The sequence below is a fragment of the Manis javanica genome, chromosome X (genome assembly GCF_040802235.1).
Source record: "Manis javanica isolate MJ-LG chromosome X, MJ_LKY, whole genome shotgun sequence".
Taxonomy (NCBI): Eukaryota; Metazoa; Chordata; class Mammalia; order Pholidota; family Manidae; genus Manis; species Manis javanica.
The window spans coordinates 20,429,048-20,501,136 of record NC_133174.1 but is presented as its reverse complement, the minus strand read 5'-3'; positions in this window follow the sequence as shown (position 1 = coordinate 20,501,136).

Here is a 72,089-nt window from a genome sequence, read left to right as displayed (position 1 = left end):
TTCTGGTTGCTTAACAGTGACCATGAGAGTAACTGAGTCCTATTTCTGGGATGTTGTCTGGTGTCGAGTCAGCACTTCTTGTAAGGGGAGCGGATCAAAGCTTCCAAAATGATGGCCGAGACCTCATCAAGCTTACAGAATAGGCTGTATGAACCGTTTTTGCCTCTCTGCTAATAAATTATGACAGAATTTGCTCTGAGACTTCATTTCATAATAACCTGGTTACAATGTTTAAGGGAAGTAGCTAACCCTTGTTCATATAAAATATTATCTTGGTTATTGTTTATTAAAAGCAAACAGTCCCTGAGTTTTGTTGGGGTCACCCCCCACAAAATTAAATATTAATTAATAGTATCTTCAGTTTTGCTACTCGACATTAGTTGATCCCATCTACTAGAGGGATCTTTAAAAAGTACGTTGCTACTGTACAATTTAGATTGACTAAATAACTTCCATACCTGTTAACCCCCATCTTCATCCCAGAACTTGGGCTTGCATGAAAAAAATCAAAGTAAATCAGCAAGTTATACTAGATAATAGCATCATCTTAGATTATATACTTTTTCATTTTTATGATATAAACTAAAATTTTTCTGAAAGATAATTTTACATGCAAGAAAACATTGATTTAGGGTTTTTAATAAATATTATACAAATAACAACTCAATAAAGCTTGTAAATAATAATTAAAAGTGGCAATGCTTAGATAGTTGTAGAAAATGTTAAGAAATAACATTCTGCAGTGCACCAAATTGAAAAGGCAGGAGGCAGAACTGAACCTTTATGCCTGTAAAGATTAATAACTCCCCATTTTCTCCTGGAGAACCACCTGGTAATCACCATTCCATTCTTTGATTTTATGAACTGGGCTATTTTAGAAACCTCACATAAGTGGAATCATGCAGTACTTGTCTTTCTGTGGCTGGCTTATTTCACTTAGCACTTACAGTCAACAATAATGTGTGGTGCACTTAAAATTTGTTAAGAGGATTAAAAAAAGCAACAGACCTAAACTAATTATTTTGCTCATAACTATCCCCCAATTAGACCAAGGATCAATTTAATAAATTACTGTCTGAATAGGTTAACATTTCCCCAAAGAGTCCATGCATCTATTGTGTGGCAGGCATGATGTTACCCACAGGGAATACTGTCATGAAAAACGTGGGGCCTGCCCTTACAGAATTGTCATTCCAGCCAGACACCAATAAATAACTGTTCATCATTATATAGTACAGTCAAAGCTGTAGTGGAGATAGTCCTGATTAGAACAAGCTTTCAGTTTTATTTTTGGTATTTATTGACTGGGAAGCTTTGGGTAAAGCATTCAACATCACTGAGACTCAGTTGTTAAAATAAGATAATAATACCTGTCTTACGGAGTCCTCATGTTGTCATGAAGATTAAATACACAGATGTTTTTAAAATGCTTACCTGAATGCCTGGTATACTTTACAATGGACAATCTCTGAAGCAGTTTTATGTATATACTCACAGGTGCTCTTGACACCCTGAATGCTCATGGCTACAAGTCTGCTCTCTACTACACCCTTGAATGTCCATCCCCATCATTTGAGTTATTTGCTTATCAAAGAGTCAGTTATACTTATTCCTCAAATTTGTAGTGCCATTTTTACTTGTTTTAATTGTATAATTTTATTCAATACGAACAAAACAATTTAAGTGTTGAAATATATTTTTGGTTATAAAAATTAAGATTCTTTTGCTAACAAATGTGAGGTGCTAAAATATGTGGAAAAGACACTTGTAAAAAATGGGGAAAATCATATTCTAGAAATATTTTTTGCATGGTGTTTCCTATGTGTCTTTGGGTTTCCACCTTATTAATAAAAAAACCCTAACATTAGGATGTGTAGATGATGCATATGACTGTGAACTCACATGCACAAACTCAAACTCAAACAGTCTTGTCTAGAATTTGATTGTTTTATATTTTAATTTTTTATCCATCTGAATTATATCCTGGTGACAATGTGAGATATGGATTCTGATTGTATTTTTTTCCATATAGTTAACTAGTTTTCCCATATCACTTATGAAATAATCCATATTTCCACGCTAATTTCAAAATGCTTATTTTTATATAATAAATTACCATGTATTGAACAAACAGTTTTGACACTACATCAAAAAAGTGGTGAAATGAAAGTACATTGATTTTAACTTGAAGAAGTGTAAATTAAAATATACTGGTCTTTGAGTTAAATGAATATTTTAAAGTGTACATACATAAATGCACATATATATGCATATATATAGTTGTATAATTTTAGTTATATAGTTATTGTTTTTGTCATTTCTTCTGCATTCGATATTTTTGATTAACTGACCAGTCACCCATTTCTGCTGCTTCAAAGAAGAGTGTCTCTAGTGTAAGCGAAAAATCAGTGGTGTTCATGAGTTCATGAAAGCTGGTTTTGTCCAGGGTGAAGGTCAGAGAATTATTATTCTTGAAATATGACAAATATAAGTACAGTATATATTTGTTTTGAGTATTAACTTAAAAACACAGCTATCAGTTAGCCTATTAATTGAATAGTTTAAACAAAGGAGAATGGCTTTCTTAACTAAGAAGTATTTTATTAGGATTGTTTTTATAAGATGTTAGGATTATTTGTGTTTGTTAATTCTAGTTAGAGTTCCTTTGTATATAAATGCAGCTTAGATAATTTCTTCCTGTAGCATTTTGTAGGGTTCTGTTTTGTTTTATCTATATCCATTTTATTCAAGTAAACATTTTTTGAAGATAGGGATGATGTCTCAGCATTTTTGTGTGTATCACGTTATGTGATACTGTGATTGGGTAAAAATGTGTGATAAGATAAATTTTTCTAGGAAAAAATGAATATCTGGAAATTATTGCTTCCCAGCTACTAAAATAAAGAGTGTCCCTTTTAAATTTTATTTCCAGACTACTTGAAAAAATAAACCAGGTTATTTATATCCAAACCCAGAGGAGACATCAGTCTCATAGAATATGGCTAAATTCTTTCATAATGCATGATTACTTTATTTCATAGACTAGCATGTCAATGCATTGATCTTACTCTGCAGAAATGGTACCTAAGATTTTGGACATATTTTTCTTCAAAATTTTGAGGAATAAAAATGTATTAGGGTGCACATTTACTAGCAGATGCTGCATAAATCCTTATTCATACATATTTAGATCTTGATTTCATGAGAAAAATATAAGATTACAGTATATGTCACAGTCTTTCTACATAAGTGTATAACTGTATTCTTTGTGTTATTCCTAGTGCAGATGTAATAACGTTAAAAGTATTTTATTACAGTGATGCATTTCTCCAAGGAGAAGTATTTATAAATATATGAATCAAGGTGACGCATTTTGCTGGTATTATTTTCTTGCCTTCTTTTTGGATTTGTTTTCATGACTTACAAAATATTTCACAACAAAGTGAGCCAACAGGAATTGCCATATAGAGGTAGAAAAAGGATTCCGTTTCTGTGGCAACTATACGAATGTGTTTTCTGCTGTTCTTAAAACTAGAGAAAGGCACATGTGCAACAAAATTATTACTCTGTTATTAGTCTCTCTCCTAAATATTCTAGCATGAAAGCTTATTTGCTTAGAATTCTTAGGATTATGGTCACCTAGAAAAATTTTACATCCTAAATTAAACATATATGTGGTCTTCATGTCAGTTTAATTATGTCTGCTTTTCTGATATAAGAAATATTTATAAAAATCTTTTATCATTGTCACTTCAGAGTGATGTCAATCAACTTAGATGAATAAAACCATCTAAAGTTCTAAAAAAGTTGTAAGCAATTTGTAAATCCTTGTATTTTCTTTTCACCTTTAAATTGGATGAGATTTTTGTCCTTGATTTTGTTTCTTTTACTCAAGGTTTCAGTGGTCCTATTTTTTGAGTCACTTTGCTCTGAAATAACAACACTATGTCAGGTCCTCATCATCCTAGTAACTACGTAGTCTGTCTCATCCCTGGTGATGCATGACTGAGTGGTGGAACAATGGAATGCTCTCAAGTTGTTGAAATTAACCAAGTGGCCTAGCATCTCAGAAGCTATTTCAAATACCTATTTCTCTTTCTGACTTCTTTTTTTAGAAGTGACTAAACACATTTAATCAAGTTTCTTTGCCTTGAGACATTAGTTTCTGCAGGTCTATGAGAGCAGGGACTTCATCTGTTTTGTTCACAACTGTTCAGCCAGAGTTGTCAGTGCCTAGCATACAGTCGATGCTCAGTAAATACTATTGAAGGAATGAATGAAATGAATTGTAGCAATTAGGTATTTCAACTAGTGAATCAATGAGTTGTAGCTAGATTTTAAAGCCATCTTAGAAATGTTTAAATGTTTAAAGCCATCTTAGAAATGTTTATATGTCATAACAGACTCAAGGCATTCAGAGCTAGAAAGAGCAGGCTGTGAGAACTCATATAAGTTATTTAGCTTCTCTGAGTTATTGAAACTTCTCTTTTATATTGAAGTATAGCTAATATACAATATTATACCAGTTTCAGGTGTACAACATAGTGATTCAAAAATTATCTACATTACTAAATGCTCGTCTTAGTTTTCCTACCTCTATCTCTCTTCACATCCATTATTCCCCCTACTCTGAGGAAACATCTTTTGTTTTGATCTTTTTAAAAACCTGTCAACATACAAAGATATTATAATATTATTGACTATATTTCCTGTGCTGGACTTTCATCATCCTGACTTATTTTATTATTGGGATTTTGTACCCCTTTATCCCCTTTACCTATTTCACCCACTCCCACACAGCAACCACCAGTCTTTTTCTGAGTCCATGAGTCTATTTCTGTTTCATTCATGTTTGTTTGTTCATTTATTTTTTAGATTCCACATATAAGTGAAACATACAGTATTTATCTTTCTGTGCCTGACTTACTTCACTTAGCATAATACCCTCTGTGCCATCCGTGTTGTCACAAATGGCAAGATTTTATTCTTTTTTTATGGCTGAGTGAAATTTCATTGTATATATGTACCACATCTTCTTTATCCATTCATCAATCAACACTTAGGTTGCTTCCCTATCTAGGCTATTGTAAATAAGATGGCAGTAAACGTAAGAATGCATATATCTTTTTAAATCAGTGATTTCGTTTTCTTAGGGCAGATTTCCAGAAGTAGAATTACTGGGTCATATGATATTTCTATTTTTAGTTTTTGAGAAACTTCCATACTGCTTTCCATAGCTTTCTGTATGTACCAGAGCTTTCTGGTTGTACCACAGAAACTTCTCATTTTTAAAGGAAAATAATAATTAGTTTATATGGGATGATATATATTCAGTGATTATGTTTGTCACATCATAATCATCAATGCTTAGTAATTATTATTTTTATTATGGGCAGGAATATAATTTGGGAATTCACCCTTAATTAATATTAGAGCAGGGAATTTTACAGAAACCTCATCTAATTGTTTAAAAATATCAGAAATTAAAGAGCAAAAAATGTGGAAAGGATTGTGAAGAGGCTTGGAAATGAGAGAAAAAAATAGGAGATAGCAGCCATTTTTAGTTCTTACAAAGTATTTAACATTACTATGTCAAAGTTAGGTGTTTGGAACACTATGATTCTAGGATTTCTGAAATTAAAATAATTACCTGACATTAAAGTGTCTACTTTTAATCCTAATATTCACAAGTTTGTCAAGAAAATACAGTGATTCTATACCAATAAAGAAGATAATAAGTCATTATCATAAGCAGCAAAAGTAAATTGACTTATGTTGCCTTAAAATAACACAATGGATAATTCGTTAAATACTAGCATTGGAAATTTGAATTATACAGTAGAACTTTCTGTGATGATTGAAATGATCTATACCTGAACTGTCCAAGACAGTACCCACAAGCCACATGAGGCTCTGAGCACTGGAAATTTGGCTAGTGCTAATGATGAACTAATTTAAAAAAAATTTTATTAAATTACAATAGATTAAATGTACATAGACATATGTGGCTGGTGACAGCCATATTGGACTAGATATATGTCATGATACTCGCTTTCCCTTTTTGGCAAAAGTATAAGCATAGGGTCATGATTTGTTAATAATAGAGCTTTCATATTCAGAAGCCAATAAACCTAAATATATATGTACTTTGCATATTTTTGCTAAATAGTCCAATATCATGGCATTCATTAGGCCCTTTTGTTTCATTTAAGTAAAAGTTGTTAACTGAGGAAATGAATATGCAATGGGATAAAATTGTATAGAATTTGGTATTTAGTCTTAATTTCTATAAAGATAAAATAGTGACCAAAATCTTATTTAGAAGTGAGATTTTTTTTTTTTCCAAAGGAAAATCACGTCTCCCTTAGTATCCCTACCTATATCTCTCTTCATGTCCATTATTTCCCCTGCTCTGAGGAAATAGATCTTTTGTTAAAGTACAGAAAGACAAACTAAATTTATAGTGTAGATAATTATTCATTTATTTTGGTAAATACTACTAGGATTACATTTATTACTGTGTTGTCTTTATTATGTAATTAGGGAAGATAAACACACGCATACATAGAGCACACTATCAATGTTTTCCTATGTTCTGTTTTTCATCTTAGTTCTCTATTGTTATTCTTAGCCTAAGAGTTTATCTTTCATAGCAGAAAATGATCTTTCTAAGAGAGTATTTTACAAACCATATTGAATCCTAGAATGTCCAGAGATCTGAAATACAGTTACTTAAACTCTTATCTGAATGCATGGTTCCTGAATATAATGGGATAAGAATCTTACAATATTTCTAATTCTTTTACCTCAATCTGAAAGCATTCCTGCAGTTTTGGGGCATGGATAACAAAAAGTTTTCAAAATATTTCCAGGTTAATCAGAGTAGTTGTCATTGACCACTCCTGCAACTTCATTCTCAGGCTCTCATGGAGACACAGGTGCTGTGTTCATGCCATTTTGCTCTAGGAAAGTCGTTCTCATTTCCTGGCTGCAAATTAGAATCATATGAGAAATTTTTAGCAAATATCATTGCCCAGTCTCTACCTCAAAACAATCCAGTTGGATACTCTGGGGCTGGGGCCCAGGCATCAGTATGTTTTAAACTTTCCCAAATGATGTTAATGTACGACTATTTTGAGAGCCTTGGTTCCAATATAAGCTGATAAATAAATGCAACTGCCACCCAGTAAATCTTATTTTCATTCTATATTCAAGTCAAATATGTATTAAATATTAATTTAGCACTAATAGAAGCATTTTGATTTGTAGGTTCTGACCAATTCCAAGTTACATAAATCTTATTTAGGATCATTATTATGCCACTTGATTGTGCTTTGTCTACCTTTTTCTACCTGCCTATCATTTATGTTCCTAAAGTGAAGGTAGGAATAAGGGGTGGGATGTGCAAAAGGAGATGGTAGCTGCCTGGAATACCCAAGATGCATAACATCCGTACCATGTCCCATCAACTGAGAAAGAAAGAGATTGTCAACATTGTAAGATAGCTATAATCACTGTACAATTCTAAAGTCCTTGTTTAGAAAAGTTTGCATATTTATGACCATGATTTGAGCTCAGCTATGTAATTAAATACCTGTTGGTCATATTTATCCAGCATAGCTAGGTGATTTGTAACATGCAGTTTTTCAGAGAAGTGAACCTGCCTTATCACTGGAAACAGATGTGTCCAATATTACTGAAAGTCTTGGTGATGAAGCTTCAGGTAATGAAGTGCATCACCCACCTCTTACTTCATCTATTTATTCACTTGACAAATATTAATTGAATATCTCCTCTGTGTCTTTCACTCTTCAGTACCCTGGGGATAAAGTGGCCATCAAAAACAGTTGTTACTCTCAAGGAGCTTACAGTCCAGTGGGAGAAACAAACAAAAAATTGAATGTGTGTGTGTGTTTGCGTGTGTGGTTCACAAGTATGTGTCATATACCACACATACACATATACACAAAAATATATCACGTTCTCAAGTAACTCTCAAAGAAAAGCAAAGTCTTGCATCACCAGGTAATGGATGATGGGTGGTGGTATTTTAGATATAGCGGCCAGTGAAGGCTTCTCAGAAGAGGAGACATTGATAAGGGAGAAAAGTAGTGAGGGAGCTAATCAGATGGACAGGGATTGTATGATTGCTCTAGGCAGAGACAACGTTATATGCAAAGACCTAAGAATGGAAGTTGAGGTGTTTTTGTGGGGCTAAATAAAAACTCAGGAGAAAAGAATTCTTTTAGAGAAAGTAAAATTCTTGGAACACTAAATTAGTCAGTTGGTCATTAAGGAGCCAGAGATTTCCTAATCAGTTCATTCATAGTCAAATCAATCATTCAGCCAAATAAAAATGTATTGAGTAATTTATGTATTAGATGTTGCATGAGACACAAAAGCTAAACACCAGTAACCAATGTGCCTTCACAGTTTAGTAGGGAGGGCAGAGGTTAACCTCCTGGAAAGAAACATAGTCACAAGAAATATTCTATGTCTAGGCCATAAAGTTTTACTCTTTTCAATTAATCATCTTAGGTGCTTTAAAATTAAGACTACATTTATATATATATATATATATATATATATATATATATATATATGTAAACTCTAATACTGTATGTATTTTTATAAAACTGCTAGAATTTACCAAAAGTTACTTGCATTCTTTTATCAGCTTGTCTTGGTTTCTGGTCTCTCCAGCATCGGCTCAGATGACTTTTAACTTTTTCTGAAAACAAAAGGGAACACGAAAAAAAGAACAGCTTTTTTAAAACACACAGAAACAACACATTTGAAATACCTTTGCAATAATTTTAATGAAAAAAAGAGAAGTATAATTTACCACAGAATTTGTGGTGAGAGTTAGCAGCAAAATTGTTAACATTCAGTTCTCCTGCCCTAACATAGTACCTACAGGTACTATGCCATGTAGTTTCTTGATCCTTACAGCCCTTCTTCTACTGAGAAATACAGAAAGGGCCTTCTTAACATTAACAATACATTCTTGAAATGAGAAGTTCTAAGCAGAAATGCTGGCTAGGAGCTAATTTCCCATTGTTTGAAATGGTAAACATAACTAACCTATTTCTCATCACCCCAAAACATAAACCACTTTAATTAAAGTATAACAGTAATAAAGAAGCACAGTAAAAGCATTGCATATAAATAGTAAACTACCATATTAAAAGGTAAAATGGTTAACATATCACTTTCTGATTTAAAAACAACAAGATGGTAGACTTAATAAACAACAGCATAGTTGTAGTAATGCTGTGATGCTTCTCTTATCACCTACAACATCCACTTTGTACATTGCCTGTATTGAAACTGCATGTTGTTTTCAAAATGACTACATGATTCTAATGGTGTGCCAACTATATTTGGAAGATAATTCAAAACTTCTACATATCTTTTTGTTAAAAAATTAAAAGGTTATACTTAATTTGGAGAAAATAAATATTAACTTTACCCTATGAATATTGGCTGAAATAAATTGTTATGAGAAACACACATTACTATTAGGAAAATATTAACCAGAGAGATATGCTATAAAGTGTATCTATCCTGTCTTTATTTTAACTTATTCAAAAACCTTAAGAGATCTGTTCCTCCTTTATGTAAGGCTGTTGAATTAAAAAACAATTAAAAGATTAATAATAAGTATCCATTACACTAAAATACAAAATACGCATATACATGAAAACTATAATGGTAAACGTTTATATAATCTTCTTATACAAATGGTACAAACAATTACATGACTAAGGAGGTATTTACTGAATTTTATAAAAATCAGATTCCTTGAATGTTAAAAATGAATGATTATGATATGCTTATTTAATAACATATTTCTTAGATGTAAGCATTAATAGGGGATCTCTTTATTTGGAAATTAATTTATAAAGTTCTTAGCCTAATGTATTTTAAAAATCATATTCAATTCCACAGATTTTATTTCCAAAATGTAGAATAACTTATTTATGCTTTTTAAAATTACAGCTTGGAAATAACATGAATTCCTTGTTAAATACTAAGAATTTGATTTCATTAAGATTGACAAATACAGATAAGGAGATTAAATTTATTTCTACAGATACTATGCCACGTAGTTTACATATATTATTTTTTATAATCCTTATAACAACCTGGTGAGATAGATGTTATTGCAAGTGTTATAGAAAATAATGAAGTGAAATAAAAATAAAACAATCAAGTTTCCAATCAAGATGAAGAAAAAAGAACCAGATGTACCTTTCTCCCTTAAACAACTAAACGAATAGGAAAAAGTATAAAACAATGGCTTTCAGATGGTGGACAGCAGACAGGGTAAGACAATTATCTCTGAAGGAGGGGAACCAAATGAAGTGAATCCTGTGATCACCCAGCATAATAGCTGGAGAGTTTTCAGACCAGAGAACATAGTTGTGAAATCCAGGTTGAGTCCAGCAGTGTCCCTGAATCGGAGAGAGGTGGACTTGGGAATTTGGGAAGATCAAGATATCTGGAGTCCACAAGGCAGAGTAAAGGAGAAGAGAGAGTGGCAGTAAAAGAAAGCTCTGAAGATCTGCAGAAGGACCCCCTCTCTGACTCTTTCTCTGAGTATTTACCAGAACATGCATGTGAGGAAGCAACCTGAAGCCAAGGAAAGAAAAACCTGAAAGAAGCGGACACAAATATCTCCAGAGCTCAAATGGAGCATTAATTATTGGTGTTCTCACCAGCCTGAGTAGAAAACATTTAATATGAGGTATCAGATGGACTATTGGAAAGGTATTGTGTCACTTAGGGGACATGATAAGACCTAGACCAAAGGCTTCTCTTGTTCTGCTTAACAAAGATTAAAAAGCAAGCTTAAAAAGATCCATCCCCAACGAAAAGAAATGAAGAAAGTTCACCAATACACATCATAATCAAATTGCTGAAAACCAGCCAGTGATAAAGAGTGGGGAATCATATTTTGCACCGAGAAACAAATATGAGAATTACAGCTGACTTTTTTTTGTTGGTGACAGTGCAAATCAGAAGACAGTAGAATATCTTTAAAGTACTGAAAGAAAATAACAACCTTGAATGGTATAACCAGTAAAAATAGATTTCAATAAAATAAAAGTGAAGTATTTATTCAAAGATACAAAAAGTGAATTCCTCACCAGCAGACATGCAATTTTAATGTAAGCCCTTCAGGTAGAAGTAAATGATACATACCACATAGAAATCTGCAACCATGCAAAGGAATGAATAACACCCGAAATAGGAAATATTTGAGTAAATACAAAATGATATCTCCTTGTGTTCTAAACCATACTAAAAGGTAATTGAATGTTTAAATAAAAATAACATACTGTGATATTTATAACAATGTAAAAATAAACCATATGACAACAGTAACGCAGTCCAGCAGAGAAAATAAATTGTACTATTTTAAGGTACTTCTACTCTAAGTGAAGTGATATAATAATACTTGAGAGCAGACTGTTGTAAGTTATCTATACTAAGAAAATTAAAGCCGAATTCCACCAAAGAAGGTTTATAGATTGCAATAAGGCACATGAATAGATGTCAATATCATTAATCATTAGGGAAATTTAAGTTAAAACTACAATGAAATGCTACTATCTACTTACTAAATGGCTAAAATAAAAAAAACTGATAATATTAAATGCTGACAAATATGTTGAGAAACTGGAATTTTCCTGCTTTCCTTTGGGAATGCAAAATGGTACAGCCATTTGAAAAAAAATTGTCGGTTTCTTACAAAGTTAAACATAGCTTGCCACATGACCCAGGAACTTCACTCTTAGATATTTACCTAACTGAAATGATTATTCCTGAATATTTACAACAGCTTTATTCATAATGCCAAAATTTGGAGATAATGAAAATGTCCTTCAACTGGTGAATGTATAAACATAACTGGCATATGCATTCAATGGGATACTACTCAGCAATACTGAAATACTTATTTTGCAAGAACATGAATAAATGTCATATGTATTGGCAAGTGAAAGAAGCCAGCCAAAATCTATGCACTATATTGACCCATTCATATGACATTCTGGAAAAGGTAAAAATGTAGAGACAGAAATGGGTGAGTGATTGCCCACAGGGGGTATGAGAGGTTATGCATCAAAAAATAAACTGCAATGAAAAAACAAGCCCAAGAATTTCTATCTTGAACCCAGGCTTGTTTGATACCAAAGTTCCTGGGCTCTTAATATTAAATAATGCTATGATGACATGTTTAAGGTTAATTAAAGAGACAGTAGTATGAGAGCAATTACTTGGGTACCTCATATTCTAAAAAACTACTACCCTTATATTGCTTTCTTGGTTCTCCATGAGATAGGAAACAGAGGGCACAAGCAGAGAGGATCTCAAGCCCTGGTAGAAGAGAGGATGAAGGGGTTTCATTACATAGGAAAAAACAAAACAAAACACGAAAACCACATTCTGGACATCTGCTGCAGGAGGGGTCGCCTTCACCAGGCCCTGACAATCTGATTGGTTACACCCTATGTAAATGCAGAACTGCTGAATGCACCAATCCCAGTCCCAACAACAGCCCCAGCCAATCCTGTGAGCTTCCTCTTTTTTGGTTTATAAACCCCAGGCTAAGAAGCTCCAGTGACATCCTTCCTTGGAGCTCCTGACTAACTGGAGTTTGTCTTTCCCTCTCTTCATTAAAATTTGCTGGTTGCTCTGAACTCTGGTCTGCTTGCTTCATTCTTCGTTGCCTCTGAGACACGATACTGGGCAGAACAACATCGGGGATGCTGACATCCAAGTGTGCTACCCAGACCTGGAACATCAGCAGCACCTGGGAACTTGCTAGAAATGCAAATTTTCAGGCTCTATTCCCAGACTGAATTAAAAACTCTGTGGGTGGGGGGTGGCATCAGTAATCTGTGTTTTAACAAGCCCTACAGATAATTCTGGTATTGTACTAAAGCTTGAGAACTACAGATCTACATTAACTCATTAGCCCTCATTACTTCAAACAGTAATGAAAATGATTGGGTTATTCTTAGTTAATCTTCATTGGAACACTACTCATACAGAAAGTCCTGTATGAAATGTCAACTCTTTAAAAAATCTCCTGTTCCTCCCTGCCCCTACCCAATACATTGTTTATACCTTTATTTATAGCTTTATTAAACACACATTTCCTTTCACCTTGTATTATATTTCATTGCCGACATGTCTGTAACCTTCACTAGAATGCCAGTTCCATGGGGCATGGATTCCCATATTTCAAGAATTATTAAACTCATTGCCAGTATAATCAGAGTAAGGGCAAATCCAGTTGGTCATGAAGGTTAAAATAATTGGGAAATGGCAGTTTCCAAGGTACATAAAGTTTTAGGCTTGGTTCAAGTAAATCATGGACATTTAGTAGTCATCATCTTTTAAGACCCATCAAAATGACAGCAGGGTGTGGCAGACATAAAAACAATGTTCACAGATCTCCTACTTTGAGGAGCATAATTGATCAGTGACCCCAGCTGTTGAGTTCTGAATCCATCACTATACATCCCACAGGTTGCTTCTAGCCAATAATGGCATGCAGCAGGAATACTAAAGCTGGGGTATTCCTACAAGCTACAGGACTTGTTTAATAAGCAATTTTTGCTCAAGGACATCCCATCAGCCTGCTGAAACTTTCTTAAAATTGCACTTTTCCTACCCAACATTCTTTTTTTTTTAAATTTTTGTATTGGTATCATTAATCTACAATTACATGAAGGACATTATGTTTACTGGGCTCCCCCCTTCACCAAGTCCCCCCCACATCCCCATTCACAGTCACTGTCCATCAACATAGTAAGATGCTGTAAAATCACTACTTGTCTTCTCTGTGTTGCACAGCCCTCCCCATGCCCCTCCTACACAATACATGCTAATCGTATTGCCCCCTTTCTTTGTTTCCCGCCCTTATCCCTCCCTTCCCACCCATCCTCCCCAGTCCCTTTCCCTTTGGTAACTATTAGTCCATTCTTGGGTTCTGTGCTTCTGCTGCTGTTTTGTTCCTTCAGTTTTCTTTTGTTCTTATACTCCACATATGAGTGAAATCATTTGGTACTTGTCTTTCTCCACCTGGCTTATTTCACTGAGCATAATACCCTCTAGCTCCATCCATGTTGTTGCGAATGATAGGATCTGTTTTTTCCTTATGGCTGCATAATATTCCATTGTGTATATATACCACATCTTTATCCATTCATCTACTGATGGACATTTAGGTTGCTTCCATATTTTGGCTATTGTAAATAGTGCAGCGATAAACATAGGGGTGCATCTGTCTTTTTCAAACTGGAGTGCTGCATTCTTGGGGTAAATTCCTAGAAGTGGAATTCCTGGGTCAAATGGTATTTCTATTTTGAGCATTTTGAGGGACCTCCATACTGCTTTCCACAATGGTTGAACTAATTTACATTCCCACCAGCAGTGTAGGGGGGTTCCCCTTTCTCCACAACCTCGCCAACATTTGTTGTTCTTTGTCTTTTGATGGTAGCCATCCTTACTGGTGTGAGGTGATATCTCATTCTGGTTTTAATGTGCATTTCTCTGATGACAAGCGATGTGGAGCATCTTTTCATGTGTCTGTTGGCCATCTGAATTTCTTCTTTAGAGAACTGTCTATTCAGCTCCTCTGCCCATTTTTTAATTGGATTATTTGCTTTTTGTTTGTTGAGGTGTGTGAGCTCTTTATATATTTTGGATGTCAACCCTTTATCGGATCTGTCATTTATGAATATATTCTCCCATACTGTAGAGTACCTTTTTGTTCGATTGATGGTGTCCTTTGCTGTACAGAAGCTTTTCAGCTTGATATAGTCCCATTTATTCATTTTTGTATTTGTTTCCCTTGCCCAGGGAGATATGTTCAAGAAGAGGTCACTCATGTTTATGTCTAAGAGATTTTTGCCTATGTTTTTTTCTAAGAGTTTTATGGTTTTATGACTTACATTCAAGTCTTTGATCCATTTCGAATTTACTTTTGTGTATGGGGTTAGACATTGATCCAGTTTCATTCTCTTACATGTAGCTGTCCAGTTTTTCCAGCACCATCTGTTGAAGAGACTGTCATTTCCCCATTGTATGTCCATGGCCCCTTTATTGAATATTAGTTGACCATATATGTTTGGGTTAATGTTTGGAGTCTCTATTCTGTTCCATTGGTCTGTGGCTCTGTTCTTGTGCCAGTACCAAATTGTCTTGATTACTGTGGCTTTGTAGTAGAGCTTGAAGTTGGGGAGTGAGATCCCCCCCACTTTATTCTTCCTTCTCAGGATTGCTTTAGCTGTTTGGAGTCTTTGGTGTTTCCATATGAATTTTTGAACTATTTGTTCCAGTTCACTGAAGAATGCTGTTGGTAGTTTGATAGGGATTGCATTGAATCTGTATATTGCTTTGGGCAGGATGGCCATTTTGATGATATTAATTCTTCCTAGCCACGAGCATGGGGTGAGTTTCCATTTGTTAGTGACCTCTATAATTTCTTTTAAGAGTGTCTTACAGTTTTCAGGGTATAGGTCTTTCACCTCCTTGGTTAGGTTTATTCCTAGGTATTTTATTCTTTTTGATGCTATTGTGAATGGAATTGTCTTCCTGATTTCTCTATTAGTTTACTGTTAGTGTATAGGAAAGCCACAGATTTCTGTGTGTTAATTTTGTCTCCTGCAACTTTGCTGAATTCCGATATTAGCTCTAGTAGTCTCGGAGTGGAGTCCTTAGGGTTTTTTATGTACAATATCATGTCTTCTGCAAATAGTGACAGTTTGACCTCTTCTTTACCAATCTGAATTCCTTGTATTTCTTTGTTTTGTCTAATTGCCGTGGCTAGGACCTCCAATACTGTTAATTCTGTTAGTATTTGTTTCAGATACGTTGGTGCTCCTGTATTGGGTGCATATATATTTATAATGGTTATATCCTCTTGTTGGACTGAGCCCTTTATCATTATATAATGTCCTTCTTTATCTTTTGTTACTTTCTTTATTTTGAAATCTATTTTGTCTGATACTAGTATTGCAACACCTGCTTTTTTCTCTCTGTTGTTTGCATGAAATATCTTTTTCCATCCCTTGACTTTAAGTCTGTGCATGTCTTTGGGTTTGAGGTGAGTCTCTTGTAAGCAGCATATGGATGGATCTTGCTTTTTTATCCATTCATAGTGACTCTATGTCTTTTGATTGGTGCATTCAGTCCATTTACATTTAGGGTGATTATTGAAAGGTATGTACTTATTGCCATTGCGGGCTTTAAGTCTGTGGTTACCAAAGGTTCAAGGTTAGCTTCTTTACTATCTTACTGTCTAACTTATCTCGCTTATTGAGCTATTATAAACACGGTCTGATGACTCTTTATTTCTCTCCCTTCTTATTCCTCCTCCTCCCTTCTTCATATGTTGCGTGTTTTTTTTTCTGTGCTCTTTTTAGGAGTGCTCCCATCTAGAGCAGTCCCTGTAAGATGCCCTGTAGAGGTCGTTTGTGGGAGGCAAATTCCCTCAACTTTTGCTTGTCTGGGAATTGTTTGATCCCTCCTTCATATTTAAATGATAATTGTGCTGGATACAGTAATCTTGGCTCAAGGCCTTTCTGTTTCATTGCATTAAGTATATAATGCCATTCTCTTCTGGCCTGTAGGGTTTCTGTTGAGAAGTCTGTTGATAGCCTGATGGGTTTTCCTTTGTAGATGACCTTTTTTCTCTCTCTGGCTGCCTTTAATACTTTGTCCTTGTCTTTGATCTTTGCCATTTTAATTATTATGAATCTTGATGTTGCCCTCCTTGTATCCCTTGTCATTGGAGTTCTGTGTACCTCTGTGGTCTGAGATGCCATTTCCTCCCCTAGTTTGGGGAAGTTTTCAGCAATTATTTCTTCAAAGACACTTTCTATCCCTTTTTCTCTCTCTTCTCTTCTTCTGGTACCCCTATAATTTGGATATTGTTCCCTTTTGATTGGTCACTCAGTTCTCTTAAAATTCTTTCATTCCTGGAGATCCTTTTATCTCTCTCTGCATCAGCCTCTCTGTGTTCCTGTTCTCTGTTTTCTAGTCCATTAATGGTCTCTTGCATCTTGTCCATTCTGTTTTGAAGTCCTTCCAGAGCTTGTTTTATTTCTGTATTCTCCCTCCTTAGTTCTTGCATATTTCTCTGCAAGTCTATCAGCATGGTTATGACTTTTGTTTTGAATTCTTTTTCAGGAAGACTGGTTAGATCTATCTCCCCAGGTTCCTTCTCAGGGGAAGATGTAGAAGATATCAAAGCTGTCTGGGTTAGTCTTGTCTGGATCAAATGTTTTTGCCTTTTCATGTTGATAGGTGCAATGGTGAGCTATTGACTTTCTCTCAGCTGGGAGAGCCAAGGCTTTCCACTTGGTCCTGGCCTTTCTTTACTGGGACAACTGCGCCCCCTAGTGGCTCGTGTTGGGCAATTGCGTGTCAACTGGGTCTCTGTATCTTGCCGGGCAGGTATTGAGGAAGCTCCCTTGCTGTGGGCGTGGCCAGCCTCAGGCTGCTGCTCTGCTGCTCTGCTATGGCAGGGTCCCAGAGGGGTAATGGACGGGGGGCTGTTTGGCTGTTTACCTCCGTGAGGGGTCTCAGAGCTGTTGCCCAGGGGGTTAGTGCGACCAGAGTTCCCTGGAATTTCCAGCTGCTGGACTGTGACCCGGGATGCTTCCTTCCAGCGGTGGAGTCCCTGTCCCTTTAAGGCTTTCAAAAAGCATTCACTTTTCTTTGTCACATGGGCACTGGCTTCGGGACCCACTCAGAGATCTTGCTGCCCTGTTTCCCTAGTTTCCAGCACCCCACGCATGCACTTTTTCTGTGCTCTGGTGCGGATGGCTAGGGCTGGATGATTAGCAGTCCTGGCCTCCCTCTCCCTCCCGCTCCGACTCCTCTCCTCCCGCTGGGAGCTGGGGTGATGGGCGCTCGGATCCTGCTGGGCTGCGGCTTGTATCTTACCCCTTTCACCAGGCGCTGGATTCTCGCAGGTGTGGATGTAGTCTGGCTGTTGTCCTGTGTCTTCTGGTCTCTCTTTTAGGATTAGTTGTATTTGTTGTATTTTCAAAAATATATATGTTTTTGGGAGGAGATTCCCACTGTCCTACTCATGCCGCCATCTTGGCTCTGCCTCTCTCCTACCCAACATTCTTACTTTCCATCTCTCCTCCACAGTGGTTGAAATTTCACTGTAGTCCAATAGTTCTCCAAGCCTCTTTCAGCTCCCTCCCCCCTTTCCCTCATAACCATTTTCCCTAATGAATCTCTGCCTCCTTTAATCTTGTCTTAGTGTCTGCTTCTCCTAGCATTGGAACTAACATTGTGGGGATCATGTCTAGTTTGAGTTTCATGAACAGTTTTGCTTCCCGTAAGAAATTGTTTTGTTTTTAATGTATGGGTAATGTCACCTAAGTAAATGACCACTTTCCTTTGGCAGATTGGCTGCTAGAAAGCTGAAAACAGAAAGATGACCCTATTTTATGAGATAACTATTTTTTCTTTAAACTTTGATTCCACTTTTATTCACAGGTATTTTTTTGTCATATCATTAATGTACAATTACTTGAACAACATTATGGTTACTAGACTCCCCCTATTATCAAGTACCCTCCACATACCTCATTACAGTCATTGTCCATCAGCATATTAAGATGCTATAGAATCATTCCTTATCTTCTCTGTGTATACTGCCTTCCCCAAGTCCCCACCTCCCTACATTATGTGTGCTACTCATATGCCTCATTTTCCCCTTTATTCCTCCCTTCCCACCCATCCTCCCCAGTCCCTTTCCCTTTGGTAACTGTTAGTCCATTCTTGGGTTCTGTGAGTCTGCTGCTGTTTTGTTCCTTCCGTTTTTTTCTTTGTTCTTATACTCCACAGATGAGTGAAATCATTTGATACTTGTCTTTCTCAGCCTGGCTTATTTCACTGAGCATAATACCCTCTAGCTCCATCCATGTTGTTGCAAATGGTAGGATTTGTTTTCTTCTTATGGCTGAATAATATTTCATTGTGTATATGTACCACATCTTCTTTATCCTTTCATCTACTGATGGACACTTAGGTTGCTTCCATTTCTTGTCTGCTGTAAATAGTGCTGCGATAAACATAGGAGTGCACATGTCTTTTTCAAACTGGGCTGCGGCACTCTTAGGGTCCTAAGAGTGAAATTCCTGGGTAGAATGGTACATCTATTTTGTGCTTTTTGAGGAACCTCCATACTGCTTTCCACAATGGTTGAACTATTTTACATTCCCACCAGCAGTGTAGGAGGGTTCCCTTTTCTCCACATCCTCATCAACATTTGCTGTTGTTTGTCTTTGGGATGTTTGCCACCCTAACTGGTGTGAGGTGATATCTCATTGTGGTTTTAATTTGCATTTCCCTGATGATTAGCAATGTGGAGCATCTTTTCATGTGCCTGTTGGCCATCTGAATTTCTTCTTTGGAGAAGTCTCTGTTCAGATCCTGTGCCCATTTTTTTATTGGATTATTTTCTTTTTGTTTGTTGAGATGTGTGAGCTCTTTATATATTTTGGATGTCAACCCTTTATCGGATCTGTCATTTATGAATATATTCTCCCATACTGTAGGATATCTTTTTGTTCTACTGATGGTATGATTTGCTGTACAGAAGCTTTTTAGTTTGATATAGTCCCACTTGTTGCTTTTGTTTCCTTTTCCCAGGGAGATACGTTCATGAACAAGTTGCTCATGCTATGTCCAAGAGATTTTTGCCTATATTTTTTCTAAGAGTTTTATCGTTTCATGACTTACATTCAGGTCTTTGATCCATTTTGAGTTTACTTTTGTGTATGGGGTTAAGCAATAATCCAGTTTCATTCTCTTACATGTAGCTGTCCAGTTTTGCCAACACCAGCTGTTGAAGAGGCTGTCATTTCCCCATTGTAAATCCATGGCTCCTTTATCATATATTAATTGACCATATATGCTTGGGTTTATATCTGGACTCTCTAGTCTGTTCCACTGGTCTATGGGTCTGTTCCTGTGCCAGTACCAAATTGTCTTGATTACTGTGTCTTTGTAGTAGAGCTTGAAGTCAGGGAGCGTAATTCCCCCTGCTTTATTCTTCCTTCTCAGCATTGCGTTGGCTGTTCAGGGTCTTCTGTGGTTCCATATGAATTTTTTAAGTATTTGCTCTAGTTCATTGAAGAATGCTTTAATTATTTTGATAGGAATTGCATTGAATCTGTAGATTGCTTCAGGCAGGATGGCCATTTTGACAATAATATTAATTCTTCCTACCCAAGAGCATGGGATGAATTTCTATTTCTTAGTGTCCTCTTTAATTTCTTTTAAGAATGTCCTGTAGTTTTCAGGGTCTTTAACTTCCTTGGTTAGGTTTATTCCTAGATATTTTATTCTTTCTGATGCAATTATAAATGGAATTGTTTTCCTGATTTCACTTTCTGCTACTGCATCATTAGTGTATAGGAATACAACAGATTTCTGTGTATTAATTTTGTATCCTCCAACTTTGCTGAAGTCAGATATTAGATCTAGTAGTTTTGGAGTGGATTCTTTAGGGTTTTTTCTGTACAATATCATGTCATCCGCAAACAGGGACAGTTTGACTTCTTCCTTGCAAATATGGATGTCTTTTATTTCTTTGTGTTGTCTGATGGCTGTGGCTAGGACCTTCAGAACTATGTTGAATAAAAGTGGGAAGAGTGGGCATCCTTGTTTTGTTTCCAATTTTAAAGGGAAAACTTTCAGCTTCTCGCTGTTAAGTATAATGTTGGCTGTGGGTTTGTCATATATGGCCTTTTTTATGTTGAGGTACTGGCCCTCTATATTCATTTTGTTGAGAGTTTTTATCATGAATGGATGTTGAATTTTGTCAAATGCTTTTTTAGCATCTATGTAGATGACCATATGGTTTTTTTCCTTCTTTTTGTTTATGTAGTGGATGATATTGATGGATTTTTGAATGTTGTACCATCCTTGCTTCCCTGGGATGAATCTCACTTAATCATGATGGATGATCTTTTTGATGTATTTTTGAATTCGGTTTGCTGATATTTTGTTGAGTGTTTTTCCATCTATGTTCATCAGGAATATTGGTCTGTAATTTTCTTTTTTTGTGATGTCTTTGCCTGTTTTTGGTATTAGAGTGATGTTGGCCTCTTAGAATGAGTTTGGGAGTATTCCCTCCTCTTCTACTCTTTGGAAAACTTTAAGAAGGATGGATATTAGGTCTTCACTAGATGTTTGATAAAATTCAGCAGTGAAACCTTCTGGCTCAGGGATTTTTTTTCTTAGATAGTTTTTGATTACCAGTTCAATTTCTTTGCTGGTAATTGGTCTATTCATATTTTCTGTTTCTTCCTGGGTCAGCTTTGGAAGGTTGTATTTTTCTAGAAAGTTGTCCATTTCTTCTAGGTTATCCAGTTTGTTACCATATAGTTTTTCATAGTATTCTCTCGTATTTCTTTGTATTTCTGTGGTGTCCGTGTTGATTTTTCTTTTCTCATTTCTGATTCTGTTTATGTGTGTAGACTCTCTTTTTTCTTGATTAGTCTGGCTAGGGGTTTATCTGTTTTGTTTATTTTCTTGAAGAACCAGCTCCTGCTTTCATTGTTTCTTTCTATTATTTTATTCTTCTCAATTTTATTTATTTCTGCTCTAATCTTTATTATGTCCCTCCTCCTTCTGACTTTGGGACTCATTTGTTCTTCCTTTTCTAGTTTAATTAATTGTGAGTTTAGACTGTTCATTTGGGATTGTTCTTCTTTCCTGAGATATGCCTGTATTGCAATATATTTCCCTCTTAGCATGGCCTTCGCTGTGTCCCACAGATTTTGTGTTGTTGAATTATTGTTGTCATTTCTCACCATATATTGCTTGATCTCTGTTTTTATTTGGTCATTGATCCATTGATTATTTAGGAGCATGTTATTAAGCCTCCATGTGTTTGAGGGCTTTTTCATTTTCTTTGTGTAATTTATTTCTAGTTTCATACCTCTGTGATCTGAGAAACTGGTTGGTACAATTTCAGTCTTTTTAAATTTACTCAGCCTCTTTTTGTGGCCTAGTATATGATCTATTCTTGAAAATGTTCCATGTGCACTTGAGAAGAATGTGTATTCTGTTGCATTTGGATGGAGTGTTCTGTAGATGTCCATTAGGTTCATCAGTTCCAATATGCTGTTCAGTGCCTTTGTCTCCTGACTTGATTTCTGTCAGGTTAATCTGTCCTTTGGAATGAGTGGTGTGTTGAACTCTCCTAGAATGAAAGCATTGCATTCTGTTTCCCCCTTTAATTCTGTTAGTATTTGTTTCACATATGTAGGTGATCCTGTGTTGGGTGCATAGATATTTATAATAGTTATATCCTCTTTTTGGACTGGCCCCTTTATCATTATGTAATGTCCTTCTTTGTCTCTTGTCACTTTCTTTGTTTTGAACTCTCCTTTGTCTGATACAAGTACTGCAACTCCTGCTTTTTCCTCCCTGTTAGTTGCATGAAATATCTTTTCCATCCCTTTACTTTCAGTCTGTGTATGTCTTTGGGTTTGAAGTGAGTCTCTTGTAGGCAGCATATAGATGGGTCTTGTTTTTTTATCCATTCAGTGACTCTGTGTCTTTTGATTGGTGCATTCAGACAATTCATATTTAGGGTGGTTATTGACAGGTATGTACTTATTGCCATTGCAGGCTTTAGATTTGTGGTTACCAAAGGTTCAAAGGTAATTCCCTTACTATCTAACAGTCTAATTTAACTCACTTTGTGTGCTATTACAAACACAACCTAAAAGCTCTTTTTTTCCCCTCCTTTTTCTTCCTCCTCCATTCTTTGTAGTTATGTATCATATTCTATGCTCTTTGTCTATCCCTTGGGTACATCTATTTAGCCTTAGGAATACTTCCATCTATAGGAGTCCCTCCAAAATGCACTGTAGAGGTGGTTTGTGGGAGGTAAATTCTCTCAACTTTTTCTTATCTGAAAATTGTGTAATCCCTCCTTCAAATTTAAATGATAACCTTGCTGGGTATAGTATTCTTGGTTCAAGACCCTTGTGCTTCATTGCATTAAATATAGCATGCCACTCCCTTCTGGCCTGTAAGGTTTCTGTTGAGAAGTCTGATGATAGCCTGCTGGGTTTTCCTTTGTATGTGGTCTTTTTCTCTCTCTAGCTGCTTTTAAAAGTCTGTCTTTATCCTTGATCTTTGCCATTTTAATTATTATATGTCTTGATGTTGTCTTCCTTGGGTCGCTTGTGTTGGGAGATCTGTGTACCTCCATGGCTTGAGAGACTATCTCCTTCCCCAGATTGGGGAAGTTTTCAGTAATTACCTCTTCAATGACACTTTCTATCCCTTTTTGTCTCTCTTTTTCTTCTGGTACCCCTATAATACAAATATTGTTCCATTTGGATTGGTCACACAGTTCTCTCAATATTCTTTCATTCATAGAGATTCTTTTTTCTCTTTGTATTCACAGGTATTTAAAATTTTTATTTTGAATTTAATTTAATAGATTTTTGTAAACTCTGTAGGGACCAAGGGCAGGCTGCCCCAAGATGTTCAATTGTGGCATGCAGATTATTTTCAGCTGAAAAACCATCAAAACCGAAAGACTCAGGAAGGTACTTTGTCCTCCCCCCCACCCCTCACCACCATCAACTGCATAAAAAGAATTTAGATGGAGGAAGTACTCCAGGAGGAGAGCTCTCAGCATAGATAGCTATATTATAGTGTAAACTAGTGGTGATAGGGAGGGATGAGCTGAAGTCTTAAAGTTCCTCTCTCTGCCCCATTGTTTCTGTGTGGTCCCTCACATATTTTGTTTACCAAACATTTACTCTTTTCATATTCCAGGGAATTGTTTCCATTTTCTTTGAAGTCCCAAACCCTAACCCTGCTCCTTGGTTCAGGATGACATGTATACCTCATTCTCCTCGTCTTTGGGACCCATGTCTATGGCCTTCCTGTGCATACATAATTAACTGGTTTTTTTTCTCCTGTTAATCTATCTCATGTCAATTTGATTATTAGACCAGCTAGAAAAACCTTGAGGGGTATAGGAAATTTTCTCCCTGACAACTATGTAAAAAAATTTTGGGAAAATTTCAGGTAAAAGTAATCCAAGTAATGGTCAAATATTATGGATTGCAGCCAGGATTGCTAAATTCAGCCAGTCGCTCAGGCTATATACTTCATGGCTTGAACTGGATGGTCTATGTGAATGGTGCCATCTGAAGTTGTCTGTTAGTCCTGGGTAGCATGTGCCCAAAAATATAAAGAACATGCTAATGGCAAACCCAGATAGTGACTTGGGAAAATCCAGTCAAGCAGACAATTTGACTGGACAACAATGTATTGTTGGGTAAGGATAAAATTACCAGAGAATTAGAAGTAGGCCTCCACACCTCAAAGTTAAGCTAGAGAGCTCTTTAGATCCCTGGGATAGGGACCCCATACTGGAGAACAATTAGAAACCTTGATTACTAATAAGAACTTTTTAGGGCAAAAACAAGATTAATTTGAAACATACTGTCTTAATGTAAAAGGTTAATCTCATAAACCATGTAATGAAACCATACAGAAGAAAACAGCTTGAAGTGAAGCTCTTCCTTGGTCTTGGTAGGGAGGAAAAACTTTCCTCTTCTCTCTTAGGTTCCAGCTATAAAACTGGGTCTTGAAAATCAAAGTGATGAAAGATTAACAGGAGAAAATGCACAAAATTTTTTACTAATATTACATGCACAGGAGTTCAGAGAAAAGTGGAACTCAATGAAAGACTCAGGGGTTCATATACCCCTTTTACAAAGTAAAGAAGGTTAGGTTTTAAGGCATGATAAATTATGGGAAGTGACTAGGAAATATGGATAATAAAGGCTATTTTAGTAAAGTCTGTTTATGCAAACACATCTTGGTGTCAATTTCAGTCTTTGATGAGAAGACTCCCTCTTCTCTCCCTGGTACTGTGGTGCAGGGAGGGAACCTCTTCCTCAAAGGGAAATTCAATGCCCTGTTTTTAGGAAGATAAGGTTAGGACAGAGAACTCTTCCTGCATTTGTTGATTCTCAAATGCCTTCAGCTCAAAATAATCCTTATGTCAAAGTGACATATTTGGGGGCAGAATATTCTGATTGCCTTCAGTTTCAAACAACATGAATGGGACCTTGTAGCATGTTATTTGTTATTTTTGGCTGCTCAAAAAATGAAGAGTCTTTCTAGTTTTGGGGAACCCTCACTCTGACTCTCAGTAGGTGATAGATCATCTCCCAGTAATAGATGCTTACTGGCCAGAGTATGGGATTCAACCCTGAGATCCTATCATCCAGGATTCTGTATCTCGGGCTAGTGACCTGAAGGAAAAAAGTTTTATCATTTGGTTGTTTGCATCTAGTTATGGTAACTGTTGTGAAGGAGATGTTGAACAATAGAATCAGAGACATTTGAAGATCAGATTTTTTCTGCAACATTACTCTGCTCTTGTTCCCTGTTATTTCCTGAGCATGGTTCTCTGGTTCTCCCCTTGATTCTTTGAGCTATACTATCTTTCCAGTTAATTTCTCCTCTGCTTAATTTTACAGAAGTGGTTTTAGGTGCATTCAGCCCACCTGATATAGTTGGTTTCTCTGTGTTCATTTGTAAGTCATCTTCTTTAATCTTAGAACAAATACAGCTGCTAGCACCTCCTAGGGCTAGTGCTTCCTCATTCAGGTTCAGCAGGAAACATGTCTGATTTTGCAAGGAGTTATATGGATAAATGAGGAAACACACTGTTTTTCTATTTTTGTATCTTTGGGTCAATTTGAGGTGATTAACAAATAGCTAAATGTTAGTGATTAATTTAAAATGCAACAGCAGTGTATCTTCGGTTATAATAAAAATAGGTTTCATAATAAATTATTATTACAAAATAAAATCTTTAAGGGTCAGAGGAACATGTTATTTTTAAACATGGAGAATGGACCATGAACACAGATGAGGTATAGAGCCGCAGCTGTCTAAAGTAATTTATTTCAGCATTAGGATTTTCGCACGACACAGTTCATTAGGAAAAGAAAATATCTCAAACACCTTGTGTTTCTATTGACATAAATAGAAGTTGCTTGCATACATCAGGTATTGACTATTGTCCAGAAATATTGAAATAACACTTCAAAAGTATCACTTTCAGTATGAAACTGATGATTGAAGCATTTTTTTTTATTGTAAGCGTTAAGTGTCAACAAATGACCAGTTGAATGAATGTTGAATTGGCAGGAAAGAAGGTATTTGTTATGCTCTTCAGTTCCTCTACACCAGTTAAAAATTCCTTGACTCTTCTGTGTCTCAGATTCCTCGTGTCTTAACACTATTTCATAGGGTTAGTTTAGAAGAAAACATTATATTGAGTACAGTGATTAGCACAGCATCTAACCCTGATAAAAGGTGACTCTCAATACAGCTCTTTAAGCATGATACCTTAAAATTACCATGAATTCCTTTGGCCGGTATTAGGAACTAATCACTAGAGATATTGATGGTTTCATTTTAAAAAAATACAGTTTACTTATTTAATCATTCCAAAAAATATTTTTCATGCTCTACTGAGTAATAAGCACTGTGCTAGATCCAGCAGATGACTGAGTAAAACTATTTGTCCTCAGCTTGTGGTTTGGTAGGGAGGTAAGAATAATTAAAAATCAATGTTAAAATCTAAAACAAACAAAAGAGCTCTGAACTCACAGATAGAACAGATTGGTGGTTGCCAGAGGTGGAGTTAGGGGGTGGGCAAAATGAGTGAAGGGGCTTAAAAGGTACAAACTTCCAGCGGTAAAATAAATAAGTCCTGGGGGTATAATGTACAGCATGGTGATGATTGTTGATTGTTATTAATACTCTATTGTATATTAGAAAGTTGCTAAGAGAGTAGGTCTTAAAAGTTGTCATCACATGAAAAGTAAATAACTTGTAACTATGTGTGGTGATGGATATTAACTAGACCTATGGTAGTGATCCTTTCACAATATTTACAACTATCAAATCATTATCTGTAGCTGGGGGTTGGGGGGGGCACATGTTCCCAGCCCGGGACGAATAAACGTGTGAAGCCGGGATCAGTCAAGGGGAAAACATAAAGTGGGAGAAATACGTTTATTGCTTACAAGAAGCCTGGCTCCGTTTGTCCCTCTCCTGCAGCGACTCCTGCTTGCCTGTTTCTCTGGCTGCCACTCTTACTCCCCTGCTTCCCCCAGTCCTGGTATACGCTTACCTCTCCCCGCCTTGTAAACATCTATTGATATGAAAATGGACTAGGGCCAGGTGAAAAATTCTGGAAATACTGCAATTTTATCCACATTATGTTATACACTTGAAGCTAATATAATGTTACATCTCAATTATGTCCCGATTAAAAAAATCAATCTTAAACAAACAGCAATAATAAAATAATGTACTGAACTCTGTTTAAGGGGCCAGACTGATAACAAACTAGCCATGTCAATATATTTACTATACTACTAATAAAAGCTAGCATTTATTTATCGCTTATTATGAGAGGTATTGTTCTAAGCTCTATATATTAACTTATTTATTCCTTACAACATCCCTATGAAATATACTATTATTTTCCCTACCTTACAATTAAGGAAACTGAGGTACAGAGAAGTTAAATCACTTTCCTGAGGTTCTTCACCTAGTAAAAGACAAAATAAATCAACCCTAGCCGTCTGATTTCAAACTCTGAGCACTTAACCACCACAAGGTTGTAGTGCAACTGTGAGGCATCAGAGGTACCTTAGTAGAGGAGGTAATGTATGAATGGGCTCTGGAAAGATGTACAGGATAAGCCAGACAGATATGGGCAAAAGGTATTTCAGGAAGAGGGAGTAGTGTATTGGGAGGTAGAACAGTTTATGTCCAGGCTACTTACCAGTTTACTATGTCTGTAGCCCAAGTCAGTTATGAAGAAACCAGAGAGAGAGAGGCTAGTTAAGTTATAGCTCTAGTCTAGACAAGAAACAATGTAGGACAGAGGCTGTGTTGGTGCTAGCTCGAATGGAGTACCTGTTATGTGCTAAATACTGCAAGGAATACAAAAATGAATGGGATGTAGCCTTGTCCTCAAAGGGTTTATATGCATGTGGGACGAGAGATGGGATATAGTAGACAGTAAATTTTGCTGAAAATAGCAGCTTTGGCAAAAGTTGTGAAACAGCCTTACTAACAAGAGGGGAAATTGACCTTCACAAGTAGACAGACAAAAAAATGCTAATTTTAACAGTGATAAGTATAGGATAATTTTAAGGATAAAACATGATTTCCATGACTACACAATCAGAAATAACCAGCTTTGAAGCAGTTGCCAGAAAAATATTCCAAGGCTTGTTATGGGCTCAAAGTTGAATTTGTCAGTAATATAATTCTTTTAAGAAAAGAAGGAAGAAAACAGGAAGTGTACACTGTAGCAGAGACTAAAATCAGCAAGCTTTCTTCCCACAGGTGTCAGCAGTGGTCGAATGTTATGAAAATACTATGCCTGCTTTTGAGCTTTGAAATCAATATGGGCAATTTAGGGTACAGAATGTGATAATGGGTTTAGGAAATAGGCACATCAAACAAGGGTTAAAGGTGATCTGACTGTTTTTTCTGAGCTAAACTGACCTGCACGAGCATGCCAAGAGCAGTCTCACATCTAGAAAAGACACAAGCTCTTTGTCAAAAGACATGGGTTTACATTTAAAAAGTTTCAAGTAGTTTAACTGGAGATTGCTTTGACTATATGTACTTATTTTCTGCTCTGAAATTTCCAGGAAAATTTAATACAACATGCATTTTAATGAAGTGTTGTAAGTATTAAAATTAAAGATGGAAGGGCTGGGACATCAAGAAAATTAGAATTTTCCCTAATAACATTATCTCAGGCCAATTGAACACATCTAGGATTTTATATCACTATTAAAACACTTTGAAACAAATTAACATTTACTAAAGAAACTTTATGACATTCATTTAGAAAGTTCTGGCTTGGCAATTTTATGTTACATTAACAATCATATATCTTTACTCACAAAAGTTTAATTCATGAAGATCATTCCATACATATATGCTCATATATGGATCATAGACATATGATCTTGATTAATAAACATGTGCTAATATGTTCAATATACTTTCATAAAGTGCTTAATTGTGTGTTAGGTCCTTTTCAAGGTGTTTGGGATGTATTGGTGACCAAAATAGGCAACATTAGCTGCCTTCCTGGAATTGATATTCTACTGGAGGAAGGTAGAGAGTGAAAAATAAATACAGCAAATAAGTAAATGTGCTGGTAGGTTAAAGCTGATGAGTACTATAGGAAAAAATGGGAAACCAGAAAGAACAAGGTGAGAACAATCAGGAGGGTTGGGAGGTGCTAAGAACAGGGGGCAGATTTAAATAGAATTTTCAGAGTAACATCTTTGAGGAAGTGAGAATTGAGCAAAAAGTTGGAGAAGAAGACAGCCATGGAGAAGATTACTTCTAGCCATGGAGCAGACAATACTCTGCTGGAAGAATGTTCTAGCCAGAGGAAACAGCTGGTGCAAAGGCCCTAAAGCGAGAGGGTGCCTCATGTTTGTGAGTAACAGCAAAAAAGCTGATGTGGCTGGGACAGAGTGAACGGGGAGTAAAGTGAAGATGAGATCAGAGAAGGTGGCTGGAGACCATGTAGGGCCCCATAGGCCATTGTAAACTTTGAGCAAAATAGTGACATAATCTAACTTCTGTTTTAAAATATCACACTGGCTACAGAGTTGAGAAGAGACTCTAAGCGGGGAAAGATAGAAGCAGAACACAAATGAGGAGATAATTACAATAATCCAGGCAAGAGATGATGACTCCCAAGTGGTAGCAGTGCAGGTGGTAAGAAGTGGCTTAACCTTTTGAATGAATGGAGATGAATGGAATGAATGGAAAAAGCAACTTCTACATTTTAAGCTTAGCCTTGTTTTCCATTTTCTACGACAGATCTCAGTGGAGTTTTCTGAGTTCTTCAAAATGCTATCAGAGAATATTTCTTTAGTCTCTGCTTTTTATCATAGCTTCATAACAGATACAGAAGGGTATAAAGTAGGTAGCAAATGCCTATCCTAGCCTTAGGAATGTCTGCACTCTTATTCTAAATAGATTACTATCAATTTAAAGGATAAGTGAATATGTGGGAAATTTGGCTGTGATGTCACCTGTGATAAGTTAGCTGTTCTGATTGGTAGAAAGGAATCACCTGTTTGTGTCAATGCTCCAAAACTGTCCTTGAAGTTACTCATTATGGAAGGAAAATATCTTTCTATCAAGTTTGAACAATGACGTTGGGCTGTGCTGCCCCAAAATATAATCATTGGTCACATGTAATATTTACATTTAAATGAAAATTACTTAAAATTTAATCAGAATGAAAATTTAGTTTCTCATAGCCACATGTGGCCAGTGACTATCTATTAGTTATAAGAGATATTAAAACTATTCCATCATCCCATAAAGTTCTGTTGGATAACACTAGCTAGGTAGAAGTAAGGAAAATTATATATTAAATGTTTTCCAGACATTCCTGGTATCTGTCTTTCTAGCTTTTATCAGTTTGGATAATTACTAAATAAGAAAAGGAAAGAAAACACAAACTTTGTACCACTTATGTATTCTAATGAGTAACAGCCCTGTGTTTTTCCTATTTCTTTCACATTTGTCTTTGATGGCTTTTTCTTTTTTTTGTCTTAAATTTCTTGGTGATATCTATTTTTTTCCACCACCTAGAATTAGAAATCAATTCTTTTGTTTCAAATGTGAATTCCCCCCACCTAATTATAAGCTGCTACTTTATATAACAAAAGAATTGATTTCTGAGAGCGCTATTCAGACAGTAGCAAAGCCAACAATTGGAATTATCATTCAAATCAATGTCCCTTGTATGCATTAACAGGCAATGCTAAGACATAGCCTTATTTTTAGACTCTTCTCCACATTCATCTCCTTGATGCCTTTTAATCAATCCTATATGATAGCAGGTATCTTTCTTTGCTTCTTAGACGTCAGTTTGCTTTCTCCACTTTTTTGTGCAGTCTATTTAGACTTCTTGCTACCTGAAACAACGTGTAGATTTATTCAAGTTACAGGATGACTTATTTTCTTGAGAAAGAATAAATGTTACACCTTAAGTTAAATACTCTTAACGTGGGCCTGCTTAGCTACTTTATGTAATTTTCTATGCACCATCTCCTCTTGGGGGTGGGTTAATCTGAGGTAGGCTCCTTGTGATGTGATCATTTTCCTCTTCACTCCGATCTACCTTTCCCCCACTTACCTCTGCTTTCCTCTACATCAGACCACAGAGGGATGATTTCTGTCAACTTCATTTCCCAGATCCCAGTAAAAGCAAATCACTTCTGCTCCTTCTTCCTGATGTGGGTGAAATGAATGTACTTGCCACATCAGTAGCTACATTCAAAGTTCCGAGTACTGGTAAATGTACCATCTTAGACAATATGATCAGGATTAGCATTTCTAGAATCACAGTAGTCCAGTGATATCCATCAAATTCCATCAGTTTTTTGCATGGAGCAGGATGATGATTCTGCTTCCTTTAATTATCTGAGTATGGTCTTAATATCTGCTAATTCAGCTGGGATATGGCATTACTTCTGAATTGCTGTTTCATTTGAATGACACCATTGCAGGTACTTAGACTTGACCTTTACTACCATTATAACTCTTACTCTGAAAATGAGTATTCTGACAAGTACTGAGTGTATGCATCCAAATTATGCACTCAGGAGCTGGGGAAATGACCAAAGAGTTGTTACGTAGACCCCCCTGAATACGCTGTGAAATGGTCTTGGGCCAGAACTCCATCTACCATCTGGCCTCCATCGCCTCCTCTCTACCAAGGAGGCCTCAGTGTTGGTTTTGTACCTCTGTTACCAGTATAAGCTCATACTTTGTATCCAACAGTCTTTGGAAGTTCTGAGTATTCTCCTTTCCTCAGTGTACCTGTGGGTAAATGGCCACAGGTCTCTTTAGGCAATGCCTAGGGGAAGGGCTGCTGTGTATACGTTGTTGTGACATGTCCTCCCCTTCAAACAATGGGCACTGGGTCTCAGGACCGTCTCTGGATAAGGGGTTAGGCAAAGGGTTAGGATTTTGCAGTGCAGCAGCTGATATCAGCCTTTTGCTCTCCTGCTTTTGCTGTTTTGGGGGAATCATTTAGGTGTTACTTTAGACGTTAAGCCTTTTTTACCCTTAAATGTTTCTGGGGGTGTTTCGTAAGAATATGAGTCTTATTTCTCCCAGCCATAGTACAATTATCAAAATCACAAAATTTAATACTAATTTATTACTAGTATCTAATTCAGAGTTCATATTCAAATTTCATCAACTCTCCTAATAATGTCCTTTATAGCTCTTTTTAAAATCTTCCTGGTTCAAGATTCAGTTCAATGAAGGATCACCTACTGTATTTAGTTTTCATCTCTCAGTGTTTTGTTGTTTCTTTCATGACTAACATTTTTGAAGAGTACAGATCAGCTATTTTGTAGAATGATCCTCATTTTAGGTTTGCTTAACTTTCCTTATAATTATATTCATGTTATACACATTTGGCAGGAACATTATAGAAGTGATTCTGTGTCTCAGCACTTCATATGAAGCATCACATGCTATCTATTTACCCCAACGTTGGTGGTGACATCAACATTGGTCATTTGATTAAAGTGCTGTCTGCAAGGTTTTCCACTGCTAAGGCAGCATTTTCCCCTTTGCAATTAATAAATAATGTATGCAGAAATACTTTTAGGCTGTGTAAATGTCCTTTTCCTCATCAAACTTTTACCCACTATTATTAATGTCTGTGTTTGTCTCTTGCTTGAACCAATCATCACTAAAATCATGATTTTCTAATTTAATTATTCCTTCTCCATTTCTTAGTTGGTATTCTACTTATAGGAAAAGCTTTCTCTCTCCTACATTTTTAAAAATTATTATCCACAGCATTAAGGACTCAGAGATTATTGTTTTGTTCAATGGCTTATATTCACCTGTTATTATTATTAATTTTGATGCTAAAATTGTCCCAGATTTGACCAGAGCAAGCCCTATTGAACTCATTTACATGTTCTTCAGACATGCCTTTGTCATTCATTGTGAACTTCTTTGTTTCTATCATAAGAAAATGTTCCTGGCTCATCCTGTACATTCCCTGACCCAGAGCTAAATGTGCCATTTCTCCAAGAAACCCAAATTCCTCTTAGTAGGTAATGCTTTTTTAAAACCAGTATTTGGTATCTAAGTGTGTTCATTGCTACTTTACATGCATGGCTTTCAGCTCTTCTTTGCACTGTATGTCTACATTTATATTTTTGTCTATATCTATTTGTATAGTTATATCTATATCTGTATTCATATCTACATCCACATCAATTTCCAGATGCCTATACCACACCTGTACCTATACCAACATCTACATCTATCTCTACATATTGAAACCACAAATTCAAACTGTAATTCCAATTTTAGTTCAGTATTACACGGTTCACTCTAGTCCTCTCTCTTTATATATTTATAACTTCCTTTTCTAACAGTGATAAAGAGCTTTCATTATCTATATTTGCTGATTTGTTCAATCCTAGAACATACAGAATATAGTTTCAGAATTATACCACTGCAAAAGTCAAACCTACTTACTAGAATTCACTAATTGTTTAAATAGTCAAAATACTGTATTAAAAAGTTGTTATTAACCCGAAATATAGTTAGGTTTATTTATTTCTATTTGGATTCTATTTCAGAGATTTTTCATGTCCTTGTTTGTTTTATTTTGTTTTCATGCATTTCCTTTCCTTTTATATTTCAAGTTCCTAAAATCTCAACATGGTTCCACAAATTAAAACTTCAGAGGAAGTTTTGCTTACCTCCAGTCCCCCAACTCTTCCATCACTTCCTCATCCCTTGTAGGTAATCAATCTCTTTACTTTCTTTTTTACTTTCTGCTTTACTTTCCCTTTCCAGAACTAAGAAGGTACACGTATATATGTCTATATTGCTATTTTCTCTTCTTTATACCTAAAAAAAAACATGTAATATATATGTCTTTGTATTTGCTTCTTCCCCTGACAGTGTATCCTGAAAATCACTCTGTCTCACTTAAAATAAATCTTCCAATGAAGAATTCCACGGTGTATATGTACTGTAAATTATTTATTTAATCTTCTCTGTATGCGTACTTACATCGATTCCAGTAATGCTCAATAAGAAACAAATGCTACAGCGAATGGACTTGTGCTTTTTCCTTTTTCCTTTTTCCTTTTTCCTTCCTTTTCTCTTCATCCTCCTTCTCTTCCTTCTGGCATTTTTGGAGTATACCCTCTGGCTAAATATCTGAAAGTGATACTATTGTGTCAAGGGCTAAAAACATAAGTACATTTGTTAAATTTACCCAGTTCCTTTCCATAAACATTGGACGGTTCTGCAGGCCCCGGAGTGGTATTCGACAGTGCCTTTTCTCCAGTTTTGCCAACAGAGGGTGTGGTCAAGCTCTCAAATTCTTGACAATGAGTTAAGTGAGAAATGGTTTTAAATTACATTTTTCTCACTGTATGCAAAATTAGCATCTTTTTACAAATTTATGAACCTTTTTATGTCTCTTTAAAGTTATTTTGAAATATAAAATTTTTCATTCATTGTTCCATTTTTACTGTAAAAAATTTATAATACTAATTTTAAGAGTTTTAGAGGAAGGGAAGCAGCAGCCACGCTACCTGACTTACTATCAAAACCACTTAACATACAATTGTTTCATATCTCATAGACTTAGTTTTCCAAGGAAAATTTAATATTTGTGATATATATATATATATATATATATAGTGAATATATATATATCTCAAAACAATATCCCAATCAAGATGAGATGGGTATAATCATAAAAGTTATTTTCAGTCTTCTCAATGTGGAAACAAAAAATACCATACATTTTGATAGTTTGTCTTACTAAAAAAAAAACAAAACCTAATCCTTTGTCTAAAGGTTAATTCCTTTGGGTCTATGATCAATAAAACTGAAAAATGAATCACTATTAATTTGCCTCTCAGTTTTCCATTAGTATTAATGGAACCCATAATAACCAGGAAGGCTGAGCCCTGAGCATGTGTTCCAGTTGTTCACTTTACATAGACAACCAGCCAGGAGGGTGTGTGTGGGTTGAAATCAATTCCAACCTCTTCTAAATATCATCTGCTTCATGGGGCAGAGTTGCATCTGCCTAGAGTAAGGACATCTTTTCTAATTAACACAAAGCCTCCATCTGTGCTCCAAGATGCATGACTATGAGAATGTGCATACCTGGAGACATGTCTATATCTAATCCCAACAAATTTGTATTTATTCATGTCTATATTTATTTGTGTCTAATGGACCTAAAAACTTTATGAAGGTTTTATAATTATTTCCATTTTGCCAATAAGGAAACTGTGTTTCAAAGAGGATAAATAAGTAAGTATGTAATCCCATAATCAGCTGATAACCTGAGTCCAAGCTGCATTTATTTATTTTCTACTCTAATAGACTGTCTTCTTACACTGTGTTGCCCCCTGCACTGCAACTTCTTCATGTGTTATGTTTTTTAATTATTTGTAACTTCTTTCTTTTTTGTGTATCCTCTTTAAAATCTAGATTATGACCCCACTGTGACAAATGGGAAATTAATTTATTTCATTTTACTTAATATTGCTTAAATGTTCTCTCTCTCTCTCTCTCTCTCTCTCTCTCTCTCTCTCTCTCTCACATACACACACACACACACACACACACACACACACACATTTCTTTCAAGGTTAATCCTGTAATTTCATTTTGATAATTCATTCTGCATCTTTTTTTTGCATTTTCCGCAAGCACCTGTGTTTTTCTAGCAGCTTTATAACTATCAGTAGTCAATCATGGAATAGAAAAATGTACCTAGGAATCCTCTATGAAGCTTCTAAGCCATATGCTATTACAACACAGAGTGCCTCCATATATTGAAACTATAAATAACATAAGTTGTGCACAAAAAATATTATATTTGAAATAGTGTCTACATTCCTTATCATTTAAGTAGTAATATACTTTTAAATAAATATCTCTTGACATGATTATTTAGTTCCCTTGTCCCACAAAAAGGCAATCCATTTATTTATTATCTAAATCAAGAAAAGGCAGTGTTCTCTTTTTAAAAGACTCTTAGTAGAAAATACTTAATAAATGATCAGTTAATAAATTTGTGCACTAGTCACTAGATGGCAGACAGCTGGATATTTTGGAAATGTGAAAACATCAGTAGATGGTTTGCAATAGAAACAAATAGAAACCTGTAAAATGGCATAATACTAATAAAGGAGGTAAAGTAATTGGAAGGTTCTTTTCCAATGCATTTTCATTTTCCAAAATATATCATAATCTTGAGTAAGCAAATCAGAGAACTGTATTGATTGCCACATGCAAATGTTAACTCATGTGACTCAATCCATAGCTTTTAAAACTCCATGAAAGAAAATGTTTAAACCATGTCAGAGAAAGCACCAGGTGGTGTAAATATAAAATACGATTTATTAGGAGAAAACTGATAAGCAAGGAAGTGTAGCATGCAGATACTTCTCGGAACTCTCCCTGTCCCACAGTGAAGACTGGGGAGTTTGCACACCTCATGTTGTACAAGATAGGAGGAACCTTCCTCCCAAATCTCTAAATAGCTATTATTTATAATGGACAGCAGGAGAAATCTATGTAGCCAACCAACAAAGGAACACCCTCGTCAGCAAAGTGGCCTTGTTAGAAATGTCAGAGATTTTTCATTTTTTTTTCCCATCCAGGATTTTATCTTTCTTCTAGAAGGAGAACATACTTTTCCATTTTGGTAAATACATTTCATGTGGTTTTGATAAGACTAATTCTGTGTCCAACTTTTTCTTCCACCACTTCCTGGACAACAGTGATTGAACCAGGACTCGCTGCAAGAACAGGCATATCCTATCATTCTTTCCTGGAACAATTTTCCCCATAGTTATCTTGGGCAAAGATCCTCTTTTCAGTGGAGGTGTTAATCTGTAGATTGAGTCTAGGGCTTCCAGTAGCAAATCCTTCCTTCTAACAGAAAGAATCAACTCACAAAATAAGCAATGGCAAGAGGGGAGGGAAAGAGAAAGAACTGATGAAATTGTTTAAGCTTGGTCTTCAGTTATGACTGAACCCAACTCCAGTTTTCCTTTTGTATAGGTGAATAAATTTCCATATTGGACTAAGTTAATTTGAGTTGAATTACTCTTTCTTGTACATGAATGAGCCATACTAGAATAATAACAAAAAAAAATCTACTTCCATTTTCGCTAGCAGAATTATTTTAATTTTCAGAAATTGTGTGAGATCTGTATTTCTAATTTATAGGAAATTGATGTCCTTTTTGATTATACTAATGTTAGGACTGACAATATTTTGGAAGACAGAAAAAATTAATGTACTTTCTAAGAGAGGGTAATTCACTCTTGGGAAGGCCAGAAAGAATACCATATTGAAACACCTGGGGAGAACATTAAAAAAAAACCTGAGAGAATACTAAAAATATAGTAATACTAGAAATAGCAGCAATAATATCATCAACCATAAAATCTTCTATAGAAATTTCATATGTACCTTTTCATCTGAAACATATATAAAGCACACATTCAATCTTTTACATCCCTATGAAGAGAAAAAAGTATAAATAGTGTGTTCTGTTTACTTTTACAATATATTCTAGCTGAAAATTTAAAACAATTTTTATAGCCAATTATGTTGCCTCTTTTTACTCCATAAATCTAAGATCTATATCATCTATCTGCATTATTATCTTCCTATATATTTTTTTGTTAAGATGTAAAAAGAACACAGTTAGACATGTGGGATATGAAAGGAAAATGGAAGTTTCTAGTGCCATTTATTTTATTATTTATGTCTAAGTTCATAAACTTTAAGAGGTTTTAATGACATTCTGGATCTTCGAATATTGCAGACATGTGAATTAGGAATTTAGTATTTTAATATTCTCTTATCTAGTTTTCGGTGATTTTATTCAGAGTTAATTAGAAAAAGCTTAAAAGTAGCAATGAACAAAAATTTTATTTTTATTAGAATTATGCTGAAGAATTAACATACAGTGCAGACTTCTTAAATTGCAAAGTCAGGGATCGGTCTATTTCTTGGTCACTTTGAAATATTAGTTGGATTGAGATCTGCTCTGAAATATTTTGTTTCTGGGTCTAACCACAGTGCAGAGAAAATTTTCAAAATGTATATATTGCTTATAAACATTTCAATTTTGATTATATCTTTGATAAAATTCTTCAATATTTTGAAAATGTGGAAGCCCTCACATGGCATATAGCCATTTCTTTAACATTTAGCATCCTGTGGGTAAACAATGCTTTTAAAATTATGTTGATTCATTATGTTCAGATGTGGTCTTAATTTTTAAAAGGTTCATTGTAAAAAAAATTTGATCCCTTTACATATAAACCAATCAAGAATGAAAAAATCTTCAAAAAAACTTCAATGACTATGAGGGTTGAATCTGAAATCTGTTTGTTCTCTCATGTCCAGCATTCATTTTTTCTTTTGGGAGTGAAGATGCATCAATTTCCTTTTGGGGGATGATATCCTTCTCTCACACAGCTTCTTTCCCCCCCACTGATCCCTTCAACTTCATAGGGTCCAGCAAACCAGATAGCTCCAAAAGCACATATGCTTACACTATAGTCTGGACTTGCTGCAGAACACGTTTTTTTGCTCTGGACCCCAGTCACAGCTGGCATCTTTTGTGTCATCTAGTATATGGACTGATGCAGCATCCCTAGGGATGGAATATGTTGCCTACAGAACCTCAAGAAGTTCACCAGGCATCTCATTTCCTTATTCATGACAGGAGATCCATGATGTAATGATTTCTCTTTTACTTTGGAGAATACATTCTGGCACTCAATCCATCAAAATCGTTTAGATATTGTAGGCCCCTGAATCTTTCTTAGATTTATATCCCATTCCCTGGATTGCCTATGTCTTATCGAGGTCTCTGCTGTGGTAGTCACCTTTTAATTATCCTGCCTGATCAACATAATAACATTAATGTAATGATTCTGTATGATGTTCTGTGGGATATCCAGACAGTCTAGGTTTATTATAATAGAGAGAGAAATAGAGTTAACATAGCCAGGAGGCAAAACTGTTAATGAATTCATTTGTCTGTTCCACATGAATTCAAACTGCTACCGATCTTCTTTTCTGATTAAAACAGAAAGAACACATTTTCCACAGTAGTGGTCACATACCATGTACCTGAGGCCATATTAATCTGCTCTAACAATGTTACCATGTCCAGCACAGCAGCTGCAGTTGAGGCTACTACTTGTTTCAATCTGCCATAGTCTACAGTCATCCTCTTGGATCCATCCAGTTTCAATAGGTCCAGACTGGTGAATTAAAGAGTAATACAAGGGGGCCTACCATCCTTGTAGCCTTTACCTCCTTATAGGTTGCAGTACTTTTCAGTGGCCTCTCCAGATGCACTAGTGTTTTTGATGTACTCTCTTAGCCAGAGAGAAGAGACAGTTTCCGAAGCTTCCATTTTGGTTTTTCCACTATGATAGCACTTAACCTCAAAGATGTGTTAAACTCAATGTATCAAAATATAGACAAATGCTTAAAAGGGAAGATATCAGTATATACAAGTAATTGCAGCACCGTTCACTGGTTTTCCCATTAAGTAGTCCAAGCATCATGAGGTATACCTTGTTAATGTAAATACTTATTACATATATAATTTGAAAATACACACACATATATATTGATATATTCACATATATTAATTTTCCTTTGAAGAATCTGGAGACTAATCCCATTATAACATAGTATTGTTATGACACCAAGTTTACACAAATAGTATTGAACACTTATTCATGTGTGTAATTTTGTCATATAGGTGTAGGTTCTTATGTATATCTTTCAAAAATTTCATCCTGAATGTGCATACTCAGCATGCATGTGTTTTTTTTCCTCTTATCTGTTGATTCCAGAATATTTGGAATAACTTTATGAAGCCTGGAGTTATTCAGTGAATATAGTTTTTGAAGGTATGCGTGACTTAAGACAGTTTCAGAATGCCTGGTCTATGCTATCCACCCAAACACTTAAATTTATATGGCTTAACAATATTGCAAGTCTGATTTCATTTTAATGCTGCATTAGCTGGGTGAGCATGATTTATTGTGACAGAGTGTAAATTCAACTATTGAGTCTTTAACAATAAATAATGAATAGTGTTTGTAATAGGGAACAATAAAGCATTATGTTGATAGAGGCAGAATTGAAATGATGACAAAATATACCAATCTACTGTCAGACAACATAATTAAAGTTTAGCTGTGGGGTGCCTGAATTCTGTTATTTTAAGGTAGTTTGGGTGTGTGAGTGTGTAAGCTAAGAAGAATTAGTCTCTTGGACAGCAGTGATTTGGTTTCTTATTATAAAAATAGCTATATAAATTGTGTTAAATTACTAGACATCTGTATTAAAGGTTAGCACTAAAATCAAGTCATTTGGCAAGGAATCCAGTGACCTGTGAACAGAAATGCTGATCATGGACCATGAGCATTTGAGGGGCCTGTCAGGAGACACACCTAGAAAACTGGTTTTTGCTTCACCTAAGCTTGCACTGCACACACAGAGGTTATTTGGGTTGTTTCATTACAGATGTTTTCTAGTTGGTGAATAGGTTGACATGTAGCTAGAATCTGCAGAATAGTCCATTGTCACTGGGGAACTTGCATGATACAGAAGTGCTATGAGAATGACAATGTTAATTCCTGTGGTATCTCCCACAGCTATACTACCTTATCAAAAGCTTTGAGAGTGCTGGGAAGTAAAATCTTCCCTGGGATCCTGTACTATCCTCTGCATTTTGTAAACACCTGTCTCTTCTCCTTTAAAGAAATTTATATCCTATATATCCTTTGTGGCATTTTTTTCACACCATTCTGAGAATTTCAGCACAATATTTAGCCACTATTAATTTTTAGATTCTTCATGGGTAATATAAAGATAAGGACCTTATGAAGAAAACATGAGATAATGAATGGGAAGCTATGACTGTAGTTTCTGGCACATGGTAGAAGCACAATACCTGTTGAATATTCACTATCATTACCTCTTCTGATTAACAACTGTAGCAATATAGGTATAGTAATAACTTCTGGGATGTCATCTCAGGTTAAAATAACCCCCTTTATCAATGAAGTATAGTGCAACCCCTGTATCTAGTTGTGTGGGCAGCTGAAACCATGTCAGTCTATGTACTAGTGATTGGACCAGTGTTGGACACCAAGTCTGAGCTGAGTTAATCATATTCTCTCTCCTTTGAATGTGAAATTGCCATGCAGTTAGGTTCTCTAAATGCTAGAACTGAGGGACTCATAGATCTTAGAGGAGACTTCTGTTTTATTTGCAAAAAGTCACAGAGAAAAATGGTGTTCAGGAAAGTAAGAATGAAGCAAACAGAGCAGCAGAAAGAATGAATGGAGGAAGGTCACCTACATACCTATAACTTTTAAAATTCCTGCTTTTGGTTTTCCCTTAGGTGCTGACTCCTTTTGAATTTTAGCATAAACTCCAGTATCTGTATCTGCCCTGTAAAGATATAATTGTTGCTTAAGTTAATTGGAGTTACTCCCCATTATATGCATTCAAAACCAATTTAACTGAAACAAAAAGTGAAAGTGTTCACTAGATTGCATCATTTACTAGCATTAGTATTTGAAATTACTCCTCTTATATTTTATTACAATGTAGTATCAAGGTTTACATGATCAGTATGTAGAAAACTTAAATAAAACATTTTAGTAACATTACCTACTTAATCGGTTATATTTTATATCTAAGAAAATAACAACCTTAAAGCAATTATTCTGCATAGAAAAATTGATTAATTCTGTGACAAAAATAAAGTCTTTTACTTGAAATCTAAATAAAAAGTAAATTAGAATCGTGTCAAAAATATGTTAGCACTCGATTAAAGATAGTAGTATTAGAGGTGAGACAGAAACCTCCTCCCAAAACCACATATAATATGAATATAATATGAAAATATAGTTAATACAACTAATCCTAAAAGAGCAACAGGAAAGAAGGCTGCACCAGACTGCATACACCTGGAGAAAAGCGCAGACATCACGGAACAGGATTGTATATCAATGATACCTTAATAAATAAATTAATTTAAAAAAAATGTTAGCTCTCTGTTAAGAGAAATGTAACTTTATATATTTACTGAGAAAAGAATATGCAAAGTTTAAATTAAGTCATCTGTAACATACAACATAAAAGCTACATTTTCTTTAGAAACAAAGAACATCTTAGTCATTAATTTAAGAGTTGGATTATTTCAAGTTCTAACACATTTTTAAAAAATTCTATTCCTTATTATGTCCTTTATCTTGGTATTGTTACTGGAATATTTAAAATGGGGGTTAACACAAATGACAGAAGAGGGAATGAAAAGTAAAAAAAATAATGCTGTGAAAGAAAGAAAGCAAATTGGGCTTGGGAAAAATTACCGAAAACAATGCAGTGAAAGAAATACTGGAATAGGGCTTCAAAAGAAAATTAAATTCAGTGTAGCTAAGAAAATCATGATTATTTGTGAAAATACATGCAGAGGATGACTTCCACTGAGTTAAACACCGTGGTTCGCATACAGCAAGAGTGCTGGATCTTGCCTCTGTCATGGTAGGTTAGTATTCAAAGTGAAAACGCTCGGAAGCCCGGTTGGAGATTAAATAATTCTCTGTTAAATAACCATAGATCTTGTTCAGGAGACTCAGCCCATCTTAGAAAACTCTATTAAAAATAATGACAACCACTGAGGCTACTGAAGCTCTGTTCTAGAAAATAACAGAGCAAATCTCAGAGGAAATTATATATCCCATACAGGAAAGGATTCATGAAAAAAATTACTTGGTGATAATTCAAACTTCATTATTTCTGATATCTTGTGGCATGAGGCCCCACAACATTGTATTTTTAGAATTGTTGAGCTTTGCTTTTATCCAAAACCTAGAAATGAAACCCAGATTATTTGTTTGCTCTTCTCATGTAAGCTGTTTGAAATGCTTAATTCTCCTCTTGGCTTTCATCGATAGCATAGTAATCAGGAGTATTTTCTTGTAATTTTAAATACTATCAGTTTTATATTGATTTTATATTGCTGTTTTTCAAGTTCCTAATCTCTTTTACTGTTTTATTGGGATACAGTTGACCTGAAACATTGGGTAAACTTAATGTGTACTACATAATGATTTGGTATATGTATATATTGTGAAATTATTGCCACAATAACTTCAGTTAACATCCATTGCCTCACATAGTTACAAATATTTTTTCCTGTGATGGTAACTTTTAAGATCTACTCTAGCAAATTTCAAATATGCAAATACAGCAGTATTAACTATAGTCATCCTGTTGAACATTACATCCCCATGACTTATTTATCTTGTAACTGAAAGTTTGTACCTTTTGACCACCTTCACCCAATTCCCCCACCTTCCACTCTCCACCTCTGGCAATCACCAGTCTGTTTTCTGTTTCTATGAGTTTGTTTTTTTAGGTTCCACATATAAAGGATATCATATAATATTTGTTTCCTCTGACTTACTTCACTTAGCGTAATGCCCTTAAGGTCCATCCGTGTTGTAGCAAATGGCATCATTTCCTTCTATTTTTTTATGGTGAATAATTTTCTTATATATATATATATATATATATATATATATATATATATATATATATATATCACATTTTCTTATTCTATCAACCATTGATGAACACTTAGCTTGTTTCCATGCCTTGGTTGTTGTAAATAATGCTACAATGAACAACTCAATAGCAAAAAACCCCAAATAATCCAACTAAAAATGCTCAAAGGACTTGAATAGACATTTTTGCAAAGAAGATAGTCACATGACCAACAGATACATGAGAGGGTGCTCAATATCACTAATTACCAGGAAAATCAAAATCAAAATCACAATGAGGTATCACCTCACATCTTTTAGAATGGCTATCATCAAAAAGACAAACAATAACAAATGCTAGTGAGGATGTAGATAAAAGTGAAGCCTTATTCATTGTTGGTGGGAATGTAAATTGGTACAGCCACTATGAAAAACAAGATGAAGATTCCTCAAAAAATAAAAAATAGAACTATTGTGTGATCCAGCAATTCCACTTCAAGGTATATATCCTAATTTCTTTTTAGAAATATATTTCTGGTTTCCATCCTAGATTTAATATTGCTGACTGCCATACTTTCTGTATAGGTGTTCCTGTTGCTGAAATCTTTTTCATTCTGTAATTTGGTGTTTCTAATATATTATAAGGAATCAGAAAACCAAATACTGTGATTAGAGTGGCGAGTAGGATATGAGTAAATGGACCATTTTTCAGCATCTGAGAGGTTTTCTAGAGTTAAAGTACATAGAAACAAGCAACAGGACTGTATTTTGACTTCTCATAGAAAATTTTTAACCCTATCATTACTTAATTAGGAATAGTTTACTAAAAAACATGAGAGAAATGATATACTAGTATAGGAAATAATTTGCCAAAATCTAGAGAAGAAAATCACACAAAATATTTGAACTCAGAAGAATAAATAACTGGCTCTGTGATGTTCTTAAAGACTGTCTTCCACACCACAATGATGCATGTAATAAACATGATTTTAGGACAATTAACACTACTATATCTCTTCAGAAAAGAGCATATTATCTCTTTATCATTTCCTTTATATCAAGCCTATGCTTGCTTTTCTTCATCTATTGGGCAGAAAATTTCCTTCAAGGAACTCAGAAGGTGGTGTCAAATTCAGTCAGTCTGTGTCCATTAATGTTAATTCTACCAAATCTAAGATATCAATAAGTATCGGTAAATTCACCTAACCCCAGTCCCCCGGGACCTCATCCAGTTTCAAGGGTTTGAGGCAGATGTGTAACGTTCTCTGTAGTTTATCACCTTATTGTTAGCTGGTCAGAGCACTACCACCTAGTCTCTTATTCTTCAATCTTGATTAGCTTCACCAATGGTGAGAATCACGTTTGTCTCTCTTGTTTGAAATGAGGCACAAGATTATTCAGTTAGTCTTCATTGTAAAATATGCCTGCAAGAACCTGGACCATTCGAGCTTTTCTCTAATGCCCCAAAGGCAGTGTATTACTGTAGTAATTTTGATCTGAAAAGATGAGGGCAGCATTTTTGCTGTTTTGGTAGATGTACAAGGATGGATTTAATGCACACATTCCAGCTTTGTTGAACATCTTCCCATAAAGAAAGATATGCTTTAATGTTTCCAAAGTCTGCAGGACTCCAAATCCCCAAATCTCAAAATATCAGTACAATATATAACATAATGAAATACTAGTATGGTATATACAATTATGTATACATTATATATGATTTTAAGGAGAAGGATAATTAATTTTTAATTCCTGAAGACACTTAGAAAGGTTTCTTTAATTTAGTGGCCTCCATACAGCTAAAATTTTTCATCTAGGGCCAAACATTCTCTTTTATCAGTTACATAATATCTTTTATATATTGGTTGTTTCTATGAAACATAATACTCAAGTCTGATGAACTCCCCTCTTATAAAAATTTCCTTGTAAGAGTGGAATAGTCAGAATGAGGAAATGTGGTCTTTGTTCATTTCAATGATTATTATATCCTTATGTGCAGTGTGGTTTTGCATATTCTGTACACTATCCCAGATGAGAGCCCCCCATATATAATTCAAATATAAACAAGTCCAGCTTCACAGGCATCTGACTGTAGACACCTTGACACAATATGTATCTCTACTCTAAATTCTCTTAATGGAGAGGTGTTGGAGTTTCCCATAATGCTTCACAAATAAACTCTACAAATATTGCTTAATTATCCTTCCCTCTTCTTAAATTTCCACACTCATCAGTGTTGTTAAGACAAATGACACAACCTCTTTACCTTAGAATCTACTCTTCAACACACTACACTCTATTTGTTCACCATGAGACTGCTTTTGATTTCTTCCTTCATTATTCACTGTCTCACAGAAGCATGTCCAGACTTCCTACCTCTACTGAGCAGGCATGTAATGTCATGCTGGAATGAATATTTTTGGAGGGAAGCAAGAATAGACCCCTACACTCACTTTAACTGTTTCTCTGATAATTAATATTTATAATTCTCCCCTTTGTTATACCAGAAACAAATATTTTTTAAGTGATTTTTCTTGGGTTTCTCAAATTATATCACATATTAAGCATTCTTCATTCATTCATTCACAGGCTATTTATAGAACTGCAATGAGTATACCTCAATTCTAGGCACTGAGGAAGATAGGTATAATACATTGAAAGATGTGTTATGTGGTCTGCATCCTTCACGAATATACTCCTGAGGTGAAGAAACAACACTGTCTTGGGTAATTGAAATTGGCTGTTCAGCATATGAACATGACATAAAATCAAGAAATTGTCTGCTATTGTAGCGTGCACTTAGAAAGTTTTCTACTTGGTTAGCACCTGAATGATCTAACCTTTTCAAATTACTATTATGCATTAAATTTCATTTCCAAATGTAGAATGGAAGAACAGTCCACTCTGCATGACACTTAAAGGTACAAGGTCATGCTTTTGCTACCTTAAGAAAGATCAGACCCCCCAAACCACTATCTTCACAGTTGATGTTACTGCACAAGTGTGAAAAGCTAAGGGTAGAAAGAATTTATTGCCTGTATACGAATACAAACAGCAGTATATATTGTTTGACTCTCTGCTGGAAGAGTTCAGTAAAGCTAAATTACTGCTGTCAAAGAAGATATGCAAGTATCATAAAATACTGTGCATAGTTACTTAAAAATTTAACCAATTAATGAAAAATTGGGAAGTGTCAACATTCTGCAGCTTTGTGGAAAGGTGTGAATGCCAGTAAACAGCTGCTTAGTGCTTTGTGTTATTGCATGAAAAGTTCCCAGGTAAATCTCCCAACATGGCAACAAATAGAACAAATAAACTGCTATGGCCACAGAGTGTCTTTAAAGTCTTCCATCCTTTAAAGCTCTCTAACCTTCTAAGCCCCCAGCTGGTAAGAGTACACATTGCACATCCATTCACAACAAAATAAAAATGTGCAACTATGCCTATCAGTGTTGATTGATACATAGTTTAAGTGGTTGTGTCCCAGCTCACTGTACTTTAGAAATATGCTTTATTCATGTGGTAAGTCTGTAATATCAGTTCCTGTTTTATGATTTCTGCTTCTAGCTCTAAGAAATCTTCTTGGCTAAATCTCCACTGAATGATATATAACTGGTGTCCTTTTGCTTGAATTAAAGCCTCCAAATGTATTTTTTTGCGATTTTACATCATTTTGAAATTCATAATGCAGGCTATGAATAATTCACTTTGGTTGAATAAAAAGTATCTAAAGGTGAATAAATGGATAACTAGAACAATGCATTTTAAATATAGTCCCTGGGCACTTTAAATTCCTAAGCTGTGTTGTAGGCCAATAACAAAGTGCAAAATGGTACACTAAGATTTGAAAGGTTGTCATCCAGATCTCAAAAATCAGCAAAAGCTTTAAAGCAAAGTCATTAAACAGGGAGTGACCACTCCAATAGAAAGTATACAAAACAATAAATGTAAGGTAATAAAAAAATGTTAAAATTCACTGAGACAACATAACAGTTAAATCATAAAGACTGTATTTCCCTTAAACCAAGAAAGAAGGACTGCTGTGCTGGGCCCTATAGAGTCGCAAATATCAAAAGACAAAAAGTTTCTTAGAGGACACCTAAATGTCTCTGTTTCTTGTAATTTTGTTATAAAATGAAATCTTATAAAATGTAATTATGTTTTCAAAAATAAATCTAAAATTTTAGCTGTTTTAAATAATTCTGAATTTCATTAAATATAGTATGCATCTTTTAACAGATAATTGTGATGTGTCAGGAGAAAAAAATTCTTAAATCATAAAATATTTTAATTTAAAAAATGTTTATATATCCTAGCATTCATGTTTGTAGTGAAAACACTTTATTTACCCTTTTAATACAATTACATTTTTAATTCCTTAAGTTATTTAATGCAAAAATTCAATTATAATAACACAACTAGTAATTTTCCTGATATGAAGCCCAGAATACATATTCTAAAGAGTATATGTGAAAATAATTTATGAATTATTGTCTTTATTACTCAGATAAACATCACTAAACTATACACAGGTAATAGTAATTTTTTATTATCTTTGCTGTTTTATAACTTTTAGTCTTGTGAAACCCAAACAAAACAAATTTTTGTTTATGTTGATAAATTTTTCTTTATTAAGAAAATAGCACATTTTAACAGTTCTTTTAGCTTGACTATTATCTTTAAAGTATTAGGACATATGTTACTGGCTAGCCTTCTATTTCTGCTTTTGCTCAGGGCTTCACAAATGATAGGGGTTGGTCTGCAAAAGACAACAGGTTTATTTTAGAAAATGGCAAGATTATGGCATGCTTCTGAAAGAAACTGATAGAATCTCCTTGTCTGACAATTTGGGAATATATAATTTGAAGTTAAGTAAAAATAAGCTGAAGAAAAATTTTCAAAACAATTAAGAAACTGGAAAGACATGACAAAATATTCATGATGATATTGTCAATTTTTATTTATGAAATTGCTGCTATCCTTTATTTTCTGCATATTCCTTTATTATTTCTGTATTTTCTGTATATTCTACCATAGTCATAAAGGATTTTATTAATATAAGGAGAATAATTTAAATATTCCTCTATTTTATTACCAATATTTTCATAAATTTAAGTATTTCCATTTCCATGACCCTAATAGTCTTTAATTCAGTTATTTGAGCAATGTACTTCCTTAAGCAAGACAATTAAGACAAAAACAATACTTTAAACAGTGATTATATAAAATGTTATGTTTTCCTTCCATTCATATTAACCTATCGTGAAGAGTATTTGAACAAATTGGATGACAAAAAATCCTTAACACGGTTTCCCTTTTCTTCTCTCCTCTCTCTTTAATGTGTAATAGGGTATCTTCAACAAATTGATCACAAAGCCTTTGTTGACTTCCCTAGGATTTTATATATATATGTATATATGTGTATATATACACACACAAATATACACATACATATATATATCATGACAATGGGAGTCTGATAAAGTAAAAGTACATGGAGAAGTAAGATGATTACTTTTGATTTTATAAATTCTATGAGATTTGGAATCATGTTAGGTGTTACAAATATATTTTCAAGGATGTTTATTTAGTTTTAAGGTTAGAAAATATAAAGTTAAAGTTTCTCATAAGCTTTCATTCTTAACCAAAGAACTTTCAACAATACTCAAAGCAAAAGATCATCATGTTACCAACAATACAGAATTTAACTGAAAATTTGTTATGCCTATTAACTACAGGTCTTCATGATCAAATGCTTTGATATTTTTGTCCATACCCTTCTTGTGTTATTTCTGCATGTAATTAAAAATAAATTCTTAAAAGTAATAAATAACAAAACTGGTTTTTAAGGGTGATGGTGATGGTGATGCCCGTACTGATACTTAGCATGGCAGTATGGAGGAAGAAACCGGAAGTGCTGTGGTAACAGTAGTGCACGTAATGAGAAAATGAAATAATGAGTCGTCTTTCAACAGGCATAGTTTATTTCCTACTGTGGCTTTTTTCTCCTTCAGCCCTCTGGGAGCCAAGTAGTGTGGAATGTGGCTACAGAATAGACAAGAAGATGGTCTTTTTTCAAAGTGAAGTTGTCAAAAGTTGTATTCAAGAAAGGGGACTCGATCACTTGTCTCCACATTTGCAGTTCTTTTGTGATGTTTGGCTGAGATGATTGACCATTAGTAACCAGAAGCCCAATCAAGGCAGATTAGCACAGATTATATATATAGATAGACATACATACATATATATGCATGTATATGTATGTATGTATATATGAGTGGGAACTTGGTGTATAGTTGGTGTAGCCTCTTGAACTATTAGAATTGGAAAGAAAAGTAATCGCTTGTTCTAACCATTTCATTTTATTTATACTGCTGTTTTTTTTAGTATAACAAAAAAGAGATGCATGTGAAATATAGAAACATAAGGTAAGTGTTGGGAAAATAAAGAAAGGAAGAGTTGCATGTAATTATATCATTTTAAATTAATATTTAAATTGAGGTGTTTTCTCTATATATGTCTATGAATATTTTTAAAGGGCAAATATGCCTACTTATATCTACATATATCTATCTATAGGCATATAACTGTGTATATATTATTTTGAAAACTAACCTTTAATTGAGTTTTTTTTGTGCATACATTCTTATAATGGATATTTTTACTACTCAACATTTCAGATGTAAGGATGCACTAGCCCTAATATAAATGTTTGCAGCCAGTAGTGATGATTACTGAAGAAAAAGGTCTATGCAATTTACTTTATGACGTTAATAGGTCCTTTGTACTAAATCTAGAAACGAACAATGTAAACAATAATAAAAAATTATTGGTGAAACTTGTAAGTGATAGGTGTGCATACAAAAACACTAGTAAATAAAAGAGTACTTTAAAAATCATGACCTAATAAGGTTTATCTCAGAAAGGCAAAAAGAATTCAATATTTTAAAACCTATCATTGTGATTCACTGTATTAACACATGAAGCAGAAAATTCAAATAATCTTTTAAAAGAAGAAAAAAAACTTCTGATAGCATTACCACATGTATGTTAATGCACTCAGTAAACTAGAAACATAGAGATTTCCTTAGACTAACAAGAAGGCATTTAAAAGATTAGAAAGGTGGTTAAGAGATTAGAGGCATTCTCACTAAACACAGGGGTAAGTTCAGATTGGTTCCTTTACTGCTACAATCCATCATTATTCTGGATGGATGTCCTATGTTAGATAATAACAGAACAAACAAATAAAAATCAGTGTCTCCATGTGTCAGATATTTGCCTATAAAGGAATCAATGGAGACATTATTAGAATGAATCAGCTGGTTCAGTAGTATGCTCTATTCAAGATCAACTTAAGGAAATAAGTATCATTACTTTATATCAACAATAACTAACTAGCATTTGTGGTAGGAAAATAAAATGCTCTACAAAAACAATAAAATTTAAAAATCCCCAGGAATTATGTTAACCTAAATCCTATAACACTTCTGTAGAGAAAATTACATAACATATTTTGAAGTACATAAAAGAAGGCCTGAATAAATGGAAATATGATGGTTTTCCTGGATAAAAAGACATTTTTTAAAAAATGTCAATTATCTCATAATTTCTTCAAAATTCTATGCATGCCCAATGATAATCCCAAGAGTACTTGAACAGAGTAAGTTTATATGGGAAAGTAAAATTATATAGTTTGCTATTTTGTTTTTAGTAAAATCAGTATAGTGGAATTCACCCTACAGATAGAAAGCTGTTTATAAAGCCATACCAATTAAAATGTATTAATAAACCATTTAAGGAGAATTATGAGTAAAGAAACATACCTTTCATTTATGGACACTTGGTATATGACAGAAGTGGCATCATAAACATTGTAGAAAGCAAGCACTACTGAATAAAGATGTTAGAAAACCTGGCTTTCCTTTTAGAAATAAAAGGGCATACATTCTAGGTAGATAAAAGGTTTTAAAGAAGTTATTGAAACAATTAGATGAAATAATATGAGAATACTTTTATAACCTCATTTAGGGAAGGCTTTTTTACATATATATAACAACACATACATGCACATGCAACCAAGCATATCTGAAAGAACAGATAAAAGGTAGGTCATTGTAAAGATAAAAAAAACAGATCTCTCTTTCAAACTGCAAATTTTTGTACACGTTTTCCCTGTCATGCCTCTGTTCAAAGCTCTCTGGTGTCTGCTGTCTCTCACACAGTAAAAGCTAGAGTACAGTGACCTGTTGGCCTTTTATTAGATGGCTCCCTGGTACCTCTTTCACTTCATCGCCTCTATTGCTGCCCTCACACTAGCCATTCCCAGCCACATGGGCATCGACATCAGACACGTTCTCATCTCAGTGTCATTGCGCTTCATGTCCTCTCTCTCCTTCACCTTCTCTCTCTCTGCCCTTTGCCCAGATATCCATGACTCATTTTCCCTTCTCTCTTTGACATTTGTGACATTTGTCCTTCATCACTTGCCTTTCTTGGCAACTCTATTTAAAATCCCTATTGGCTGTTTTGATTAATGCTGCAACAAACATGGGTATGCAAATATCACTTCAAGAGGCTGGTTTCAAGTCCTTTAGATATATACGCAGGAATGAGAATGCTGAATCATATAGTCATTCTATTTGTCATTTTTTGAGCAACCACTGTGCAGTTTTCCTTAATGGCCATACCATTTTACAGCCCCACCAACACTGTATAAGGTATCCCCACCTTTTCTCCACATCCTGGCCAACATTTCTTATTTCTTGTCGTTTTGATAATAGCCACCCTAACAGCGCTAGGGGGAGGAGGTAATAGGGTGTTGTCGGTCAAAAGGTATAAATTATAAGCTGTAAAAAGTACTAAGTTCAGAGGATCGACTGTGCACCATAGTAACTGTAGTTAATATTGTAGTTTAGTATTGTATACTTAAAAGTTGCTGAGAGTAGATCTTAAGCATTCTCAGCACACATACGAACACACACACAAAAAACTATGTGAGGTGATGGGTGTGTTAATTATCTTGATCTTCATAATCATTCTATAATGTACATGTATGTCATCACATTGTATGACTTCAATATATATAATTGTATTTGTCAATTATTCCTCAGTATAGTTATACAGTTAAAAATTAAAAAATGAAATCCCTCCAACTCTCCCTATTACTATCTCTGTAGATTATCATAATCTGACATTTCATATATTTTATTTTTTATGTTTTTATAATCTGACATTTCATATATTTGATTTTTTATGTTTTTATTTTTCTCTATCCAAACCTCCCCCAGCCTGCCCATAGAATAGAAGCTCCCTGAGAGATGATGTTTTATATGTTGATTATTTCCATTTTTCCAGTACCAAAGACAGAACTTTGCCTCAATACACTTTTTAGTGAATGACTAAATAGGTATCATTGGAGATAGCTGGAGAGAAAGGCATAGCATGTAATGACTGGATAGAAATTTTTCACTAAATTGATTGTCTTATTATATTCAAAAATAGACAAAATGAACATGAGAAATTATAATTAGCAGTTAATTTTGTATGGTCAGAATATGGGCTCTTTGTATTTTCCTCTACTTCAAAAATCTATGAAAATAAAAAAAAGTGAAAAATGATTCCAAAAATGACATAATCATACGAGTATCAAGAATATGCACACACATGAGATGAGACTCTTAACCCATTTTGTCAGATTTTCAAAAATGAAAATAACCAAGTATCCAGTAAGAAGTTAACACTTTGAAAAGATGGTAGAATAAATCTGATGAAATTTCATACAACCATTAAGAAGCATATGCTGCCATTAAGAATATCTAATGAAATGGTAAAATGTTCAAGATAAAATTTTAAGTGATAAAGATAAAAGTAAGTTATGAAATGGTGATATTAAGTAAGGTCTTAAGTTTGCTACATGTGTGTTAGTGTGTGTATTTATATGTACAATACATAAATAGTAAAGGAAACTATACAGCATCTTAACATGATTTCTCTCTAAGAAGTGAGATTATAAGAGATACTTTTTATGCTTTTCAAACTTCCAAAGTTCTGATAGCAAATTTTATAATCAGAAAAAAAATAACATAAATAAAATTCACTTTGCTATATTTGGATTTTGTCTCTAAATAGGACTGTATGATGCTTAGGAATATTTCTATTTTTTTCCAGTGATTAGCTGTATGGTCAAATGTTTATATGATTATCTTTAGCCCTTTATTTCTTTATAAAAGTCTGTTTTTTATAAAATGGACTCTATTTTTCATAAAACTCTATGAAAGTATTTCTTATGGACATTATCTGCTTGTGTTTTTTCTCTATTCCTCCCTATTCTCTGTTACATCAACCAATTCTAGTTAATAATGTTATCTTTATTGTTTTTACCTTTACCCTGTCTTATTTTTTAATACCTCATCTTCTGTGAAAATTAATTCATTGAATGCTGTAAATTTTTTGAGCATCAAAATACAGATAGGATGGTCATTGTGTAGTCACTAACTAGAGTTGTTACCTGGCAGTATGCATGTGGGGCAATAGCTTCTCATACTTCTATTTGGGATGGTGAGAGTCAAGCCTCTAGAATTTCAGACTATTATTATTATTATTTAAACATTCTTAATGCTTTATATTGAAAATTAATGTTTTGGTCATATGCCTGAAACTTCACAGATTTTGTATCAGTAAAAGTCCTGGAAGAAACGGAATCTAGCTTGTGTGGTTCAAATGAAGTGACATTAGATAAAAGTCTCCCTATGGAGATGTGGGAAGATGTAAAAGAACAAGCAAGGAATGGGGTCAGTACCCACAGACTAGCAACAGAGGAAAGCTTTTATTACCCCAAGGCAGGTTTTCATCACCTCAAAGTCTGGAGCAGAAAGGGAAGAAAATAGCATTGCTGGATCCCAGAGAGAACGTACTGCTGAGGAAAAGCCACTAGTAGGAACTACGGGTGTGGAGCAGGAAGCAAGAAATGTAGCCCTGAAGTCAGCATAGAGTAGGAAAGAAATGTCTTACATCTCTCCACTTCCACTCATCCAAATCAGGCCTCTCATTGAATCCAGTGAAGATGCAGCTGGGAAGGGAGCTTACAGGATTCAGTCAATAGGGCTCAGCCTCCCAGGCCACTAGCCAGGGATCTGCAGTGAAGAATAACTCGCGCAGGCTACTGCTCTTGCCACTGCACCGACTGTTTACCTCTCTCTGGTTCCAGCATTTCCTGCAGACTCATCTTTAAACCAGACCTACGTATTTTTCCTCTTCCGTTAGCTGGTCATAACAAAGTCTCCATGAGTCATAATTATTAGTTGAGAGTGAGGTAGAAAAGCGGCAGTAGTTAGCAGTAGAAGGAACAAATCTCACTCTCTTGACACTGCAACTTCTTGCTGATCCCTTCCATTAGCCAAACCACACCAGAATGCGAAGGACTAGGTCGCCCAGGTGATGAAATCTGTAGGCATCATCTTGACAGACAGGAATAGAGATTTGTTGTGGTGGTGGGGGACTGGGGAGGATGACACTAAATAACCATCACAAACTCAACCTGTTGAAATTGGTTATTATATTGACTCAACTCTTTAAACTTCATCAATGAAAAGTTAGAGACGTCATATTTTAAATGGGTAATATTCTAATAACATCATTCCTGAATCTGTGCTTTATGTAATTGTATCTTTTTCAAAGAAAACTGGCATGTCTAAATAAATGTGTGAATTTGAGAGTAAAGGGGGGAGAGGTTATTTTAGTATTTTCAATCAATTGTTGCCAAAGATACTTAAAAAAATTAAAATGAGTACAGTATTAAAGTTTCCAGAGAGCTCAAAACTGGATGACTGACTCATTAGGTGTCCCAAGGAACAATGAACTTTCCACATTTGATGTTCTCCTATGACATGTTGTATTCCTTTGCCATTTAATTAAGTACCTGGTCAAAAATACTTACAAAGCTTGTGGATTTCCATACACTCTAAAAGTAATTTTTAAAGCACCATAGCTTCTGCTGATGACAGATTATTTCCTGTAATTCTCATAATGCTAAATAAACTTAGTTTTTCAGCAGAATAGTCTGAACAAACAGAACTCTGCCTTCTTTCCATTTGTGACCATTATCTTTCTTTACACTTCTAGAAGGATTCATTATGTCATATACTCTCCTTTGGAAGATAATGTTTTCAGAACATGCTCCAGAGATACTTGCTTTAAATGTACTCATTGTCTTGATCTGATATCCGTAGTGTGAAATGCTTCATGCAAATTAAACAAATCACTCATGCTATAGTTTATGAAATGCTGAGATGGTCTACTTATTTTATTAAACTCAAATTGAGAAGCAATTATCATTTGGACATAAGACGAAAATCATTTTTTAAAAAGAAGGAACTAGAGATTATTTTATCTAATATTGCACATGAAAAAATAACTTATTTTAATCCAGCATGTTCTTTTTTTTGGTATCATTAATATAAAATCAAATAAGCAACATTGTGTTTACTAGATTGCCCCCACTATCAAGTCCCCACCACATGCCCCATTACAGTCACTGTCCATCAGTTTAGTAAGATGCTATAAAGAAACTAACTGACTTCTCTGTGCTATATTGCCTTCCCTGTGCCCCCCCCCATTATGTTTGCTAATCATAAGGCACCTTATTCCCCTTCTCCCACCCTTCTCACCTACCCTCCCCAGTCCCTTTCCCTTTTGCAACTGTTAGTCCATTCTTGGGTTCTGTGAGTCTGCTGCTGTTTTGTTCCTTCAGTTTTTGCTTTGTTCTTATGCTCCACAGATGAGTGAAATCATTTGATACTTGTCTTTCTCCGCCTGGCTTATTTCACGGAGCATAATACCCTCTAGCTCCATCCATGTTGTTGCAAATGGCAGGATTTGTTTTCTTCTTATGGCTAAATAATATTCCATTATGTATATGTATGACATATTCTTTATCCATTTATCTACTAAAGGACACTTAGGTTGCTTCCATATCTTGGCTATTGTAAATAGTGCTGCAATAAACATAGGGGTGCATATGTGTTTTTGAAACTGGGATCCTACAATCTTAGGGGTAAATTCCTAGGAGTGGAATTCCTGAGTCCAATGATATTTCTATTTTTAGTTTTTTGGGGAACCTTTCTATTGTTTTCCACAATGACTGAACTCCTTTACATTGCCAAAAGCAGTGTAGGAAGGTTCCCCTTTCTCCACATCCTCACCAGCATTTGTTATTCTTAGTCTTTTCTATGTTGGCCATTCTAACTGGTTTTAGGTGATATCTCATTGTGGGTTTAATTTTCATTTCCCTGATAATTAGCGATGTGGAACATCTTTTCATGTGCCTGTTGGCCATCTGAATTTCTTCTTTGGACAAGTATCTGTTCATATCCTCCCCCCATTTTTATCAGGTTATTTGCTTTTTGGGTGTTGAGGTGTGTGAGTTCTTATATATTTTGGATGTTAACCCCTTGTCAGATATGTCATTTACAAATATATTCTCCCATACTGTAGGATGCCTTTCTGTTCTGCTGATGGTGTCCTTTGCTGTACAAAAGCTTTGTAGCATGATGTAGTCCCATTTGTTCATTTTTTATTTTGTTTCCCTTGCCCAAGGAGATGCATTCAGGAAAAAGTTGCTCATGTTTATATTCAAGAGATTTTTGCGTATGTTTTCATCTAAGAATTTTATGGTTTCATGACTTACATTCACGTCTTTGATCCACTTTGAGTTTACTTTCGTGTGTGGGGTTAGACAATAATCCAGTTCCATTCTCTTGCATGTAGCTGTCCAGTTTTGCCAACATCAGTTGTGAAGAGGCTGTCATTTCCCATTGTATATCCATGGCACCTTTTTCATATATTAATTGACCATATATGCTTGAGTTTATATCTGGGCTCTCTATTCTGTTCCATTGGTCTATGGTTCTGTTCTTGTGCCTGTACCAAATTGTCTTGATTACTGTGGCTTTGTTGTAGAGCTTGAAGTTGGGTAGCGTAATCCCCCACTGCTTTATTCTTCCTTCTCAGAACTGCTTTGGCTATTCAGGGTCTTTTGTGGTTGAATTTTACAACTATTTGCTCTATTTCATTGAAGAATGCTATTAGTACTTTGATAGGGATTGCACTGAATCTGTAGATTGCTTTAGGCAGGATGGCCATTATTACAATATTGATTCTTCCTATCCATGAGCACAGGATGTGTTTCCATTTATTGGCATCTTCTTTAATTTCTCTCATGAGTGTCTTGTAGTTTTCAGAGTATAGGTATTTCACTTCCTTGGTTAGGTTTATTCCTAGGTATTTTATTCTTTTTGATGCAATTGTGAATTGAATTGTTTTGTTGATTTCTCTTTCTACTAGTTCATCATTTGTTGTATAGGAATGCAACATATTTCTGTGTATTAATTTTGTATCCTGCAACTTTGCTGAATTCAGATATTAGATCCAGTAGTTTTGGTTTGGGTTCTTTAAGGTTTTTTATGTGCAATATCATGTCATCTGCAGACAGGGACAGTTTAACTTTTTCCTTGCCAATCTGGATGCCTTTTATTTCTTTGTGTTGTCTGATGGCTGTGGCTAGGACCTCCAGAACTTTGTTGAATAAAAGTGGTCAGAGTTGGTGTCTTTGTCTTGTTCCCGATCTTAAAGGAAAGCTTTCAGCTTCTCACTGTTAAGTATGATGTTGGCTGTGGGTTTGTCATATATGGCCTTTATTATGTTGAGGTACTTGCCCTCTCTACCCATTTTGTTGAGAGTTTTTATCATGAATGGATGTTGAATTTTTTCTAATGCTTTTTCAGCATCTATGGAGATGATTATGTTGTTTTGTCATTCTTTTTGTTTATGTGGTGGATGATATTGATGGATTTTTGAATGGTTTACCATCCTTAAATCCCTGGAATAAATCCTACTTGATCATGATGGATGATCTTTTTGATGTATTTTTGAATTTGGTTTGCTAATATTTTGTTCAGTATTTTTGCATCTATGTTTATTGGGGATATTGGGCAGTAATTTTCTTTTTTTGTGGTGTCTTTGCCTGGTTTTGGTATTAGAGTGATGCTGGCCTCGTAGAATGATTTTGGAAGTATTCCCACCTCTTCTACTTTTTGTAACACTTTAAGGAGGGTGGGCATTAAGTCTTCACCAAATGTTTGATAAAATTCAGCAGAAAAACCAGCTAGTCCAGTCGTTTTGTTTTTAGGTAGTTTATTGATTACCAGTTCAGTTTTCTTGCTGGTAATTGGTCTATTCATATTTCCTGTTTCTTCCTGGGTCAGTCTTGGAAGGTTGTATTTTTCTAGAAAGTTGTCCATTTGTTCTAGGTTATCCAGTTTGTTTGCATATAATTTTTCATAGAATTATCTAATAATGCTTTTTATTTCTGTGGTGTCTGTAGTGATTTTTCCTTTCTCATTTCTGATTCTGTGTATGTGTGTAGACTCTTATTCTTGATAAGTCTGGCTAGGGGTTTATCTATTTTGTTTATTTTCTTGAAAAACCAGCTCCTGTTTTCATTGATTCTTTCTATTTTTTTATTTTTCTCGGTTTTATTTATTTATGGTCTAATCTTTATTATGTCCCTCCTTCTCCTGACTTTGGGCCTCATTTGTTCTCCTCTTACTAGTTTTACTAATTGTGAGTTTAGACTGCTCATATGGGATTGTTCTTCTTTTCCAGTGTATGCCTGTATTGCAACATAATTCCCTCTTAGCATAGCCTTCACTGCTTCCCACAGATTTTGCAGTGCTGAATTATTGCTATCGTTTCTCTCCATATAATGCTTGATCTCTGTTTTTACTTGGTCATTGATACATTGATTATTTAGGAGCATGATGTTAAGCCTCCATGCATTTGTGCTCTTTTTAATTTTCTTTGTGTAATCTATTTCTAGTTTCATACCTTTGTGATCTGACAAGCTGGTTGGTACAATTTCATTCTTTTTGAATTTAATGAGGCTCTTTTTGTGGCCTAGTATATGATCTATTCTTGAAAATGTTCTATGTGCACTTGAGAAGAATGTGTATCCTATTGCTTTTGAGTGGAGTGTTCTGTAGATGTCCATTAGGTTCATCTGTTCTAATGCATTGTTCAGTATCTCTGTCTCCTTACCTATTTTCTGTCTGGTTGATCTGTCCTTTGGAGTGAGTGGTGTATTTGATTCTCCTAAAATGAATGCATTGCATTCTATTCCCCCTTTAATTCTGTTAGTATCTGTTTCACATATCTAGGTGGTCCTGTGTTGGGTACATAGATATTTATAATGTTTATATCCTCTTGTTGGACTGACCCCCTTATCTTCATGTAATATTCTTCTTTGTCTCTTGTTACTTTCTTTGTTTTGAAGTCTATTTTGTCTGATACAAGTACTGTAACTCCTGTTTTACTCTCCCTATTGGTTGCATGAAATATCTTTTTCCATCCATTTACTTTCAGTCTGTGTATGTCTTTAGGCTTGAAGTGAATCTCTTGTAGGCAGCACACAGATGGGTCCTGTTATTTTATCCATTCAGTGACTGTATGTCTTTTGATTGGTGTATTCAGAGCATTTACATTTAGGATGATTATCGATAGGTTTGTACTTTTTGCCATTGCAGGCTTTAGATTCATGGTTACCGAAGGTTCAAGGGTAATTCCTTACTATCTAATAGTCCCATTCAACTCACTTAGTATGCTATTATAAAAAACCTAAGGGTCCTTTTTTTTCCCTCCTTTTTGTTCCTGCTCCATTCCTTATGTATTAGGTGTCATATTCTGTGCTCTTTGCCTATCCCTTGATTGACTTTGTGGCAGTTGATTTGATTTTGCATCTGCTTAGTAATTAATTGTTCTACTTTCTTTGCTGTGATTATATTTCCTCTGGTGACAGCTATTTAGCCTTAGGAATTCTTTCATCTATAGCAGTCCCTCCAAAATGCACTGTAGAGGTACTTTGTGGGAAGTAAATTCTCTCAGCTTTTGCTTATCTGTAAATTGTTTAATCCCTCCTTCAAATTTAAATGATAATCTTGCCAGGTAGAGTATTTTGGTTTGAGGCCCTTCTGCTTCATTCAATTAAATATATCATGCCAGTCCCTTCTGGCCTGTAAGGTTTCTGCTGAGAAGTCTGATGATAACCTGATGGGTTTTCCTTTCTATGTGATCTTATTTCTCTCTCTGACTGCTTTTCAAAGTCTTTCCTTATCCTTAATCTTTGCTATTTTAATTATCATATGTGTTGGTGTTGCTTTCTTTGGTTCCTTGGGTTTGTGAGATCTGTGCACCTCCATGGTCTGAGAGACTATCTCCTTCCCCAGATTGGGGAAATTTTCAGCAATTACCTCCTCAAAGACAGTTTCTATACCTTTTCCTCTGTCTTCTTTTGGTACCCCTATAATGTGAATATTGTTCCATTTGGATTGGTCACACAGTTCTCTCAATATTCTTTCATTCCTAGAGATCCTTTTTTCTCTCTGTGCCTCAGCTTCTTTGTATTCCTCTTCTCTAATTTCTATTCCATTTACTGTCTCTTCTACTACAGCTCACCTGCTTTTAAATCCCTCCATTGTATGTTTCATTTCAGATATGGAATTTCTTAAAGATTGAATCTCCATCCTAAATTCATCCCTGAGTTCTTGAATATTTTTCTCTACTTCCATGAGCATATTTATAATTTTTATCTTGAACTCTCAGAAAGATCGATGAGTTCTGTTTCATTTGGTCCTTTTTTTAGTGTTTCTGTGATTTTTGTTTGAACTGTGTTCCTTTGACATTTCATATTTGTATGTGACGCCCTCTAGTGCCCAGAAGCTGCATCCTCTGGCACTGCTTAGCCCCTGCAATAATGTCAGGGGTTGCAGGGGAGCGGCACTGGTGCCTGGGGGAGGAAAGAGTTGTTTCCTGCTTCTCGGCTGCTTTGCCTGTCTGTACTGCCAAAATCAGTGGGCCGAGCACACAGGTGTAAGCCTCTGTGCTTTGCTTCTGTAGCTGACTTAGGCAGGAACTCCTTCAGGCTGGCCTGATGCTGGGAAAGGGACTGCCACTTTGTGAGCTGGTGTCGGCAGGCAAGGAGGAAGGCACAGCAGGCTGCGTATCACCATGGGGGGCCTTGGAGCTGAGTAGCCAGCCAGTGGGATTGAGAACCTGAAGTTCCTGAAAGTTCCCAACTTGCTGGGCAAAGCATGCCCAGACAACCTTGTCTACCTATCCCTTCTCCCAAGCAGCTATCTCCGTGCAAACCCCACCCCTTCAGCAGCCCTCTTACTGCTAGGAAGCCTCTCAGACCACCTGCCTTTCCTTTGTCCCAGAGCGATTGGATGTGGACTCCTGTCCTCCACAAATGGCTGGAATCTCAGTCTCTCCAAGTATTCCGCCTGTTCTAGCTTTCCAAGCCCTCTAATCTCCCAAGCACCATGCAATGTAGGTTTGTGCTCCCAAAGGAGATCTCCAGGGCTCAGTGTTCAGCAGTCCTAGGCTTCCATCCCCTCCCTGTTCCATTTCTCTTCCTCCCACCCATGAGCTGGGGTGGGGGAAGGGCTTGGGTCCCACTGAATCAAGGTTTTGGTACGTTACCCTGTTTTGTGAGGTCTGCTTTTTTCTCCAGGTATATGCAGTCTGGTGCAGCCTTTTTTACTGTTGCTTTTTGAGGATTAGTTTTATTAACTATATTTTCATATTATATTTGCTTTTGTGAGGAGTTCTCTGTCTCATCTCTTATGCTGCCATCTTGAATCATCTATCCAGCACTTTTTTCAGTATTCACACAATGTCTTCTTGTCATTTTAAGCTTTTTATTCTCATATATATATGCAAACATATATTGGATTAAGAAGTAGAAATCAGTGATTTATTATAAGGACAACACTCTGTAAATACTGGCTTAGATCACAGATACAACATTCTAGCACTATGGAAGTCTCTCTTTTGCCACCTTCTTGTTGTAGCCATCCTCTCATAAAAATAATGATGCTTATGTCATTTATAGTAATCATCAGCTGTTTTTCCTGCGTAGAGTTAGCTTATGAGTAACCATTCTTAAATACTTAGGTTTAATTTTGCTTTCTTTTTGTAACATTCTTATTGTAAGTGATCTTTAACATTTTATTTCGGAACTATGTCTATATAACTACCTGTAGCTTTCTTTATCCATTTCACTGCTGTATAAGTTGCCTTTGTAATGATATACAATGATTTTTTTTCCCCATATGACTCTTGAGTTGAAATTTGGGTTAGCTGTAGCTTGGGTTTTATAAATATTGTTATAAAGACCATTCTTTTGCATGTCTCAGTACATGAGAGGAGCAAATTTTAGCATTAAGCCATCCAAATCTCTAATTGAACAGATAAAGATACTAATTCCTTATGTAGTTATGTAACAAAGTGAAGGTTACTTTTTGATCATTGAGTTTTGCTGTGTTTTAGAAAGAAGTATTTTTAATCCAAAGTACATTGTTGTTTTTCAGCCATTTTTGCCTTCCTTAATTCGCACATCTGTCAAATCTTCCCATTCTTTTACTCATCTGTAGGGATAATATTTTGTTTATTTGCCTTTGATGATATCTTGTAGATTTATTACCATCATTGATAATATAATCAATAATTTATATCAAAATAATATTTATATCTTGAAGAAAATTAAGTATTTTTATTTTCCTTTAGATTCAAGTAGATACCCTTAATTCTCAGTTTTGAGAAAGAGCCACATAAACATCCCATAATGCATCAGTGGTATATAATAATGTCAGAGGAGAGAACACTGCTTTCTGACCTTCATACAAATTCTCTTATGCCCCATTGCTACAGGGCTGAGAGCCCTTTAAACTTTGTGACCTACTTAGCTTGGCTGTAAATGTCATTCTTATTCATAGCAACATTTAATGCTTTCCTGGATTTTGCTAAACTATTTACCACGATGATATATTGCAGAATTGAATTCCACAGCTTGATTGTGTGCTGCATAAAGAATTGTATTTCATCAGTCTAAAGTGAAATGTGATTCATTCTCATTGAAAGTCAGCTTGTTTCCACGGTATGAGACTGGGCGGAGAAGACACCTTATGTTTTCAGTAAAACATTCATTACTTTTATAGCTGTTTTTCCCTTTCCATAGTTTACTTCTCTCCGTTACTAAGTAAATCATACTATAATGCCTCCCAGACATAATTTTTATATTTATTTTCGCCTTTTTACCCAGCATTAACATTTGGCCTGAATTTAATCTGTCACATTTTACATAATCTTCATTATAAATTGACTACTGAGTGAAACCAATGCACAAAAGAAATCTCCAAGCACTGCAAGGAAAAGACATCAGCATTATACAGTTAGGAATAAGTCAGAATTGAAAATCCAGAATTTTAAAGTTTTGTTCATATGAATGTTCTGTATTGTCTTGTCTTATACCTGCTTGAAAATTAGAAAATGCTTTCTTCAACCAGTTACTTACACTCAAAATATGTATCTCATTTTAAACAAGTGTTTATATATAATCAACATTGAGATAAATTCTTAGATGATATTTCTTTTTTACATATGTGAAAAATCAATGCAAATATGTTCATGCTAACTCCAAATCTAAACAGCTTCCTAGTGAGTGTTCTTTGCAAAGATATTTGCGATTAACTCTTCTGCCCATGAACCTTTTTCCAGATCCTTTTTTAGTACCAACAGGAAAGGAATACACTTATTTTAGCTACCAGAAAAAGTTTTTGAAACAATATTATTCTCTGAACACTTATTGTATGTTTACACACATCCTAAAATACTCCCTAGATATAATGCCAACAAAAGACAATTTTTAAAAAAGATTGAAAAGAGGAGACAAAACACAATTGATGAATAGTATCCACAATCATATTGACTCTCAGAAGAACAAAATGGCTATAAAATTTGTCAGAAATATAGCTTGAATAATTAATTTTTGCACATAAGCTCAACTATTAGAGTTTTTTACTTTGTATACAGTTGTTTCTTATGGGATTCTTTTCACCTATTAGTTCAGAAATGCTTGCCTTAGTCTTTCTTATCATAGACAATCCTATGACTGTGAAATCTGGAAGACTGCTAGGTGAACTTTTCAAAGCAAACATATTGCATTTCATTCATTCAACAATGTAATTGCTTAAACAAATCAAATGTGTGTGTATTAATAATCATATCAAGATCTCTAACCCCTCCAGACTACAATGTTATAGTAATTTAACAAGAATAGCTTTGTTCCTCTACAAGCCTGTCAGATCTAGGTTTTAATTATCTTCTCACCACCTCTAGGCATCTTCATATTCAGATGGTATGTAAATTAATGTAGTCTCTCATTTTGGAAGAGTTAAGGGATAAGAATATTTCTAAAATATTTCTCATACTTCTGCTAATCACATATTTTCCTTCTTTTAGAATGTAATTAGAAAAGAAAATAGATAAATTTAATTCAAGACAAGTAGGAAAAATCCTTGCCCTCAACAAAATAACACTAACACTCCTTGGGGTCATCAATGTATAATTGAGGTAAAATCAGTTAAAAATGTTTTTTACAAATTTCCAAAACAAAGGAAAATTCTGTTTTCATTAAAATAGGTTTGTTTGCTTAGCAAACATTTTTTAAAGCATCTACTGTATGTTAGAAAGTATTCTAAACTTGGGGCTGTAACACTGAACTACAAAGACACAGCTACTTTCTTTGTCTAATTACATCTTTTTTTATTATGGTGTCATTGATATACACTCTTATGAAAGTTTCACAAGAAAAACAATGTGGTTATTACATTCACCCTTATTATTGAGTCCCCCCCATACCCCATTGCAGTCGCTATCAGTGTAGTAAGATGCCACAGAGTCCCCATTTTTCTTCTTTGAGCTATACTGTCTTCCCCGTCACCCCACACACACACCATGTGTACCAATCATGATACCCCAAAATCTCCTTCTCCCTCCCTCCCCATTCCTGCCCTCCCACACCCCTCCCCTTTGGTAACTGCTAGTGCCTTCTTGGAGTTTGTGAGTCTGTGGTTATTTTAGTTCCTTCAGTTTTGCTTTGTTGTTATACTTCACAAATGTGGGAAATCATTTGGTATTTGTCTTTGCCTGATTTATTTCATTGAGCATGATACCCTCTCGCTCCATCCATGTTGTTGCAAATGGTAGGATTTCTTTCTTATGGCTGAATAGTATCCATTGTGTATATGTACCACCTCTTCTTTATCCATTCGTCTACTGATGGACACTTAGGTTGCTTCCATTTCTTGGCTATTGTAAATAGTGCTGCAATAAACATAGGGGTGCATATGTCTTTTTCAAACTGGGCTGCTGCATTCTTAGGGTAAATTCCTAGGAGTGGAATTCCTGGGTCAAATGGTATTTCTATTTTGAGTTTTTTGAGGAACCTCCATACTGCTTTCCACAATGGGTGAACTAGTTCACATTCCCACCAGAAGTGCAAGAGGGTTCCCCTTTCTCCACATCCTCACCAACATTTGTGTTTGTCTTTTGGATGCTGGCCATCCTAACTAGTGTGAGGTGATATCTCATTGTGGTTTTAATTTGGATTTCTCTGATGACTAGCAATGTGGAACATCTTTTCATGTGTCTGTTGGCCATCTGAATTTCTTCTTTTGAGAACTGTCTCTTCATATCCTCTGCCCATTTGTTAATCAGGTTATTTGCTTTTTGGGTGTTGAGGCGTGTGAGCTCTCCATATATTTTGGATGTTAACCCCTTATCGGATCTGTCATTTATGAATATATTCTCCCATACTGTAGAGTACCTTTTTGTTCTTCTGATGGTGTCCTTTGCTGTACAGAAGGTTTTTAGCATGATGTAGTCCCATTTGTTCATTTTTTATTTTCTTTTCCTTGCCCATTCAGGAAAAAGTTGCTCATGTTTAGATTCAAGAGATTTTTGTCTATATTTTCTTCTAAGAGTTTTATGGTTTCATGACTGACATTCAGGTCTTTGATCCATTTTGAGTTTGCTTTTGTGTATGGGTTTAGACATGTCTGATTACATCTTACATGCTAGTGAGAAAGAGAAAAAATAATTAACTAAACATATGGAGTGTAATATATCAGGTAGTAGTTTAAGTGCTATAAAGAAAAGGAAACAGGGTAGTGGGAGGGAGTGAATGAGGGAAGAAATCTAGTGAAATGATGAAAGGCTTCTCTTCTTTTTTTAAAAAAAGACCAACAAACATTTATTATTTCTTATGATTCTGTGGGTTTGCTGAGTGGTTCTTCTGGCTAAGGCTGGATGGTCCAGCATAGCTACATTCACATGTCCAGGGGCCCAGGTGAGATGACTAGAGTCACTGAGGTCTCTCTCTCTATGTGTTCTCATTCTCCAGGAAGCTGCCCAGATTTGTTATTTGTTAGTAGACATTTTCTCAGCAGCAAGAGAGTGCAGGGCCCAGGCAGAAGCACTTTCCAAGTCTCTGTACCATGTTTCTAATGTCCCACTGCCCATGGAAGTCACATAGCCATGCCCAATTTTAAGGGGTGGAAAAACAAATGCCTTCTGTTTATTTTTTCAGTCTGTGGAAGGAAGCAACCCTAAGTTATTTGAGACCAAGTCTGTTAAATTTCCTGGGGCCTTAAAACCTGGCTCTGAAGATGTCCCCAAAGACAAAAATCAAAATGGCTTGTAGCAGAGCAGTCTCATCATTTGTTTAGTTGTCCAACGGATGTATTTTGGAGGAATCAAGACACATCGGAATGGAGTTTTAATGCTTGTTTAACAGTTCATTTGGTGAAAAGCTTGTCTTCTTATATCAAAATTGAGCAGTGATCTGTAGTAAGAGAATAAAATATAAATGTCTGTGGGAAGAACATTAGAGATCAGCAGAGCTGATTCTAAGGTTTAGAGTCTGGTCAGTTAAAATGATGGAATTATCATTAACTGAGGTGAGAAAGACTGGAGGAGAAGTGCACTGGCAAAAGTTAGGAGTTTAGATTTGGGCATGTTACTTTTGAAGTGTGTATTAGATATTAACAGAGAAATATCAGGTAGATAGTTTAATATTAGACTAGATTTTTGGTGAGATATCTATATTGTATTATAAATATGAATAGCTGTCAACATACAGAGAGTATTTGAAGCCAAGAGACTTGATGTGATAATGAGCGACTGGGTAATGATAGATAAGAGAGGAGGTCTGAAGATGGAGACCTGGAACTTTCCAGTTGTTAAGAGTCAGGAGGAGGAGGAAGATATAGCAAAAGAAACTGAAAAAGAACACTCGTGTGATCAGAGGAAAACCAAGAAAAAGTGTTATACTGGAAGCCAAGTGAAGAAAATGTTTGAACGTAGAGTGAAAAATTGTGTTAAATGTTAACTGGTCAAGTACAATAAAGGTTGTGAATTGACCATTGGAACTCACAAAATGGAGGCCATGACAGAATGGCACCAAAGCTGTTTTGATGTAATTGTTTGGGTAAAAACTTGATTGGAGTTGATGCAACAGAGGATAAAAGGAACTGATAGGAGACAAAGTCTACAAAGAGCTATTTAGAGGATTTTGACATAAAGAGGGGCAAAGAATTGGGAAGGAAGCTATAGAAGGATATGAAGTTGGAGTAGTTTTTTTGGGGGAAGGGAAGAGTACAGCCTATTCATGTGCTGATCAGGTATATCCACAAGAGAGGGAATCCTCATGAAAGAGGAGGGAAAGAGAGTTATGTTTTTGAGTAGGCAAGAGAGAATTGGATCCAGTTCACATGTGTAAGGGTTGGCCTTGGATAGCATCAGTAAGCATTCTTTGATAGCAACAGGAGAAATGTGAAAGGATATAGATTCAGATAAAAGTAGATGTGGTGGTAAGAGTAGAATCACTTATCAACTAGGTTTTATTTCATCCAGAAATAAGAAAGATCGTGAACTGAAAATAAATAAAGAGAAAGAAATAACTGAAAATAAATAAAGAGAAAGAAATGTTCATACTTTGTGAAGAGAGAAGTTATGAAATAATTGTCTAAGTAAAAGAACAAATGCATTAGGGAAATATGGTATGATTCCCTAAGGACTCATGCATTTGCAATGGGATCCTGTTACCTTTATGGGTCATTCCATTCATGTTTCACTGCTTAGGTGCAGATATGAAATAGGCAGAGAATGATATTTAGCTTAGGCTGGGGTTTTGTCTGGCAAGTAAAATGGAAAGAGAGGGGACCAGGAAATGGCAAGTGTGTGTGAGGGCAGCTAGACTGCATAAGGTTGATTCAGGGATTGAGGGAGGGAAAACCTGAAGGTCAATTGATCAGTGGTCTCATGGAGTTGAATAATATTGGAGGTCAGTTTACAAGATGGAGGCAACTGGAAGAAAGGAGGCGGTGATCAGAATGGATGCATGGGAATGTGATTATGGAGTGAGTACAGGTATAAGTTATATCAGATATCAGAGAAAGAGAGAGTGCAGACAGACATCTTGATCTTAGTATTTGAACCAGGAGATGGTTGGGTCACAGTTCAGCACTGGATCATTGATACAAAGACCTTTGGTTCTAGGCACCACAGGACTCCACAAAATGGTGCAAATTTCTGCTTTTCAATTCTGCCTTTGTTGTCTCTTTCTCAAGAAAATTGGGGTAGGGGGGAATTGTTAAGTTGAATGAACTACCATTGTATTTGCAAGTTTTTCAGACTTCATTTTGTTCCTGCCTGCTAACACCTTGACCCATAATACCTTGATAGCCAAACCGAGCATTTGGCCTTAAGTGGCATCCTTGGCTCATTATGATCTGAAGAAAGGGCTCCTTTGTTGGGAAATCAGCTCATTTAGATTTCAGTGCCTCCACTAATTTTTGATAGTCCTTTATAAAAGTATGGGTTCTATTTTATCTAGATTTACCTTAATGTACTGTGGAAGCAAAGATATTCTGCATCATTTGACATGCTGTGTGGAGTGGAATCCCCTACCCACATTTTCAGCTTCTTGATGTACTAGAATCAGAGTCTCTCAGGATGAGCTTAATCAGTGCCTGATTGAAAAAAACAAGGAAATCTTTTCCTTATTCTTCTAAATAATCATGATCACTTTTCTTCCTCTGAACCTCTATAGTATTCAGTATATTTGGGGGCACATATCACAATATGCCTTATTTTCACCCCCCTTGTATTATCCAGTGTGGAAAATCCTCCTAACTACCTTGCCTCATAATTTGGTCTTCAATAATCTACGTCTTTTTGGATCTGTTCATTAGCTGATACAATGTTTTGGCAATAGTAATCTGATTTACAGGTTTTTAATCTGAATACATTCATGTTTGTTTATAGTTTTGTAATCTGGCATCCACAGCAGGAAAAAATCCCTCCATGTTGAAGAACCATGTAATCATATTTCATCCCTTTACCTGGTCAGTCCAGTTTATGATATCTAACTTTCCTAACTTTGATCTGTAATGAGAGATTTTGGTTTCATTTCATATTGAGCTTCTAGTCAAAGGAACAAAAAACAACACACTTGGGTCATCTTCATGTGGAAAAGAAAGCAGTTTAATCTAGCCATCCCTCTTTCTGTTCTGGGGTGATGTACAAGTTGAACAAATGGTCAAGATTTTATCACTATTGCAATTTTCTTTGCTGTTACAAGCCATAATTACAGTCTATGGTGTCCTGTTATTTATTATGAATTTTCTCTAATATATTAGATATTAACTCAAGTTTTTAAAAATCAAAATTTTTCTTAAGCATATTTTATGTGCTTTATTTCAAAACTTCAGTCTTTTCCCCTCATTTGTCTCTGTCCCTTTAGCACAAGTAAACAAATAAGATATTTTAAATTTTCTTTTTTCATCATATTTGTACATCTCATAAAAGTATGACTGATTAGAAAGTTTATAGGTCTGCTCTTGTCTTTTTAAAAATTGAAGACTATTAACATTCCTTCATAAAATATTGTATACATAAATATAATCATTAAGCCCATGTGTTCTACAGCCACAGACCAGAGACTAAGTGGGTATAACTGCTTGCCATATCCTCATGGTTGTAGAAGTGAAAAGTCACTTGTACAATAAGTAAAAACATTGACTAGCTTATCATTATAATATTGTATGACATATGATTTTAGTCACAATTGTTAATTTAAGGTGCTTTTTACTGACTTTGAAATAGGCCTAAATGTTTAAATTAAAAATGCCTGCTCATGATACCATATAAAAATGGGTCAAGTGACCAAATAGAAGTGCAAGTAAATTTTTAGATTTGATAAGCAAAGCAAGATAAATTTGGCTATTTAGGTATTGTTAGCAGTCATTGAACAATAATGTAGTTAGACTTTCTCATTTTCTTTACAAATAAATTTTTGAATATCTCATAAAGTTGTAAGATACATTTCAAAATTTTCTACCAAGAAATACTGATTTTAGTTAATTTAGAAACTTATTGATTAAGTTAAATCAGTATTTAATTGAAGACTATACATAGTTGTTAGCCATTAATATTATTTGTGTGAATATATATACACACACATATGTAGCTACATACATATATTCTTACTATTCTTCAATATTCTGAATGTTGAATTTAAAGTATATTAAAATTTAAAGATAAGTTTTGAAGTGACTGATACAATTAGCAATGTCTTATATATATATATATATATAAATTTCATTTTCTTGAGATTGTGTAACAGAAATAAATCTCAGAAATAAAGGTAAATATTAAGTTAAAATAGTAAACTGACTGCCATTGTCAGTCATTACACCAATTTTATCAGTTATGATCATCAAAACAGACCCATATTTTATTGTCTGACTTTGTAATAAAATATTATAGATATGAACTTATAAAATGCATTAATAGTTTAAAAAATGATTTGTTTTAAACACTGGATAAGAATTTGATTTACATACAAAAAAAGAAATGCGAAACTATTTCTTCTCTACTTCCTCTCCTTTGACAAATAAATGTAAGGGCCTAGGGCCTTGTAGCTTGGTACTTCGCCTGCAGTTTGTATATTATAGAAACCATGTAATTTCTTACATGAAATAATGTCTACTTCAGGCTGAGCACCAAATAAATATTAGGCTTCAATACTTTTTTAGGAATAAATGGCAAAACCAGATACCCCATTTTTTTATCTTTAACATTTAATTATTATTAAACCATTAAGATTTTTCTGTAGGCAATGTGCATGTCAGTCTGCATCATGAAATTCATGGCTTATGCTATGTTGATTGATATTTTCTCCTCCTTTAAACTATTGTGTTCTTGAGGAAAGGGGATCTGTCACCATTTCAGTCAGATACAGTTGAAAAGACATGAATCTTAATGTTATAAAACCCAGACACTAGTTCAACAGTATGATACTTAGGGAGTTTCTTAACCTCTCTGAGCCTTAGTTTCTTTCTTTTTTTAAAA